General features: G+C 37.0%; 1 pseudogene; it reads right to left on the bottom strand.

The window, feature by feature from the left end:
* Positions 1 to 23,550: 23,550 nt before the first annotated feature.
* On the bottom strand, positions 23,551 to 47,273 carry LOC134381610 (large ribosomal subunit protein eL6-like; annotated as a pseudogene).
* Positions 47,274 to 72,089: the final 24,816 nt, after the last annotated feature.

The following is a 72,089-nucleotide window of genomic DNA, read 5'->3' as shown; positions in this document are numbered from 1 at the left end:
ATGTTCAGCAATTACTGTACTTGGAATGACAAAGTAAGTTTGCTATGTTTGAATGGTATTTCTGGTTAGAACCAAATCTCTTAATTTCTCTTGGGGCAGTCTTTCTCAAACTTATCTGCACGTTGTAATTACTTGTGGGCCTTCAAAATTTACTGATGAATGTGCTCCACCTCTTGACACTGTGAGACAGTCTGGGGTATGGCATGGGTTACGGAATTCTTAAAGCTCCCAGGAGAATCTAATATAAAGCAAATGTTGATAATCACTGTTTTACCTCAGTTTACCCTGCCATCTACATGAAACAGAAACCAGAACCAAGAATAAGAATTTGGCAGCTATTACCCAAGTGAGTTTCAAATTGTATTGGGTGCTGGAAGTCAGAGAGAGAGGTTCCAGCCTCAGACTCTGTCATTAAGATATAGTGACTTATCTCTATTTAAATGTGATCCAGTTGTTGCCTGGGTCTGACCAGTCAGTTTAGGGACACCCCTTTCTGTGGAGAGGAGCTATCAGTAGGTAGAAAGGGCCCCAATGTGCTTCTCCAACACACCCATATCAGGGCAGGGAGCTAGTCGAAGATCCCCAATTTCTATGGACCAAGGCAGAAAGCTGGAGAGAACAGAGACAAAAATAGTCCTGCTTTGCCGATAAAATTTGTTCATTAAACAAGTGCATATATGAGGTCCTATTCATGTTAATCCCTTAATTATATGGTTTTGTAAGCTATTTTCAGAGTCAGAGTATGCTAAAAATACTAGTATTACTAAAAGATGGATTCTCTTGGTTTTACTTCTGGACAGACAAGGTAGTTGGGATTATCTGGAATAAGCAAGAAGGTTAGGCAATCCTTCTAAGGGGGAAAAGACTTCTCTCTGTATCAAACCAGTTAGATTTGGGTAGCAATTTCATTGCTAATTAACGTATCCTCCTTTTTAACAACTGTTAACTGAGCATGTCTTCATGATGAGATACAAAGATAGGAGTCCTGTCCTTGAAGCATTTACTGTCTTGCAGTTTGAGCACATAATGTGGCAGGTACTGCAGATGGTACAGAAGAGGATGCAGAGGTAGGCACATTTAATGACAATAATTAACACATATGGAATGTTTACTGCTACCTCATGAAGCCAATATTCTTTTCCTTCCTTTTTTACAGAAGAGGAAATTGAGATACAGAGAGTGTATGAAACTTAATGAGTACTACACAGCTTTCTAGAAGGGTGAATAAACCAAGGGTATTGGGACTCAGAGCTGATTTTATACTATTAGATTAATGCCTCATGGTGTATATGTGATGAGATAGTCTTTTTTCCCAGGTAAAATAAGTGCCAAGGGCAATCCAGGAAAAGGAAGTTGCATGAGAAGGACACCAGCGTTAAAGAATCTTTTGGGGTTTCAGGCTGCAAGCAGTTATATATCAATTAAGTGTAGAGTTCCAGGTGGGTGGAAGGCACAGCAAGAAAATGTAGCCGGGGGCCAGTTCATGGTGGTAAACAGTAAATCATGGTACTAAAATTGGACCTTAACCTGTAAGTAATGGTGATACCTTGAATGAACCTAAGTAGGACAGAGCTTAATCTATTTCGTGTCTTAGAAATATGCAAGGATGAACTACAGGGAGTTGAAAATGGATTCAGAGAAATCAATTAGCAGATTTTTGAATTAAGCCACATTGGAGAGAAGAGGGTCTGAATTAAGGTAGGAAAAGTGGAGAGGAAGAGTGAAGATGTATAGAATATGTTAAAGAATTTGAATTTATGATTTAGACAATAAGTGACAAATCAGACACAGGCTAAGGGGAAAGATAGGAGACCAGGATTATTAAATGGATGGCAGTAACATTTACCCACTCATATATTCAGTTAGGCAGCAAGTATTTATCAAGTGCTTTAATGTGACAGACACTGTGCAAAGTTTGGGGATATGATGCTGAAAAGCCCAGGCAGTCTCTCTGTTTAGGAGCTTCCGTCCCAGAGAAGGGAAACAGCATAAAATGAAGTAAGTAAATAACTCAGCAAGATGATGCACAGCGACAAGTGCAATAAAAAACAAAACAAAACAAAACAAAACAAAACAAAAAACAAAGGATAAAAATGGATATTATTGCAGCTGGGAATGCAGGGGTATAAAAGACCTGTTTGGGAAGTGGATATTGGAGAAGACTACAGTGATGAGAAGGACTCAGCCCTGTGAAGAGGCAGAGGGAGAGAGATGGAGACAAAGAACAGCAAAGGCAAAACCTCTGAGGCAGGACAGATGCTTTGGTCCAGAAATACAGTTCATTAGAGGTTGTTCAATGTATAAAGGGAGAAGAGAATATAGAACAAGATGAAGCTGGGGATATATACAGCCTCCAGATTATGTAGTCTTGTAGCCAAAAGTAAGAAATTTAGGTTTTATTCCAATGACAATGAGAACACTTTGGAGGTTTTTAAGCTGGTTAATGACATGATCAAATTTAAGGAAACAGAGGAAGAGCAGTCAATTTTGGAGGGAAGATGAGGTGCTAGTTCTGGTTATGTCAAGTTTCATTAGATAGTAAGACATCCAGGAAGAGATGCTTACTAGACAATGAGAGTTATGGGCCTGGGACAAAGGAGAGTGATCTGGTCCATGGCATCAGATTTGGGAGTGATCAGTATAGATGCCATAATATTCTGGGTAGAGTAAAACAGAGCCACTGGCAAGTTCTGGAGGACAATGACATTTGAGTGGATGGAGGAAGAGGTTACTCTGGGGAAGAAGGTTGGTTCTCCAGCACAGTAGCTGGTACAGATTGAACAGATGACTTAAAAGAGGTTATGACAAATTCTGTTCTAAGGTTGATATATTAAAATTAGAAAGATGTAAGGCTTAAGCTGGATGGCAGCTGCAGTGTCTACATTTTAATTACAACCTGTGCATCTAATGAAACTGTGTAGAGATAAACAGAACTAAGAGAAAGAGCCTGATGAATTTGTCTGAACTTTCAGATCCAGAAATATTAAAGACCTAAATAAACGAACACATATTCCATATTCATGTTTAGAAGGTTTAGTATTATTAAGATGTCAATTCTCCCCAAATCGATCTGTAGATTCAGTTCAAACCTTATTAAATTCCCAGCAGGCTTTTTTTAAACATAGAAATTGACAAGTTGATTCTAAAATAGAAAGAACCTAGAATAACTGAAATGACTTTGAAAAAGAACAAAGTTGGAGAACTAATACAACATAATTTCAAGGGTTGTTATAAAGTTACAATGATCAGAACAGTTTGGTATTAGCATAGGGTCAAATGCACCCACCACACAAGCACACATAGACAGATTAATGGTACATAATATAATGTCCAGAAATAACTCCACACATAAAGACCTAACCGATTCTAGACAAAGGTGCAAAAGTATTCAGTGGAGAAAGGCCAGAGTTGTCAAAAGCCATGATAGAACTACTAATAGCAGTGTGCAGAAAAATGAACTTTGATCTATACCTTGAACTATATGGTTCATAGAGCTAACTGTAAAACCTAAAGCCTAAAACTAAACTAAAGCTACAAAATTTCCAGAAAAAAACTCATAGGAAAATATTTTTGAATTTAGACTAGTCAAAACTTTTTAGATAAAATACAAAATCACAGTGCATTAAAAAAAAAATCTTCATCAAAAGTAGAAAATTCTGCTTTGTTATGAAAAGACAAGTCAAAGACAGGCAGATCATATATCCTATAAAAGACTTGTATCCAGATTATATAAATTATTTAAAAAACTCAGCAATAAGAAAAAGAAAACATTAAAATAATTTGAACAGGCACTATGCTAAGCATGAGTAGATGTTCATCATTAGTCATTAGGGAAATGCAATTTGAAACCAACTATGCAAAATGAGATACAACTACACACAATTAGATTGGCCAAAATTATGAAGATTAACCATAGCAAATGTTGGTGAGGATATGAAGCAATTAGAACTTTCATACTTTGCCTGTAAGAATGAAAACTGGTATAACCATTCTGGAAAATAGTTGGTAATTTTCTAAAATATTTAAACACATACCTACCATATGAATCAGTCATTTAGCTCCTAGATGTCTACCAAAGAGAAAAGAAAGCATATATTCATCCAAGGGCTTGTACACATTGTAGCTTTATTTGTAATAGCACCAAACTAGAAGCAACCTAAACATTCATCAACAGGTAAGTAGATAAACAAATTATATTTTTATATCATAAAAACTACTCAACAATAAATACAATTGAATTGTTGATACCGATAACAAGCTGAATGAATCTTAAAATAATTATGATTAGTTTAGGAAGCCAGACCAAAAAAGAGTTCATATTATTTGATTCCAATAACAGGAAATGCAAACAAATCTATCATTGTATAAAGCAGGTCAGTGTTGCCTAGGCACAAAAAAGGGAGGACAAGGGGAAGGAAGGAAAGGGAAGGATTACAAAGGGACAGGAGAAAACTTTTGGGAAGTATTGAATATTATTTTGATTATGATTAGTATTTTATAGGTGTATGTCAGAGCTTATCAAATTATACACTTTACATATGTGAAGATTATTGTATGTCAGTTATACCACAATAAACCCATTTTTAAAAAGTATTAGAAAAAGATGCAGCCAAAAGAGATAATATTTGGATATATAATTAATGTTTTTATAAAGAAACAGAAAAAATGGAACAGAAAGTATATTGATACATTTTAGAAAAAAGACAACTTTTCTGAATTACAAAACATGCAAAGCATTTAAACAAAAATCCCACTATTAACTATGCAAAACTCATAAAATCAAATGATTCTTATTTATAATAAGTGTTAAATGCTCAAGAAAAATGACTTTCCACATTAGTGTATCAGATATATAAGTTGAATGAATTGAACATTAAAAAATGTGCAATAGTATTGTGTTCCTTGGAATACACAAAAGGCCTTCAAGAATCTATTCAACCTTTCCCACTAGAAAAGAACCACAAAACAACCTCCTTCGCTGACTATATAGAGAAAGGCAGGAAGGAAAAGAGGCAAGATGATAAAAGCTTCGAAGTGTATCTTCCTCCATCCAGGATCACTTGCTCCTTAGTCTTTTCGAGGCTGGTGGACCACAGGAAGAAAAAGGGTAACTACAAAGTGGTGGGCACAACAGAGCTGCTGTTCTCTGTTCCCTTGCCAGCTGCTCCACCAAAGTATTAGCAAAGAGAGGAAAGTGGATGTGGTTGTCTATATCGATAAACATATATCAGTTGTATTGAGCCAAATTTAACATTTTGCATATTTCTGCACCCACTCTCAAGTCTCTTCCAACTTCAGAAAAACTACTTTAAATTTTCCTTGAAATAAAGTAACATTTACATTAATATGGTGATTGTCTGAAGCAACAATAAATCTTACAAAGAAAATAAAATGGCTTTATTGAAAAATGGGAAAAGGAAAAAAGAATGCCAAGAGTGCATACAACCATTTTGATTACAAACTAAGAACTTGAATTTAATTATTAACATGCTGCATAAATGGGGAGGAGGGACAGGAATGATGTGGAGTCGTGCAGGGACAAGATGAAAGTAAACTTAGGTAGAAACACAGAGACCAAGAGAAAAAGGAAGTTCAAGAGACCTCTATCGAGATTCCCTAAGAAGGTAGGTTGTGAGTAGGGGAATAAAGAGAACTTAAAGAATAAATGATTGTCTGTAAATAATAGGATATTGGAGTTCAGGATTTTGAAGACAGGGTGATTCTGGGTGACAAAGTTGTGCAGAGAGTGGTTATAGGAGTGGGTTGCTGAAAAAAATAAATAAATAAAAAGTAGTGCTAACACTTGTATTGACATTGTTCAGGGCGCTATTCTAAGTTACTTACATACGGGTTCAAGATGGCGGCGGCTGCGGAGGCTGGCGTGGAGTAGCTGAGGTGGAAAAGGAGGCCACTGGACCTCACGCAGCCGGGAAACTTGTGGACATTCCTCTCGCCATCTCTTAAGGGAGGACCGCTGCTGCTGGACGGTCGTGGGGGGTGACCGCCACTTTGCCCCCGGCAGGAGAGGCTGCCTCATTTACAGGCAACAGCTTTCAAGTGTGGAGCAGGAAAAGAACTGTTTCTTAGCTGCAAAAGCGAGTCTCGAAACAGGGAACACGGCGCCAGGGCTGCTGTGGATGCAGCCAGGATCCCGGAGGCTGGGGCCGCACTGAAGGCGGCCAGCTGCCCTATTCAGGATTCGAGGTTTCAGGCCGGCATTGAAGAAGATTCCTGGGAGCGCCCGAGCCGCGCCGCGACTAAACAGCCCGAGGCGGCAGCGGCTGAGATGGGGGAAGGCGGCAAACCAGAGACAGAGTGAGCGCCCGACCTGGCACAGCACTGTGAGTGATCCCTGGCACAGCTCTGTTCGGGGGGTGGATGCCCACGCGGCTCCCGCCTGCACCACCAGGCCACTCACTGCACGGTGCTGCCTCCATTTTCCCAGGTGCGGGCAGCCCCGCCCCCTCGGCCATCACTGAGCCCTCAAACTTGCTTGGCCTGGCGCGGGGCTTTCTAGAGCCTGCGGACAGGCCTCCCCTCCCAATCCCTCCGCGGTTCTCTGGCGGGGCTGGTGGCGGGGGGCGTCCCAGACCAGTGTCGGGAGGGCAAGAAAGTACGGGCGGGCCGACTGTCACTCCACCACACCCTGGACTCCGGCCCCAGGTAAACTCCCTGTTACTGGGAGGCAGATACCATCTCTGCGGCCTCCAGTTTGGAAAAAAGCCTAACGAATTTCTGGTTGGGAATAGTGTGGTAGGAGAGTTCCCAGGTCCACTTGAACCTGCTGGAGAGCAGGCTGCAGGTGGGAGCTAGACTCGGTTTATACCGGGGGTGATAAAAAGGTGAACAAGACTCGAGAAAGATCTACATAGTGCTACAAAGGCACCCAGAGAGACCGGTCGTCTGTGCCTAGCAGAAACCTGGTAGACTTCCTGGGCGAGGCGGTGCCGAGCAAGGTCTTGAAGGCCCAGCTGATAGACGAGGGTTGCAGAAGACACGCCCCAGCCCAGCACAGTGCGCACAGAGTGGGGAGACGTGCGGCCAGGGAGGCGGAGACTCAACAGAAACGACACACCTGGTGGGGTCGCCACTGCACGATCTAACAGCCTGGGCCAGAACACACGGAACAGGGAGAAGTCCTGCACAGGAAGTGAAAGCTCAACAGCAATCACACACCCTGTGGTACGTGATCCACCAGCCCAGCAGAGCCCAAGCTGACCAGAAAGGCGGCTCCCCGGAGAAGCCCAAGACCCGAGGCAACCACACACACAAGACACTAGAGGCCAACTGAGCAGTCACGGAGGCAGCCATACGAAATTGGCAACCACAGCAACATCCTAGTTAGTCATTAGTCTCAAACCGGTGGACTGTGAAACCCCAGGCCACAATGAATTAACACCAAAAAAAAGATACCAGAAATACAAAAAATCAAGAAAGTACACCACCAAAAGTTAATAAATCTCAAACGCTAGATCCTATAGAACAAGAAGCCCTTGAAATGACTGACAAGGAATTTCGAGTGATAATTCTAAGGAAACTGAATGAGATACAAGAAAACTCAGCTAGACATCATGATGAAATGAGGAAAAGTATACAGGATCTGAAAGAGGAAATGTACAAGGAAATCAATGTCCTGAAAAAAAATGTAGCAGAACTTGCTGAACTGAAGAAGTTATTCAGCGAAATAAAAAACACAACGGAGAGTTTAACCAGCAGGCTTGTCGAAGTTGAAGAGAGAACCTCTGAACTTGAAGATGGGCTGTTTGAAATAACACAAGCAGACAAAAAGAAAGAAAAAAGAATCAAGGACATGGAAGAAAATCTGAGAGAGATATCAGACAACCTTAAGCGATCAAATATCCGAGTCATGGGTATTCCAGAAGGGGAGGAAAATGGAGATTCCATTGAAAACATATTCAACAAAATAGTGGCAGAAAACTTCCCAGGTATAGGAAAAATCACAGATCTTCAGATCCAGGAAGCTCAACGATCTCCAAATGTATTCAACCCAAAAAGACCTTCTCCAAGACATGTCATAGTCAAATTGGCAAAACTCAGAGACAAAGAGAGAATCTTAAAAGCTGCAAGAGAGAAGCGTCAAATCACCTATAAGGGAGCCCCAATCAGGTTAACATCAGACTTTTCATCACAAACCCTAAAAGCTAGAAAGGAATGGGAGGATATTTTCAAAATACTAAAAGACAAAGATTGCCAGCCAAGAATACTCTACCCTGCAAGGCTATCCTTCCGAAATGAGGGGCAAATAGTATATTTCTCAGACAAACAAAAACTGCGAGAGTTCACTACCACATGACCACCCTTACAAGAAATCCTCAAGGGAGTACTGGGTTTGGTTCCTGAAAAATAACTACCACTGCCATAAAACCCCAAGAAAAATCAATACCCACTAGTATAATAAAAATGGCATTCATGAAGAGAAAACAAGCTAACAAAAACACTATCTTCAACGCAAGGAACCAACAAACAAAGAAACCAAACAGTAAATCAGAAAGCAAGGAACAAAAGACACCTAGGACAACCAAACAACCAATAAAATGCTAGGAATAAATCAACACCTTTCAATAACAACTCTTAATGTAAAAGGCTTAAATTCCCCAATTAAAAGACACAGACTGGCTGACTGGATCAAAAAGCAGGACCCAACTATTTGCTGCCTACAAGAGACCCACCTCACCCATAAAGATTCACACAGACTAAGAGTGAAAGGATGGAAAAAGATTTACCATACAAACAGAAAAGATAAACGAGCTGGAGTAGCTATTCTTACATCTGACAAAATAGACTTTAAACTAAAAACCATAAAAAGAGACAATGAGGGACACTACTTAATGATAAAAGGACTGATCCATCAAGAAGACATAACAATCATAAATATGTACGCACCCAATGTTGGAGCAGCCAGATTTATAAAACAAACTCTATTAGACCTAAAGAAGGAAATAGACACTAATACCATCATAGCAGGGGACCTGAACACCCCACTGTCAATATTAGACAGATCATCTAGGCAAAGAATCAGTAGAGAAACACAAGATCTAAACAAGACTCTAGACCAATTGGAATTGGCAGATATCTACAGAACATTCCACCCAACAACCTCAGAATATTCATTCTTCTCATCAGCACATGGATCATTCTCCAGGATAGATCACGTATTAGGTCACAAATCAAGTCTCAATAAATTCAAAAAAATTGGAATTATCCCATGTATCTTCTCAGACCACAATGGATTAAAACTAGAAATTAATAACAAACGAAACACTGGAAACTATACAAACACATGGAAATTAAAGAGCATTCTACTTAATGACATATGGGTCCAAGAAGAAATCAAGCAGGAAATCAAAAAATTTATTGAAACTAATGAAAACAATGATACATCATACCAAAACCTGTGGGATACTGCAAAAGCAGTATTGAGGGGGAAATTTATTGCATTAAACGCTCACTTCAGAAGACTGGAAAGATGGCAAATGAACAACCTAACACTTCACCTTAAAGAACTAGAAAAACAAGAACAATCCAAACCTAAAATTAGCAGACGGAAAGAAATCATTAAGATCAGAGCAGAACTGAATGAAATTGAAAACCAAAAAACAATTCAAAAGATCAACGAATCAAAAAGTTGGTTTTTTGAAAAGATAAGTAAAATTGACAAACCATTAGCATGGCTAACAAAAAGAAGAGAGAAGACTCAAATAACCAAAATTAGAAATGAAAAAGGCGATATTACAACTGATTCATCTGAAATACAAGGAATCATTCGAGACTACTATAAACAACTATACGCCAACAAATTTGAAAATCTGGAGGAAATGGATAAATTTCTGGACACACACAAGCTCCCAAAACTGAACCATGAAGACGTAGAAAATTTGAACAGACCAATAACAATAAAGGAGATTGACGCTGTTATCAGAAGGCTCCCAACAAAGAAAAGCCCAGGACCAGATGGATTCACAGCAGAATTTTACCAAACATTCAAAGAGGAATTGACACCGATTCTTTACAAACTATTCCAAAAGATTGAAATGGACACAAATCTCCCAAACTCATTCTATGAAGCAAACATTATCCTGATACCAAAACCAGGTAAAGATATAACCAAAAAAGAAAACTACAGGCCAATATCCTTGATGAATATAGATGCAAAAATCCTCAATAAAATACTAGCAAACAGATTACAGCAACACATACGAAAAATTATTCATCACGATCAAGTGGGATTCATCCCAGGGATGCAAGGTTGGTTCAACATACGCAAATCAATAAATGTGATACACCATATTAATAAACTCAAACACAAGGACCATATGATCATATCTATAGATGCTGAAAAAGCATTCGATAAAGTTCAGCACTCATTCATGACAAAGACCCTCTATAAGTTAGGTATAGAGGGAAAGTATCTCAACATAATTAAAGCCATATATGCCAAGCCCACTGCCAATATCATCCTGAATGGGGAAAAGCTGAAAGCTTTACCTTTAAGAACAGGAACTAGACAAGGATGCCCACTCTCACCACTCCTATTCAACATAGTGTTGGAAGTACTAGCCAGAGCAATCAGAGAAGAGAAGGAAATAAAGGGCATCCAGATTGGAAAAGATGAAGTCAAACTGTCCCTGTTTGCAGATGACATGATCCTATATATCGAACAGCCTAAAACCTCTACAAAAAAACTGTTGGAATTGATAAATGATTTCAGCACAGTAGCAGGATACAAAATCAACACACAAAAATCAGTAGCATTTCTTTTCTCCAATAGTGAACATGCAGAAAGAGAAATCAAGAAAGCCTGCCCATTTACAATAGCCACCAAAAAATTAAAATACTTAGGAATTGAGTTAACCAAGGAGGTGAAAAATCTCTATAACGAGAACTACAAACCACTGCTGAGAGAAATTAGAGAGGATACAAGAAGATGGAAAGATATCCCATGCTCTTGGATTGGAAGAATCAACATAGTGAAAATGTCCATACTACCCAAAGTGATATACAAATTCAATGCAATCCCCATCAAAATTCCAAAGACATTTTTCTCAGAAATGGAAAAAACTATTCAGACATTTATATGGAACAATAAAAGACCACGCATAGCCAAAGCAATGCTGAGCAAAAAAAATAAAGCTGGAGGCATAACACTACTTGACTTTAAGCTATACTACAAAGCTATAATAACCAAAACAGTATGGTACTGGCATAAAAACAGACACACTGACCAATGGAATAGAATAGAGAATCCAGAAATCAACCCACACACTTACTGCCAGCTGATCTTTGACAAAGGCACCAAGCCTATTCACTGGGGAAGGGACTGCCTCTTCAGCAAATGGTGCTGGGATAACTGGATATCCATATGCAGGAGAATGAAACTAGATCCATACCTCTCACCATATACTAAAATCAACTCAAAATGGATTAAGGATTTAAATATACACCCTGAAACAATAAAACTTCTTAAAGAAAACATAGGAGAAACACTTCAGGAAATAGGACTGGGCACAGACTTCATGAATACGACCCCAAAAGCACGGGCAACCAAAGGAAAAATAAACAAATGGGATTATATCAAACTAAAAAGCTTCTGCACAGCAAAAGAAACAATTAAAAGAGTTAAAAGACAACCAACAGAGTGGGAGAAAATATTTGCAAAATATACATCTGACAAAGGATTAATATCCAGAATATATAAGGAACTCAAACAACTTTACAAGAAGAAAACAAGCAACCCAATTAAAAAATGGGCAAAAGAGCTAAGTAGGCATTTCTCTAAGGAAGATATCCAAATGGCCAACAGACATATGAAAAAATGCTCAACATCACTCAGCATCCGGGAAATGCAAATCAAAACCACATTGAGATACCATCTAACCCCAGTTAGGATGGCTAAAATCCAAAAGACTATGAACGATAAATGCTGGCGAGGCTGTGGAGAAAAAGGAACTCTCATACATTGTTGGTGGGACTGCAAAATGGTGCAGCCTCTATGGAAAATGGTATGGAGGTTCCTTAAACAATTGCAAATAGATCTACCATACGACCCAGCTATCCCACTGTTGGGAATATACCCAGAGGAATGGAAATCATCAAGTCGAAGGTATACCTGTTCCCCAATGTTTATCGCAGCACTCTTTACAATAGCCAAGAGTTGGAACCAGCCCAAATGCCCATCATCAGATGAGTGGATACGGAAAATGTGGTACATCTACACAATGGAATACTACTCAGCTATAAAAACGAATGAAATACTGCCATTTGCAACAACATGGATGGACCTTGAGAGAATTATATTAAGTGAAACAAGTCAGGCACAGAAAGAGAAATACCACATGTTCTCACTTATTGGTGGGAGCTAAAAATTAATATATAAATTCACACACACACACACACACACACACACACACACACACACACACACACACACAAAACCGGGGGGGGGGGAAGAAGATATAACAACCACAATTATTTGAAGTTGATACGACAAGCAAACAGAAAGGACATTGTTGGGGGGGAGGGGGGGAGGGAGAAGGGAGGGAGGTTTTGGTGACGGGGAGCAATAATCAGCCACAATGTATATCGACAAAATAAAAATTAAAAAAAAATAAATAAATAAGTTACTTACATACATTGACTCATTTAATCCTTCCAACAACCTTAAAAGGTAGATACTATTATTTTATCTTTTCTATTGATTAGAAAACAGAATGATTAAGAGGCTTTCCCAGGATCAAATAACTCGTAAGTAGTAACCCTTGGATGTGAACCCAGCTAGTCTAACTCTGAAGTTCAACTCAATCACTGCACTACGTAGGCTCTTTTATAATGGGTAAGTATAACATTGGAATTCAGGATAGTAATCATAATAGTGACCATTTACTGAGCATCTATGATATATATACTCAGGAAAAACTTGTACATCATTTGTAATCTTTAGAATATCCTGCTGAGGCTCAAAATAGTAAAACAACAACACAGCAACAAGCAGAGCTGACACTGAAAATTTTTTCTCTCCATTCTCCTGTGTCCCCCGTAGAAATGCACCAAAGGCCAGTCTTTTATGATACAAAGTCTTCTGGAAAGAATTATAATCATTCATAGACAGTATCTATCCCTTTAATCAGGGTAGAACATTTTTTACTGGAGTAAGGAATACCAGTTGACAATTTGGGATAGAAAAATAGAAATGGTTGAATAGGAGGATGCTCAATAGCCAGATGGAACGTGAGCACACATGCGTCAACAGGAAGACAGAAGAAAATTTTTAAAAATTCAGAAAGGCTAGTGATAGGACAACAAATGTAGATTTTCAATACTTGGCCATTGTTCCAGAAGTTTTGAAAATCAATCTCCAGTTGATGATACTCTGAGGATATCAGGAGAGTTTTTAGAAGGATGAAAATCTCAAATTTCTCCAAATCAATTTAGTCTGCAATCTAGTCAAAGTTCTTCAGTTCAGAACTTGATATATTGCATATATAATCTCATATTGCAGTTACACCAACAATGATACTTTGCAGCATTTCAGAATAAATAATCTCTTTCTAGTTCTAATCTGCCTTCTCAGTCTGACCTTCATTCTTCTGCTTTAGAAATTTCCAGCCTCTATATCTTGAGCACCTACAGTCTTGCTGTACCCACTTCTGCCCCATTGTTGGGGAAGAAGCCATGAAGAAGAAATTTAAAAATGAGAAGTTGGATGTATCTTTATACTACTTTATTCACCCCTTGACTCTGATGTTAGTGATCATAGATTTTATGTCCTCCTTGAAAGCTGATGTTTGCTGCACTAAGCAAGCACTTCTGTTTTGCCCATATTGGTCTGGGTATCATGGGAAATTTAAAGCCTCTGCCCTTGAAACAATTACAAGCTATGTTGAAAGGGCGACAAGAAGAGTACATGAAACATCCAGGGAAAAATTTACAGACAAATAAAGCAATGCACAGTCTTGCTGCTGCAATTCCCTGACCAACTTTTCCAATCATAAAATTCATTTCCTTATACAAAATAGCACTTTTTGTAAATACATTTTTTAGAATGCAAGGAAGTCTAATCTTTCAAGATCTCTAGCTAAGCTTACAATTTTTGCACTTAAATAATAATCTCATATTGCAGTTATACCAACAATGATACTTTGCAGCATTTCAGAATAATGATCTCTTTCTAGTTCTAATCTGCCTTCTCAGTCTGACCTTCATTCTTCTGCTGCAGAAACCAAACAGGGTCTACTTTTTTTGGGACCTGAAATTTCCAGCCTCTATATCTTAAGCACCCTCCAGCCTCATCTCTATCAAAATCCTACCTTTTTTTGACCAAATACTACACCAGAACATCTGAAAGTAACCACTTCTCTAAACATCAGTCATTTATTTATTCATTCAAACAACATTTATTAAATTATATCACATTCATTATATTAGAGATAAGCACAAATTGCTAAGGGAAGTCTAGGAATTATCTCCCTTCAGATTTAATGTATGATAAAGCAGAGAGTGGATGAAGATAAGGCTAGAAAGGTGGAAATAAACAAAATCATAAAGGGTCTTATATTCTCTGCTAAGGAATTTAGATTTTTATCTCATGTGATATTGCTGTAAAATTTTATAGTTTCAAAGGCATTATGCTGTCTCATATTAAAATGACTGGGATTTATGTCTTATTTCTGTTCTTGAATATGAGGTTCTTAAGGATGGGAACTGTGTCTTATTCATCATTACATGCCCTTCATTCCTTTCTAAGCAGACCTAGGTCATGCATTTCGTCACATGGAATACTAAATCTTATATTGAAATCCACAGCTACAGTAAAGATCTCCTTTGAGAATCTTACTGAAGCCTTGGAGAGCTAGTGGGATTAACTGGTTAAATGTACAATTGAAACTGATACATCCAAATGAATTCACATGGATTAGATGTGAATTTTGCTTAACGTCAAATCAAGCAAGTCCAGCAAACATGATTGGCACAAGTTCCCTTAGCAATGTGAACTCACCCACTTCACAAATATATGGGGTTTCCATGACTAATTAGTGTATTTAAAGGAGCCTTTAATAAGATAGTGTTCAACCCAATGTTGCTATCAGAATGTGACTTTTAAATTTTCATAAATGTAATTTTATCACTGAAACATTTCCAGAAAGTTCAAGTATTATTTTTCATAATATCTCTTGTATATGAGGGACAGTATTTCTGGATTGTCATATAAAACAGAACATCACTTAGTCTCACAGTAGCATTATCTAGAACAAGAATAAGAGGATTGATGTTCCCTATGCATTTGGAAAGTAAGAGGTAAAGAAGATATTATAACGTAAAAATCACTATCCCCGTCTATGTCCGGGATGTGTGGTTTAAGCCTAAAAAAGTGAGTATGGGTGATCTCCAGTCCTGATGGAAAGAACGCTGGAGAAGATAATGATACACAAAGGCTCTGTGATCCTGTCTGCTCAAGGGAAGACACATAGGTTGGGCCATTCACAAAGCCCTTTGAATATCAGTGTACTAAATTGGCTCATAATTATAGAGGTGTCCTTTAACTAAACACTGCTGCTTGGGAGGGGATGGAAGATGAATTCTGGCTGGGACCCGAGGACCCAATCTTGCGATTAAATGTTCTAGTCTATGATTTCCTTGATATTCAGGAGTTTGGTTTCAGACCACTTCCACTGGGTGTATCTGCCTTATTCAAAATGAACTATTCTTAAAAAGGGCATAAAAAATAAAAGAAGTCATCAGGACAATACTTCTACCCTTTATTTTATAACCGATTACTGTGTTCAATACAGGGAAGTTCAAATTTAAAATAAGTATTGCACCTGAAGCCAATTAGAAGAGAGACATCATTATTTTCTTATTGTTTGGACGCAATTTTTAGAACCACTAAGGGGATATTTAGATGGCAATAAACGCATTGTAAAGTCTTTTCTTCCTGACTACAAAGCAATCTGTCGTGCTGGAAGTTAGACTAGCAAAAAAAATTGAGATGCTGACAAGAACAGCAGCAGTACACCTAAATCAATACTATGCTTTAGTTTAATTAGTAAGTACTCTGACAGTGCTGGGTAGGATTTATTAGCACAAAAGCATAATGATTTTATCAGTCAAACTTGTTAGTAAAGTTAAATTAAGGGCAGGTAAGCCTTGATAGTTATATAAATACTTCTGTGGATTTGCCCGTTCCTCAAAAAGCCAACAGTATGATGATATTGAATATTTTTTTAAAAAGTAATGCCAGTACGATAAGACACTAAAATGCTGTCCTTGAAACCTGGTAAAAGAGTTTATTTTCTAGTATGAGCATGAATTAGAATGAGCTCATTCTTAGCCCAGAGTGGGGAATAACCTGGCCAGACCTTGGAAATGGAGCAGGGTTGCCTGCTAGGAGATTGTAAAAAGGATGCAGGCCTGGCCAGAGAAGCTGAGCAGGCCTAGGCTCAGCCCCTGGAGAGCCATAACTAAGCACGGTGAGTGTGAGGGTCTCAGACAATGGAAGAGAACCTGTGGAAGGCCAAGAGGAGTTTACAAGATGCTAACCAGGTGAGCTCAGGCAGGTGTGGGGGTCCTTTTTGGAGGGCCCATGGATCACGTCTGATAGTAATGGTGACCCATTTGTTTAAAGTATAGTTGTTCATTTGGACAATTACTGCTCTCAGTAATAGTTTTTCTTCTCTTTTCTTTTTTTCCCCCTAAACGCATCAAATCGTGCTGTGTCACTTAAGGTGGGAACTGTCCTAGTTGTTTGGGTGCTATTTTTAAAAGCTTTGTTTGCCTGGTCAGTGCACCAAGACAAGGACTCAAAGTCCAGATTAGGCACATCTGGTTAATATGACTCTTTTTAGCACTACCTGAAGAGAGTTCTTTTCACGTTAGTTTTTATAAAGACACATATTAAAAGAATTTAAAGGAACTTTTCCATATTTTATGATACTGGTATTTATTTGTTTGTATATTATTTGTTTACATTTACATATAGTAACCCCCAAGAACCTTGAGCTTTTCCTAGCTAACTTATGATAATATCCAGGGTTAACTACAGCGTTAACTACATGTTCCTAATTAGAAATCTAGGGCAATAGCTAGACTCTCGAAAGTTCATGAGAGACTGGGATCTTTTATATTCACGCTTCCTATTCTCAGCTTCAGGAGCTCCATGCTGATTAAAGAGAGATGAGTAGGGCCGACTCCGTGGCTCACTCAGGAGAGTGTGACGCTTGGGAGCGCAGCAGCCCTCCCGCCGCGGGTTCGGATCCTGTATAGGGATGGCCGGTTCGCTCACTGGCTGAGTGCGGTCACAAAAAAAAAAAAAAAAAAAAAAAAGAGAGGTGAGTAATTCTACTTCCAGGACCACTGCTCTTTTTGTTTCTAATGATACTTACACAAATCATCATAATACTGAAAACAGGATGAAACCCAGCTGCAAGAATCCTGCGAGAGTGGGTCCATCTCTGGTAGTAGTGAGATTCATTTTAAGAGTATGATGTTTGTAAATTTGGGCCCATTATCAAGAGGATTCATTGAGAAGAATAAAATCTACTCTGTGTTTTAGTCAAGCCCAGATACACCTGATCTTCCTAGTACAAAAGCCCTTTCCTCTAAGGTCATCATAGCTGCCTTATTCCTGATATTGATTATCTTTTCATGGGCAAGGTTTTGATGTTTAGCAGTTCAATGCCCACTCTCGGCCCTCCCCCCCTCTGCTCCCTGAAAGAGTATTTGTTTGCTGTGCTTGGAATGGTTAATGAGATATTGGTCAATATAATTAATTAGTAAGCATATAAACTTAATTGCATTTTAACTAGTTAATCAACGACAGTGCCCTCTTGATATATATCCTGCTCTGAATGTGAATACGTATATCTAGATGGCATAGATATATGCTCATAATCAAATATTTCTGTCTCCAAAAAATGCCTCAAAATATACTCAAGCTATAAATAATACCATTTACTTTATTAAAATTATTGTTAGATAATAGTATCTGATGGACAATAAGATTTTTGCCAAGCATAATACTGTAAAGTCTTGCTAAAGGCACAAGCATCAAATCTGGGTTGGCATCTCCAAACATGATATGGTTAAATTAGCGACTCTTGAAAATGGGCACAGTGTTTTCATGCACACCTTCTTCTTATATCCTTTCCTTTGTCCCATTCAACTCTTTCTTTCCTTTTTTTTGCTCAATTTGTCTTGTCTTTCGATATTTTTTTTTGCTGAGGGGTGGCCTACACAGACACGTGAATAGAATCATTTTCTTCAACCACCCTTTTCTTTAATTCTTACTTTGAATCAGCTCATCTGGATGGCCTGGGCTGCCTTCACTCTGGGATCCACCCAGGCTTTGAATCTTAGAGCACTGACCAATATTCAAGACACTCACTGATCTATTAAAAAATCATTCTAAATTCTGAGCAATCTATGCTTCTGTGGCCTTGAGAACCCTTTTAACAGAAGCCTCTGAAGTGGATGCTGTCAATAAAAGAACTGAACCAAATTGTTCAGAAGTAAATGTAGGCAGAGATTTATGCATATCATAAATGCACATAACTGGCTGCATTTTTCAAATGAGTAGCTCCCAGATGCCCTTTCTTTTCGTCCTTACCAAAATTGCTATTTCTCTTTAAAGAATATCCATAAAAATAAATGTGGAGTTTTAAAAAAATTGGAAACCAAATTTTTCATCCATGTCTAATTCTGTATTCCACAACCCCTCTCTGGACCTCAGTAATTACCATGTGCTGAGTGAGAAGAGGAATAAAGGAGCTAGTTAAAGAATTATGTGGTCCATGAGAAACACTTCTGCAGAACTTCACACCTTGTGAAATTTCAGGCTGTTCTGCAGAGCACATGAACACTATTCCTGTTGAAATGCCATGTGTTCATGAATTTTGATGTGATTTTTATCGAGGCAAAGAAAAATCGGTGATGTAGAGTGACATTGTGACCTCCATGAGCTCCAAACCAAGTGATAGAAGGCTGTTCTTGGGCATTTTTACCATGACTCCATACTTCTGCCAACAATATTGTCATTTGATGATCTAATTACTTGGTTAAATTTTTTAAAAGAAATATCCAGTATCTATTAGAGCTACTTTAAATTAATTATTATGGTACATTCATATTTCATCTTAAGAACCACATTAGCTGAAGTTTATGTGGCAGTAAAATATACAGTGGAGTGTCCATGGAAATATTATTATAGTATTAAAACAAAGATATCCTCTTGCACTAAAAAAATTAATTGACTGGTAATATTTTAGAACTGTCATTGTTTGTGGTGGCAGGATATTGTAATCACAGTTCCAGAAATTTTATTACCTTTAGTTTAGAAACTGGAATATAGCTTTTTCTTTCAGTCTATGGATATCATTTGCTTATGTCTTAAGGGAATAATTGCTGACTTAAGAAAACCAATGAAAATGTGGAAATACCAGGAAAGTTGCAGAACCAATCAATAGCATACTTCTTTCAGTTATTGGTGCACATAAAGCAATAGTCACAGAAATAAGGAGAATCAGGTTGTTTTTTGAGAGTTAAATTTCCAAGGTCTATTCCCTGGGATGTGATAAGCCATCTCCAGGAATAGATCAAAGGCTCGCTATAAATATGTGACTGAAAAGATTGGGAACCCAAAATTTCAGTCAATATGGTAAGGGAGAGCAATCTTTGGAAGAGAAAACTGCATTGTGATTTCAATTTAAGTAGAAAATGAGTCAATATCATTACAGAATTTGGAGAAACATTGTGTTATTAAAAATGGGTGGCCAATATAGATGATAAAACAGTAACCTAGCTAAAGACATAACCAATCCCAGTTCATAGTAGCTGGAAGCCTTTTATGAAATTAATCCTTCAGGCTGCATTAGCTTATAGCCATTAAACATTCAAATAACATAACTAACTCCTCTTCCTCTCACTTTACTTATAATTTTTCTTTCCATATGGCTCAGAAATGCTCTAAACTTCCAAGACAAGAATTCATTCATTTATTTATTTATCCACTTATACATTTATGCAACAAATATTTATTGCCAAATTCTTCTATATCCTTTTCGGAATTGCAGGGGAAGAACCTCTACCTCCAGTGAGCAGAATTTCTTTTCCCAAGATTTTGGTTTAGAGTCTGCCAATGAAAGATTCTCATGACATTTGGAAGATGATAGAGAAGGAGAAATCGTTGTTCTTCAGCAGCAATTGCTAGGAGCCTAACAGGTGCAGGCAAAAGGTAAAGTTTACAAAAGCCTCTAGGTGAGCTGGTAAGTATCAGCTGTTTTGGTGCTGCAGGCAGCTGATGTTGGTGGCAGCAGCTTTGCTAATTTCTGCTCCCTCAGCTCTCCCAATAGTGTATAGACTCTAATTTCTATATTAAAATACTTCCTCATTGTAATTCTTAGAACGGCTTCTGTTTTCTCTACCAAATTCTAACTGATATGAGTATGGCTTGATTTTTTTTTTTTACCATTAAAAATATTTTTATCAATAGAGAAAATTTTATTAGTCTAGGTAATTACACATAATTAGGATGTTTTCCTTTCCTAAAATACTCTTACTTTTAACAGTTGCCATAAAAACAAAGCTATGTGTCAAAGAGAAGCAGATAAAAGTCTTTTTATTTTTTGCCTCTTCTGTTTGTGACTTTTACAAACACCAGTTGAATCAAACTCATTCATGATGCTTAAAGGCTAGGGCAGATACAATGAACTTAAAATTGTGTTTATTTTACCTTTATCCATGTATTTTCTATTTCAAAAGAAGCGAAAAGATTCTCTTGAGTGTGTTATTTATGTAATTCTCTGCCACAAGTTACAGAGGAATTCCTAGTATTCCAGGAATAGTTTAACACCCTCTCATAAGAACCCAGAATTCTCTACCAGTTATCTCTATCTAAGCTTGTCTTTATAATTTCAAGCTGTCAGCTGACTTTTTTCCCCACCAGGTTCTAGAATTTGCCTATCCATCTTGGAGGGTTTTTTGGTTGGTTGGTTTTTTTGTTTGGCAGCGGAGTGTTGTTTGAAACTTCAATCTTTTTTTTCTTTCAGGGAAGATGGCAAAACAATCAGACATCGTTATTTCTCCAGACTCATTTCCCACATTTAGTGATACCATGGATGGGATTAATGATGATAATTTAGGAAAAAAAGATTGAAGTAGACAAGATCTGATGAGGATGTGGTAATCAGAGTGTGCAGATGGGTAGAAATTCTATGACAGAAAAAGCCCCATTAGCAACTTAGCAATTAAAGTCATTTCTCTTAAGAGCAGATGTGCAATGTTGTTTATTGCATATAGTGCATGTTTGAAAGGACATATAGGAAAGAACAGTTGGGGATAGTTGTCATTTTATTAGTCTATATGACAATGAAGTAATTAATTGTGGAAAATAGATTTTGGATTTTTGTTCTTGTTCAGAGAAGGCCTTGACCTCCATTTTCCTTTTGCAGATCTCTTAAGCTTATTTCTTGGCTCTCTCACTAAGATTAAAATCAGTTCTATCACCTAAGCCCTTTCTCCATCTGATCATAAAAAGAAATGTTAGGAGCACGACCTTGCTGAAGTGATTGACCAAATTATAATGACCTGGATCACAGATCAGGAAAAGTCTTGCTCATGATCAAAAGTCTGTATCACTTTTGAGTTCCAAACTCTTTGAAAATGCTAACTCAAAATGATAGATGTATAAGACTTCCCAAACGTGTTGTCCTGCACTGAACCAAGAGCTCTCTCTCCCTGCTGCCCGTCATGTAAATCCTCTAAGCCAATCACTTGTCCCTTGTGCTGCCTACCAGTCACTGTGGGGCTCCATTACGGGTCTCTTCAGATGACTCCACTCAACTCCATTACGCATGGGCTCCCACATCCAGTTGGCCTCTCTTCCAGTTTAACGCTCTTGTTGGTCTGGATTTTAAATAGCTGTGTTTATGATTTCTAAAGTCCATCAGTCTGAGGAGGAAAATGTGACTGATGTGCAAATTGGGTGCTGCATTCTGCTTTGCATTATTTATTTTCATTATTCACACCATGGTGCATTTCTTGGCAGAGGACAGAGGATTTTGAAAAAGTCCATTCCCAGCAGTGTGAGTGCCATTTAAAAGTACAATGATTTTTCTAGTTTGATTTCATTAGGGCTCATCTTATTTCTGTCTGGTTTGGGGCCTATAGACCTATGTGAATTTGCATAGCTAATAGTAAATCTAAGAAAAAAAATTTTTTTTCCCTAGCTAATCTCAAAAAATAAGAAACTAGAGACCGAAGGGTGCGGAGGGCAAACCCTCCACTTTGACATTAGTTCTTTTCACTGATGAAAAGAGCATTGACCCCCCATCTTCCTCACGTAGTTAATTAACTTCATTAATCTGGAGCTCTCATTAGCTTTACCTCCGATCTACAGAACAGTGGGCAGAAGATCCCAGGTTTGAATGTGCTTGCTGGGACCAACTTTACCTTCCATGGGAGGCATGGGCTAATTCATGGTTAACTAATTTCTGATGTGCAAATGTTCAAGCCTTTTGTTTTGCATTTCTTAGCACTGCTCAACTCTTCATTTTTGAAAAAATGTTGTAGTTACAGATAAACTTCTGTTACAGAAATGCTACAGATATCTCACCTGAATCAGTCCTACTGACTCTAATTAAGGTTTAGAAGAATCAATGCTGCACCTATTTTTTTTTTTCTGTAGTAGAATTTCTATTTTGATGATTATTTCAGGATTGCCTAGTCTCAGATCATCTAGCTTTTTGTAGTTCCCTTTGATTTTTTTCAGCTTTGGGACAGAAAAGATCAATCCCCTCTTAGAGGGCTCATGTTTTCTTTGAGGTCACATTAAAACACCTTTGGCTTTCACTTTAATCATAGTATATGTGCCTCTGTTACTGCATTGTTTTTTCCCTCTTCCAGTGAATATTTATCATCTCTCAAATTATTGCAGAAATTCAGCCTAGCCTGTTGTGTTATGTTTGCCAAAAAGAGTGTATTTATATTCTCAATGAAAGGTACTGCACAGTAGCATGTTTTCCTCAGAAATTCAGATTTAAGATAATGAAAGAAAATAAGTATTTTATTGGAAACAACGCAGCCTTCTACAAGTACTTTATGGGAAGTGATTTCTTCCGCTTAATAAAAACATTTTCAATATGTACTATGAGCCTGGCATGGTGTTAGGTGCTGGGAAGCAAAGATGACTAAGGCACTATTTCAGCCACCCAGAGCTGGAGTGAAGGAATAAAGGTACCCAAATGGAGCCACCATGTAGTGTAATAGTGCTGCAGTAACAGCATGTGTACCAAGTATCCTGAGAATAGAGAGGAGCTGTTCTTTCTGACATTCCTTTAATAGGTGGGCAGCAGTAGTTTGAGACTTAAATAAGGCTGAAAATATGAATGTCCAAGGTCACATAAAATACAAATAAGTTTACTCAATCTAGGGGATAATGACCTACATACAGTATATTTGCTTTTAATGACTGAGGCATGTGGGCACCTGATATATATATATTTTTAACATATTAGTCATTCAATTTCGTTCTTGGTAAGAAATTTAGGACACCAATTTATGAGGATGAATCCCATTTGTCAGAGTAAACATAAATTGCAGGTAGCCCTGGAGCTGACGAATAGCTTTGATTTTGGGTAAAATTTGCAAGTCCTTGGCTTTCTGATCAATCTTGTGCTGATCTGTAATCTCATATTTCTCTTTTTCTGGGTCGAAGATCTCACCTTCCTGGTGTCTGGGCTTCCACAGCTGTTGCTTCTTAAAATACGCATCAGTGAGATGTTTTGGGATTTTTACATTGCTGATATCAATTTTTGTAGAGGTGGTGGTGACAACTTTCTGGTGTGTTCTCAGCAGAGGAACTCGATTGAGGACCAGAGGTACAGTCACAAGTAGCAAGCCACCACTCAGCTGCTTCGTGAAAACCACCCTCTTGCCTCTAGGTCACCAGTGAGGATGGTCACAGTGGTCCCCGAGTGACGCTAGCTTGCGGTCTCGTCACCTGCTCTCTGAAGGGTTTTTGCTGTGGCTCAACAGCTGTCGAGGAACATCTTCAGAAGCATAACAGCGAGGCATTTTGCGAAGTTGAACCACCCAGACACCACCATTCTTGTCACCACCATCTGGTTTTGTGACAGTAGCAGGAGCCTTCTCCGCCTTCTTTTCAATCCTGGACTTATTCGTTGAGTATTTCCTCTTGTTCATGGCCTTTCTGGAATACATAGCACGTCGGGAATTTCTGCCAATTCCCCTGACCAGGACAGGGTTTTGGCTGCAGCCGGGCTTCCCCTTCTTGGGCTTTTTAGCCTTGAGGTTTATAACCTCGCCACCAGCGTCAGCCTTCTTGGCTTCAGGTTTCTTCTCCCTAGCATCTGGCTTTCAGCTTTTCACCCGTCATCTTGTGAGATGGGAAAGAGAACGAAGGTCCCTGGGCACCTGATTTTTAAAATGACATTCTGCTTATAACTCAGAAATATTGGTATTCTCATCCCTAAAGACTAATTAGTAAGGAATGTTGATTGCATGCACCTTTGAAGACCAAAAATAAAAAAGGTGGGCTGTGAGAAGACCCAAGAAAATGAAAAAAATGGAAGAGGCATTTTCTTGTGTATCAAATAACTGCTTTTTTAAACAAAACAAAACAAAACAATGAAACAATAAAACAGTATCTACGTTAGATCCTTTTCTGACAGTATGTTTAGATGGATGAAGCAGTTGAGAAAGAAGGAAAAGAGAGAGGCCAAAAACTTAAATAGAGCTTTACCCATCTTATGATTTTGCCTAGAGCCAACCCTGCTTCGTAAATATAAAAGACTTGGACCTCACACACTGCCGTGTAAAAAATGGTTTACATGTGCAATATGATATCATTTAAGCAAAACTGTGTTAATAGTATAAATATATATACAGTACATAAAATTTTACATGTGATATAAATATGTATATCATATAAACAAATGCATAAAGTGATGGTAATTCTCCAAAATACAACAGTGATTATTTTGTGTGCAGAGATTGGGAAGTTTTGCTTTCTTCACAAAACTTTTATTTTCCTTGAATTAAAAGAATTTTTTTCAAAAGAATGCAAAACTATACACCAGGCATTGTGCTTCTCTCTGAATATAAAATAAAGCAAAAGCAGATGTAATTTCCTCTTATGGACATATATCATTTTTAGCAGCTGAGAATAACAAAATATTAAATAGATGGAAAGATAGAGCAATAATAATCTTTTAAACTCAGAGATTCAATAGAATCTAGGACACTTGAAAATAAATTTTGAGGGGTGTAAATCTGCCAGATGAATATGAACAGTCTCATGTTGCAAGGAGCCTGAATCCCAAAGAAATTAACATCATGATAATTAACATCTTTAACATCATGGTAAGCTTCTTTTCCAAAGATACTTTATTTATTTGTTTAGTTTGGAAATTTCTTCTATGGTTAAATTATATTTCCACCTTCCTGAAGGCAAATTTTATTTTAATACTGCACTTCAGTTGAAAATGGAAGATAGGTGGCCTTGACAAATAGAAGTGAGCTGGAGAAAGCTTGTATAGATGACAAATTTTATAAAGCAATTTGTAAGGTTAACTTAAGTGATGTAAGAAACACAGGAGGAAGCTTGATTTGCATTGTTCCAACAGGGCAGATAATGAAAAGATTAAGTTAAAAGACAGAACACAAGAAACATGTCTAAAAGTGAATTGTATATTAGAATCATTTCACTTGGGAAGATATGCAGATCTCAGTGCTATATGCAAAATAGATGCTTTCTTTATGAAACGAACATTTTGAGAAATAATTAAAAACAAAATGTTTGTTACATTCTCTGGCAAAGTCATTTTTAAATAATTTAAAAATCATTTTAAAGGAGTCAAAATCTATGTCATAAAATCATATGTTAAAATTCAAGGAGTTTTTTTTTTTTTAAGTTCTGGAATTACCAACTTTGTTTATCTCAAATGTTTGGGGTTATATGTTTGTTTCATTAAATGATAACAATGTGCGAATGAGGAAAAAAGCATGGGATGATAAGCAGTGATAAGGAAACTAGTGCTCAGAATCTAGAAAAGCAGTTATTTAACAAATGCTTCAGCCTGAATGTTTTTTCTACAAAATCTTTCCTGTAGTGAGCATCCTGTAGTCATCTAAAGCCATCAGTTATTGAGGCTCAAGAGGACCAAGATTTTGGTTAGACAATATCTTGCTCCTCCAAGAAACTTAATTTTTATTTAAATTATTATTTTGTAATAAATTATATTTCTTGATTTATTAATAAAATAAACATACAGGTAGATTGTGTGGATGATAATAATGCTCTAGAAGCATATAGACATACTACGAGAAGGTTATAGACTACCAAAGTAGTTTGTCTGCAGAGGGCTAGTGGCTAGATTAAACTTAATTATGTAAGGTTTCTTGGAGGAGTAATAATTTAAGCAAATTTCCAAAGTTCTGCTACTACACTGGAATGTATTTCCCCCTAAATTAAGTGGCAACCATATGGTTTACACTGAACCATCAGGACTCATAGGATACAATCAGAATACAAGTTTTCCCCAACAACCCATTAAAGCCACCCTCAGGTATTTTTTTTTTCTTCTTTTATAAAATTTTGGAATTTTCCCATGACTTTTGGGATCTCTTGGAACATCAGAGTCTTCTGGCCACTTCGGTTGCCAAAAAAAGAAAAAGGAAAAAAAGTCAGTCTCAGTTTAATATTATACACAGTCCTGGGTGATAGTTGAAACTATGAACTTTGTTGCAAGTTCAAGTTTCTCCCTGCAGTGAGCTAGCGGTTGCTTTGAATTGAGCTCCTTGCAAGTGAGAAAGAAGGGATGGGAAGCTTTCCTTCTAAGTTCGTGCATTCTGCTTCTGACTCTACTTGCCCAGCCTCTGGATGCCTCTGGCTTCTTTGCAGTTGAAGCCTGGCAAGCACAGATCTTACTTGATTGAAACCCATGAATTTGTCACTGAATATCTTTAGCCATGACTAATGTTTAAACTGAACGTTTTTCTTGTTGGTGGGCTCCTTGAGATTTCTCTCGTGAGTGTTTCTAACTTCCACACTTTTGGTATGGGTGCTGCCTTTCCTTTGGGCCGGCATTGTAAGACCCATACTCTTAATATTAAGCCTATTTTTGCTGAGGTCTTTTTGCCCTGTACTGGAAACCCTTTTGGAGAGTTTTATTTAAAACATTCCTGAGATGACATCCTTCCTGCAGGTAGTTACCCACCTGGCCTGTGGACCTGTTTGTAGTGGAGACACAATTTTTCCCCAAATGGAGCCCTCTACTTGGGTGCCACATATCTCTTCAGCCAGCATCTCACTCACGAGTCAGACATCCATCCAGTGCCTCCTCAAAATCCAGGCAATGCATATCACATTCTCCAGGTGATTTCCCTGAAGGTCCCCTCAGGATGTGTGAGATGACAGAAAAGTCCCTTTCACGCTTCCCAGTAGAGGTGAGCTGTGAATGCAAAATGCTTACTACCCTCTTCCAAGTAAACCTCTCCTTAATTTCCATCTTCTTGTACTCCTCTGCTTTAGTTCTTTAATAGCCTTCATGTGGCTGTAAGAAGGCATGATCAGAAAATTATAATTTTTGATTATCTTTTTGATTGTCTTGTTAAAGTGCTGTAGTAAAGGAGGTTGATGCCAGCTATTGTTTTAAGGCCTCAACTTCAACTGAGTCAGAAAGTCCTGTATTTTTGACATCCTGTTATAAATATATTTGCATATATCATTATGGTATAAGTGCATATGTGAATGTGTAATGTGTATGTGTGTATACTCATCCTGTCTCTCATGCACACACAATTTGTGCTTACATTAATACATTTTATTATTATACAGGCAATTATGGAGCTGCTTCTCAGTGCAAACCCTGTTAGGAACCGGGGATACAAAATGAGGAAGACTTCTTTTCTTTTAAAAGAGATCTTAGTCTGGTCAGGGTGGTAGACGTAAAAGCAGATTAGGAAGTGAGAAATGCTACTGAAAGGCGCTGTCAACTACTTGAAGGACAAAGAAGATTAGCTATGGTGGATGAACCATTAAACCAGTGATAGGTCAAGGTAAGTATCTTCAAGTCAATGGACAGTAATTACAACTCCACCTTATAAATAGCAGAGCACGCCTGGCACTACTAAAGGAAATGCATGTGAAATCACTTTTGTGTCATTATATTGATCCAACATTTAGGGTTTCCTGCTTTGTGTATATCTTTCTTCAACCCACTTCAAGTGATGATACACTCTGGAAATGTCTCTCTTGCCATATTTTACCATGGAAGAGCCCAGCTTTACGAAACCAGCCTAATCAGACAGCTGTATGTGTTAATCAAAAATAATACTGTTCTCTAGAATACAGACAATTTTTAGTAAAACCGTATTGTAGAGATAGCATAGTCCAAGTCTCCACATAAAAACATTTTGTTTTTCATCAAATTTCAGTAAAAACGGAATCTGAATTGAGTGTCCTATGACTGTGCAGATGAAAGCTGCAGATTCCAAGAAACTTACTCTAAAAAAATCAGTTCAATTGTAAAGAAAATGCTTATATGTTGAAAATCTACTCAAGAAACTGAGCAAAATTAAGTGTCAAATAATTATCTTGAGTAAATAAAACAAAAATTAAAAAAGAGACATTTTATTCAGTTTCTGCATGTCAATGAAAAAGAGTCCAGCTGTTTTCTCAGATACTTAAAAATGTTGCTTTCTATGAGTTTAAAATAGAACTATTTTCCATGAACTGTACTAATTTAAGAAATATTATACTTATTAAGTATAAATGCCACTAACTCCATAAGTTGTTTTTATGTGTGCACATGTTAACTAATATTAACACTGTAATGTTTGATATTAATCTTTCATTAAGAATGTTATCCTATGGTACACTTTTTATTGGGAAGGCAATCATCAATGTAAGACATAGCAAACTTTCAGGCCGTGTTTTGTTACTTACTTTAAGTTTAAGAATGTATCACATATGATTATTGTCCTAACATGAACTAATGTGGTTATTTGGGGACTTGCTGGATAATTCACAGGATTTTTCCAGATATTTTAGGATTGACTGAAAGTTAAAACTGTATCTGTTTATATATGCTGAAAGTACTTCTTAACAGGAATTCCAAGAGAATAGTTTTAATAAACTTGAAATATGTGATAGTTTAAGATAAAAATATGAATCCTGGGAAAGATGAGGCTTATAGACCCAGAAAAAAGCCGCTTTTAGCCTCTTAACCTCTAACTGTATCCACATACCTCTTTAGGATGTCATACATTTATGTTTAAACGTAAGTATATACAACAAACTGAAATTAAAGTTTAGCAGTTTTTAATCCATAAATGACAGTACATTACAGCATATGAAATTGCTTTGCTTTGCAAAGTAAGAAATACAGCAGAGAATGGATTCCTATGACACTCCATCTTCTACTCGTGTTGACATGTCAGAGCCTTTGTGAAGATTCTTAAGGTTACACACACTAAAGTGCTGTCCTCTGCTACAGAACATGGCATCACTGTTTACCAAAGTGATATGGTCTGCTGAAATTCAGTGTGACATTTATAGACAGCCTTACAGAAATCCACTTGGTCCCTAAGTGGAACAAGCCATGGCTAAATGATATGGCAAGGCCATTCTTATCACATGCCTAATACAGTCTGGGGATTTAGCTTTTGCAAAGGAAAAATCAGGAAAAAAAGGTAGTTGGTAAGACTCTTTCAAATTATCCACCTACTTATTATTCAATTACTGCTAAGTACTTAAAACAAGTTTCTTTTCACTTACTTTTTTTTCAGGCTTCCTTATCCTCTCAAACTTACCTTAGCCTTTTAGTTTTGCATCCGCTTCCAAAGAGCCAAATGTTAATTTTTATTCTCTTCTGATACTCCTCCTCCTTTTGATCATTTTTATTAATTTTTTCTGCATCCTTCACATACCATTTAAATGTTCTTGTCATTCAGCATCCCTCCCTTGGTTCTTTTCTCTCCCCACGTCAGTATATTTTCCTGTGCCAACCTTATTCATCTCCATGACTATAACTGCTATTGGTGTGCTGTGGATATCCAAAAATATGTCTCCATCACAAGTCTCTAGTCTGAACATCAGTCCCATTTAAACCACCTATGAGACATCTCCATCTGGATAGCCCATGAGCACCTCATCCGAGAAAAAGTTAAGATAGAAAAATGTTATTACCTCTTTAATTGCTCCCACTGTGTATTGCCATTCTCCTTTAAAAGAAAACAAACCACCAGCCTGGACAGCACCATCCCTGTGATTAAGCAGGAGTCCCACTTAACTTTGAGTGTCCTTGTCAGTTTTCTCTCTCTCCCAACACTGGCATCTTTACTACCAAAATTTGACTTGGGGATTTTGACATCCACACTTATGATTCCTCCAATACATTTGGCTTCCAGATCCTCAACTCTTTCTTTCAAAGATCTTGTCCTCCATTCTGAGAGATTTACTCCCATGATCAGCCTAGACCTTACCAATCTTTAAGAAATAACTCTCATCCTTCTACCTATATACCTATATATAATACTGTATATAAAGTAAAATTTAAAGTACTTACAAAACTTACAAGATCTATATCATTAGACTCACTTTGAATGATCTGATCTCATTTCTACTTACCACAATGCTTTCTCTCAACTCACTGATTCAAACATTCATCTCTTTCTATCACCTAAACACATGTTAGCTACTAAATCATATTGCTTTACCCCCCATGGATTTGTCACCCCTCTTCCCCTGGGTGATGGAGCTGCAAAGGATTACTCAAAGCCTATCTCTTCTGAGCTGTGAGAAGCCCCGAGTGGTTAACTTCCCCAGAACCCTCAAGTGAGAGGCATCTCTTTCTTGGGAAATTAACTCCGAATTGAGGTTCTCTTCCTATATTTATTTTCCAGACCAGGAAGTTACAGGAAGAAAACATAGGTTGGGTTATAGTTTAACAATATAGGCTGGTAACTTTCAGTGAAACAAGTCAGATGACATTCCCTTAGACAATTAAGTGATCCACCAACAAAAGCTTGATCTTAGCAAACATTCCTTCTCCCTCCAGCAATATTCCAGTATCTATACATATCAATCAGTAACTAGTCTGTCCTTGAGCCAGCAACCTTGCTGTGCCACAAATCTTTATCTTACACCAGAGACTTTATAGCCTGAGGAAAATTTTCTGTCCTCTGCAAGGTCAATATTTGAAACTGCAAGGCTTTGGAAAACCAGGCCCTGTGAAGTACATTTGCTTTAAGAATCCTCTACAATATCAGGAACTTTTTACTTGCCATTCCACTTGTTTACATACCGATTGCCAGTAATTTAAGTTAAATCTGTGTTATTCTGAATCTTGTCATAATGAGGTTTCTGGCTAAGTCTAGTTACTAAGAAAAATGGAGTATTTTGTATTATTGAGATGTGTATTTTAATCATTCTATCATCTGTTGAATTGTGAACTTGAAAACATAAATAATTTTTGTTGTGGAAAACTACATTTGTTAGAATGTTAGAAAGAAATATTTGTAAAATAAAAAAAGAAAAAAAGAAAGAAAGATGTATTTGTTAATTTAAAGTTGTAAACCAATTGTGGTGGATTTTAAATATGTCCATAAACTCTTAGTCACTACTCCTTTCAATAGGTGGAACCTAATTCTCCTTCCTTGAATGTGGACTGTGCTTAGTGACTGACATCTAATGACTATAATGTGGCAGAAGTGGCAGTATAGTTCTCAGGATTGGATATGAAAGGTGTTGTGACTTTTTTCCCCCCTCAATTTTTCTCTGTCTCTCTCTTGGATCATTTACCATATTAGTCTGTTTTTTGTTGCTAATAAGAGAATTCCTTAAATTGAATAATTTAAAAAGAAATGAAATATACTTCTTACAGTTTTGGAGGCTGGGAAGTCTACAGTTCATGGGGCATATTCGGTGAGGGGCTTCTTCTAGGTGGGAACTCTCTACAGAGTCCTGTGGAAGCAGAGAGTATCACATGGTAATAACGGCGTGGGCTAGAGAGCTAATCTTCTCATTTGCTGTCCTTAGAAAGCCATCTGAACCACACCCATGACAACCCATTAGACCATCAACCCATTACTCCACAAGTAGATCAATCCATTTGTAAGGGCACAGTCCTTGCGATCCAATCATACCACCTTTTGATGCTGCCATAGTCTGATTTCCTACCCTCTTAACATTGTTACAATGGGGGATCAAGCTTCAATGGGTTTTGGGGGGACAATCAGTCCAGAGAACCTACTTTGGGGGAGGTTAGCTGCTACATTATAAGGACACTCAAGCAGCCCTATGGAGAGGTTCACATGGTAAGGAACTTGGGCCTTCTGCTAACAGTCAGCAAAGACCTGAGGGCTCCAGCTAGCCACAGTGGGTGAGCATTTTAAGGGACAGTGGGTGAGCATCTTGGAGAAGCACGTACTCCAGCCCCAGACAAGCCTCCAGATAACTGTAGTCTTGGCCACTATCTTGAGTGTGACTTCACGTGAGACCCTGAGCCAAAAATGCTCATCGACCTTCCTGGTTCCTCACATTCACAAACTGAGTGAGGTAATAAATGTCTGTTGTTTCAATCTGCTGAGTTTTGAGACAATTCATAATGCAAAAATACAAATAAGTAATACATTATATATTTTTTGTCATAGGGGCTTAATTATAATAAAATATTATCAATATGAAAATTTATCTCCTTACTATGATTTTACTCATCTTGTTGAATAAAGTCAAACAGTAAAAATATTATACAGATTACCCTAAATTTAAGAATATATATAAAAAATTTGTTTGAAAAATTACTTTATAAGTAAAATAGATGACTAATAAATTAATTATAAAATCCTTTCATGATCTCTTCCAAAGGGGTGAAAATATGAGGGAAAGTCAGGAAGAGGAAATAAACATCATGTTTGCTGGGTAGAGTGGATACTAGCCTATCCAGAGTAGAAGATAAAAAACGAAGAAATCTTCAAATAATTTGCCTTCTGGCAGTTACTCTCTGAATTTATAAAAAATTACCTGTGGGCCAAGCCTGTGGCGCACTCGGGAGGGTGCAGCGCTGGGAGCGCAGCGATGCTCCTGCTGCGGGTTTGGATCCTATATAGGAATGGCCGGTGCACTCACTGGCTGAGTGCCGGTCATGAAAATGACAAAAAACAAAAACAAACAAAAAAAAAACCTACCTGTAAGCTAATTTCTTAGATTAACTCTTACTTAGATTACCTCTAAATTCAATTAAGTTCAAATTGACCATTTGCTATTTTCTGGGAACTGGGCTAAAAATTCAAAGATAAGCAAGACTTGGTTCATTTTGGGGAAGAATTTAGTGGAAGAGTGAGAGTATCAGGGGATAACCAATAAACACATAATATATGTCAAACAGCGGCACGTTGGGGGTACCTGCATGCTTATTCTGGGCTATTACAGTAGGGCGTGCAACTAAGTGTTAGAATGGAAGGTGTATCTAAAAAAGCAACCAGAAAGCAGATTAAACATCCTCCTTTTAAACCTATAGGAAATGATCCCGATGATTTCAAGGTTATCATGAGGTTCTCCTCTGCACCTCAGACATTAAGAATGATTTTCCCTTTCAACTCTTGGTTTTCTCTTGGGCATCCACGAAAACATGAAAACAGCTGAGGATGTGGTAGAAGAGAACGAGAAATTGTCTTGTTGGCCTGGAGGAAAGAGCCTCACCTGATATCAGAGGAAGAGCTGCCAGATCAGGTTTATGAGGAGCACTGATTCCTGCTGGTCTTGCTGTGGCAGGACCACCTGAGATCCCACAAGTGAAGGAGGTTTGGGGACCATCTCCTAGCAACATCAAATGGAATCGTTTAGTACCAAACATTTGCTTTCTTTGCCGGTTATTCAGCTTCATAATATCAGAATAGAAGAATGGGAAAGAGAAGGAGAAAGAGCAAAGAAACAAAGGACAGGACAGAGAGGAAAGAGAAATAGTAAAGAAGAGTGTAAAGAAAGCTCAGATGCTTGAGCTGGAATATATGGGGCACTGGGAAGAAACATTTGAAAGCTATCCCTTTTGGTAAATAACTTTTGCTTTTTTAGCCTCAACCAGAGTAGTTGGTAAGACTCTTGCCTTCCCCAAGATAATTTTGTCCCTAATTGGGTTCTCGTGGGACTGAGAAATTGTCCCTGAGGCAGCTTTCAACCCAACCAGCTGCTTTCTTTATAGCTGTGAGCTGATAGTTCCACATCCTTTCTGTTTCACCACATAACTCTTTTCTCACTTGTCTCTGCATCAGAGAATAGAAAACTGGTGATCACCGGGTCTCCCTTGCAGGACACTGTACCTTCCCTGTGGCCTGGGCACTAGATCTGAGGCTGTACCACATAGGACAGAAAGCTCGGCAGGTCTTCTTGCTGGGGCCTTTCTTATGCTGCGCCCGCACACACTGCTGCATAGAGGCTGAGATAGGCTCTGGGTTGGTCAACTCTGAGATCCTATTGCTCTGATAAGATGGACCTGTCTGTTACAGCCTGTGCTGGCTGTTCTCAAACTGCAGCACGTATTAGAATTACCTACAGGGTTTGTTAAAACTGGCTTGTGGACCCCACCCTCAGAATTTCTCATTCAGTAGGTCTGGCATAGGCTCAGGAATCTGCACTTCTTACCAGTGTCCAGGAGATGCTGATGCTATTGTTTTAGACCTTTAATACTTGTATACCATTCCTTGCTTTGCAGTTTGGTTTCCAATGGTCTTGAATTTGTGACTCTGAGTATGTCAGTTGTGCCTTAAGAAAGGCTGGTGCTAAGTAATATGGACAATTAAAACCCCAAGTAAAGCTAAAAACTGGAAAAAGAAAACAAAAACAAAAACAAAAACAGAATTACTGGCTTAAGCCATAGTGATGAGCTTGCCATTCTCTGTGTATCTGCTTAGTAACACAGCAGTTTTCTTCTATTTTCTTTCCCCCAAAGGCTGAGGGGTCCAGGGAAGATCACTATATTCTTCCCAGGAATTTTAAGCACAGTGTTGATGATGACTGTAGTGATCATGGTGATAATAATAAAACTAGCATTTTCCTATTGTGAACTTATTTATTAATATGTGCCAGGCACTGTGCTAAAAGCTTTATACACAATATTATTATTTAATCCTTCAAGAAAAGGTAAGATATAAATGCTATTATTATCTCTATGTTATGGATATTAAAACTGAGACTTAAGAGAGGTTTGTAACTTATTAAAGACAAAAAAGAAATAAAAAATAAAGATTTGGAATGCAGGCCTGAATTCAGAACAGTTTGCAACGATTTGGAAAGCGGGTGTTACCTTCGTTCCCTAAGAAGTTAGGGAAGTTTCCATCTCTCATTTCCTTGTCCAGTCAATTAGTCAGCAAATATTTTCTGAGCTCCAAGTTTGTTTCAGGTGCTATTCTGGCACTGACAGTCTGGTGGCTGGAGGCATTGCATGTGGAATTTGAATTAGTCCACTTCTGTTGCTTATAACAGAATACCTGAAACTGGGTAATTGATAAAGAAATGAAATTTGTTTCTTACAATTTTGGAGGCTCGGAAGTCCAAAGTCCAGGGAACACGTGGTGAGGGCCTTCTCCTGGGTGGGAACTCTCTACAGGGTCCTGTGGTGACCAGTTGTCACATGGTGAGAATGTGCTGAGCAAAAGTGAGCTGACATTCCCACTTGCTCTCCTTTTAAAGCCACCAGAACTGCCCATTATTCCATGAAGGGATCAATCCATTCATGAGGGCATAGTCCTCATAATCCAATCACCTCTTACAGGCCCCACCTTTAAAATACTATAATTGGATTTCCAACCTTCTTCACACTGTTAACAATGGGGGTCAAGTTTTCAATACATGAACTTTTGAAGGACACATTTATTCCATAGCAGAATTAAACCAAGTAAACACAATTTTATGTACAATGAGTGCTATATTAAAAATAGGGTAAAGTGGTCATAAATGAGAGAAGAACTCCATTAGCAAGGCTGGTCAGGGAGACCCACCCTGAGGAGGTCATATTAGCAGTGGGCACTGAGTAGATGAGAAGGCAGTGATGGAAACGCAAAGGTAAAGTCTCCCAAGCCAAAGAAAGAACAAGTGCATGAAGGCAAGGAGCAAGAAGGAAACAAGCTTGGTGTGAACGATGAACTCAGTAGACAGTGGGGAGTGTGGAAGGAGATGAGGTTGGAGAGGCAAGCAGAGGCTAAATGAGGGAGGACTTCAAAGGACAGGATAAAGAGTTTGGAAGTCTCAGTTTTATTCTTTTTGCTATAAGAAGTTATCAAAGGGCTTCAGCAGGGGAATGATGTGATCTGATTTATGCTTTGGGAAGGTACAGTGTGAATGATCAGCCATAGTCCTGTTGAGGGTGGAGGGGCAGGGAGACAGCTGTGTGGCTGTTGCAGTTGTCCAAGGCACAGAGATTGGCAACAGAAAAAATGAGAAGTGGTCAGGATTCGGGATATATTTTAGAGGTAGTAGCCATAGGCATTGCTGGAAATTGAATGAGTGGTATAAGAAAAAATAGAAATTTAGGATAATTCTTAGGGTTTGGGACTGAGAAATGGGTGAATGATGCATGTGCTGTGATGGGGAAGGTAAGTGAACAGATTTGGGGGGCAGGGGATTCTGAGTGGAGAGTGGAGGGTGGGAATTATAATTCTCTTTTGATATTTAGTCTGAGATGTGTATTCAACATTGAAGTAGAAATCTCAAGTAAGGGGTGGATACATGAATCCTGAACTTAGGGAAGAGATATAAATTCTAGGGTTGATAGAAGCCAAGTGATATTAATGCCTCGGGGAGAGGTGTGCAGACATGGCAGAATGAGGGCTGAAGAAATAGTTCTAGGGCACTCTGAGCCCTGGGCTCTTAGGCCATTATCTCATGCAAACCCTCAATATGTTTCTATTTTATATTTTAAAAAAGAGACCTGGGAAAAATAGGTAGCAACTGTTTATAATTGAGCAAAGCAAGGATCTGATCCCCTATGTTCAAAAGGGCAAAAGGCTATATATTATTAGCCACTATACTACAGTAGAAAGTGTCATTGATGTGGTGAGTAAGTGCTAAATTTAAAGTCTTTTTTAGATCATCAAATAAAAAATATGCTAAAAAGTATAATTGGAAAAATGGGCTAATGATCTAAACAGTGAATAAAGCATGTTACAATGTATTTTAACTTGATCTTTCATAGTCTAACCAGTAATAAAGCTTATATTATTTAGATCCTGAGAGATTTATCTAAAGACTTTGATAAATGCCGAATCCATGATTGCAGTTCTCTTAAAATAACTCACTCAATTAGTTTTAAGTGTGTGTAGAGGGGGCAGGATATAGAAATGGGATCACTCTGTATGAATGAGGCATAGCTTCTGGCAGCTAAGGAGAGCTATAAAGTAGGAATGGAGGATGTCAGCATGCACACACACCATCACACAGCTGCTGCTTGCAAATTAGAAAGAAAAATATTACCAGGCAAGCATTAGCAAAGCCAAACCAGAATTTCAGCATTGCTGTAAACCTAAAGAATCATCAGAGAAAAAAGGAAGAAAAAATAAATCAAGAACTAAATATTTAGATGCAGCATTCTATGCAACAGACTGAATGCCTTAAAAGATTTGTTTAACATACCTAAAAATTAGAAATAAAATATTTTTATAAAACACTGAGTTTAACCATGAAAGGTGTCTGATTGCCTCAGACAAAATCCAGAGTCTGGACGTGTTTCATTATCATATAGTTCCTTACAGCCAAAATTTTTCATAAAAATCAGGGAAAGGTAGATTTCTACAGTAATAAAATTTTATTGTCTAATGTATTCACAATGTCTCCCTACACTGAGGTCAGGAGGTAGTGAATTTTTCTGTCATTTGTGCATTTATTCCAGAAAGATGTCCTGAGTTCCAACCCTTGCTCTTACTGACCAGCTGTGTGAACTTGGACAAGATAATTAACCAAGCACCAGTGTCCACATGTGAAAGAGGAGGACACTTGTGGTGTGCTTTGTGTGACTAGCACATAGTGACCACTCAACAAATGATGGCTGTGGTTATTAGTCATAGATCCTGTTCTCTAAGATATATGATCAAGTAGAAAGAAAAGTCCTCATCTAATGTAAAGCAGAATAAGATAAAAGTTAAACAATGTTGAAATTCAGGAAGGAAGCGATCTCATTTATAATGGTGGTATGGAACAGGACCTTATGGAGGATGGTGCAAAGAGAATGCACGAGAGAGCAAGGGATGAAGGGGAAGAAATGAGTTCATCCAGGTGTGCCCACTGTAGTCAGCCAGGGGGGTGATTTGACCCAGCCATTGAGTCCAATCACTCCTAGAAGCCGGACTTTAGTGTTCCCAACATTCAAAATCCTGCAGCAGGACTAGTGAAGAGAAAGTAATTCACCTGAAGTTTGATCTGAGAATGCTTTTGCAAAGTTTGCCCGTTGGTTGTTTCTTGAGAAAGGAAACAGGATTTAGTTCCAGGTGCTATGAAAGTATTCCCTTTTGGAGCAACAATTCCAATAATCATTTTTGGTATTCCTTTTTTGGAAATGCCTTCACACATGTTTGGACCATCCTAATTGGATACCATAGCTGTAATCTTTGAGAGAATATAGATTTTTTCTTAACCAAAATCCATCTGAAACAAATATTGATTATATCAGCCACTATAATACTTTTGGTTAAAAATTAGATATTTGTCTAATGAAATGTGACTTTCTTTTTTTTTTTTTATACACTTGTACGTTATCTCACAAGTCATTATGTCCATTTGGACTGTGTATATTTTGATATGTTAATTAACCCATCTATTACCATGACTTTATAGTCTTATTTTTTTACATAGTCTTATAATGAGAAATTGATAGAAATGGGATACTCATCAGAGAACAAATATATCCAGAATGATGCATCTTATGATTCTTATATGAGGCTGCTTTTTAATTCAGAACTTGCCCCCCCAAAAACCTCCAAAGATCCTCTACTTGCTGCAAAGAGATCATTACCAAATTTTACCACCACCAATTTGATCTAGCACCCAAGTTTTTCAGGCATCTTCTCATTTTCTCTGTTTTATCATCCTCAGCTGGCTCCGTAATGACTACACCCCTGACAGCTCCCACAACTCACTAACACATTTATCTCTGAAGCAATCTTGACATATTGATGCAGTACCACATGTGACATATTAGATTTAAAGATTTCAATAAAAGGTAAGATGTAACACCACAATCACATTCAATTCTTTCAACAACCAACAAGTCTATTACCATATTTTAAAACCACACAAAGTTAAAATTAAAACAAATTGAGTAAATCCTAAAGACAAGCAAGAATACTTTTGTCTGGCTCAAATCGATGAATGTTTTGTTCACATCTTTTAATGTAGCTTAATGGGTCTCAGACTTATAGTGTATAACAGAGACAGGAGAGAGAAAGAAAGAAACAACAGTCAGAGTAATACATTGACCTTTTAGAAAACTGGGGGAGGGGAAGGGGAGGGGGGAGGATGGGGAATGAGGAATTGGTCAACAGACACAGAGAATGATTGTGTACTGTAATGATGAATTAGCTAACTATACTGATCTAACCACCACACATTGTACACAATTATTGAAAATCAACGTTGTACCCCACATGTATGTTAACAAATTATCTAAAAAACCAAAAAACAACAACAAAAAACCACTCAACAACAAAAACATAAAAAGAATTATGTTATGGGTGATTTAAAGGATTTCCTAGGGTAATTTGGAATAGATTTGATTTTGGCCTAATCTCTGGTTTTAGAGCTAATGCCTCTCTCCTTATCTGCTCCCCACCCCTACACACCAAGTTTACCTCAACCATGACTCAGGGTTTTACACTGATGGCTTTAGAAGTAGGTCACATTTCTGGATCATTCCTGCAAAGCTCTCTTCCCGTTCACTACACCTGTGGAACTGGTACCTTCCTACTCTAGTAACAACCTTCCTTGCCTCCTTTTATTTCCTTTCCCTTTTAGTTATGTGTCTTGGTCTAGCCTAAAACATGGTCTGAATCTCTGTTAAGTGGGCAGAGCCCTGCAGCATCGATTACCTTTATCAGCCTTTTCCCCTGGAACTAGACCATTGACATCACCACCCTGAGGTCTTCTCTTCTAGCTCCTGACAAGGGAATACCAGCTCAGCTCTTTGCTGTGGTCCCCCTCTACAGTAATTTTCTGACCCAGCACTGGTGTGCCTACCCATTTATTATTGCTAGTGCCAACAGATGCACCTCTGGTTTTGTTTGCTGAGATTTGACAGCAAACAAAATTTTTATTTATTTGTGCTTATGCCTTACTCAGGAATCCAATTCCTACTACCCTCTCACCTTTTTCTAGGCTTTCAGAGAGAAAAAAAAAAATCCCATATTTCCCAACCTATAGATTAAATCAAGCTAAGATCTGAATAATGAAAGTGTCTTCAAGTGGTGCAATAAAGAAGACACTGGTCTGGGTTTTAATCCTGACTTCAGATTCTAATTTCACCACTGATTAGATTTGTGATTGGGAAATGTAACCTAACTTCTCCCAACTCAGAGTCCTCATCTGTCAAAGGGACATTGTCATGATTAAGTGTGATCATGTATGGAAAGTGCCTAGCAGTGATTAGGGTTGTGTGGTTTATTTTCCAGTGTTGATAAATCTTAGCTCCATTTCCCTCATTTCAGGATATGAAAAAAAGGGGAAGTTGATGTCACTTTATTACTGGAATCATAGTCCCCTTAATAAGTATGAATTTACAACTTAGAATGGAATATGAATCTTTTTAGATCCCAGTTGGATTCTAATTGAGATAACTCAAATTTCCCTTTTAACATCTGCAAAATTAGCAATTTACTGCTTTCTAGAAGTATTTTCTTTTTTTTAAAAATTTTATTTTGTCGATATACAATGTGGTTGATTATTGTGGCCCATTACCAAAACCTCCCTCCCTCCTCCCTCTCTCCCCTCCCACCCAACAATGTCCTTTCTGTTCGCTTGTCATGTCAATTTCAAGGAATTGTAATTGTTATGTCTTCTTCTCCCCCCCGGATTTTCTTTTTAATGTGTGGGAATTTATTTATTTATTTTTATCTCCCACCAATAAGTGAGAACATGTGGTATTTCTCTTTCTGTGCCTGACTTGTTTCACTTAATATAATTCTCTCGAGGTCCATCCATGTTGTTGCAAATAGCAGTATTTCATTCTTTTTTATAGCTGAGTAGTATTCCATTATGTAGATAAACCACATTTTCTGTATCCACTCATCTGATGATGGACATTTGGGCTGGTTCCAACTCTTGGCTATTGTAAAGAGTGCTGCGATGAACACTGGGGAACAGGTATACCTTCAACTTGATGATTTCCATTCCTCTTGGTATATTCCCAGCAGAGGGATAGCTGGGTCATATGGTAGATCTATCTGCAATTGTTTGAGGAACCTCCATACCATTTTCCATAGAGGCTGCACCATTTTGCAGTCCCACCAACAATGTATGAGAGTTCCTTTTTCCCTGCAACCTCGCCAGCATTTATCATTCAGAGTCTTTTGGATTTTAGCAACCCTAACTGGGGTGAGATGGTATCTCAGTGTGGTTTTGATTTGCATTTCCTGGATGCTGAGTGATGTTGAGCATTTTTCATATGTCTGTTGGCCATTTGTATATCTTCCTTAGAGAAATGCCTCCTTAGCTCTTTTGCCCATTTTTTAATTGGGTTGCTTGTTTTTTTCTTGTAAAGTTGTTTGAGTTCCTTGTATATTCTATATATTAATCCTTTGTCAGATGTATATTTTGTAAATATTTTCTCCCACTCTGTTGGTTGTCTTTTAACTCTGTTAATTGTTTCTTTTGCTGTGCAGAAGCTCTTTAGTTTGATATAATCCCATTTGTTTATTTTTTCTTTGGTTGCCCGTGCTTTTGGGGTTGTATTCGTGAAGTCTGTGTAGTCTTACTTCCTGAAGTGTTTCTCCTATGTTTTCTTTAAGAAGTTTTATTGTTTCAGGGTGTATATTTAATTCTTTAATCCATTTTGAGTTGACTTTAGTGTATGGTGAAAGGTATGGGTCTAGTTTCATTCTCCTGCATATGGATGTCCAGTTCTCCCAGCACCGTTTGCTAAAGAGGCTGTCTCATCCCCAGTGTATAGGCTTGGTGCCTTTGTCAAAGATCAGATGGGTGTAGGTGTGTGGGTTGATTTCTGGATTCTCTATTCTATTCCATTGATCAGTGTGTCTGTTTTTATGCCAGTACCATACTGTTTTGGTTATTATAGCTTTGTAGTATAGTTTAAAGTCAGGTAGTATTATGCCTCCAGCTTTATTTTTTTTGCTCAGCATTGCTTTGGCTATGTGTGGTCTTTTATTTTTCCATATAAATGTCTGGATAGTTCTTTCCATTTCTGAGAAAAATGTCATTGGAATTTTGATGGAGATTGCACTGAATTTGTATATCACTTTGGGTAGTATGGCCATTTTCACTATGTTGATTCTTCCAATCCAAGAGCATGGGATATCTTTCTATCTTCTTGTATCCTCTCTAATTTCTCTCAGCAGTGGTTTGTAGTTCTCATTATAGAGATTTTTCACAAACAGAATACAGCAACCCGTACATAAAATTGTTCACGACGATCAAGTGGGATTCATCCCAGGGATGCAAGGTTGGTTCAACATACACAAATCAATAAATGTGATACACCATATTAATAAAATCAAACACAAGGACCATATGATCATCTGTATAGATGCTGAAAAAGCATTTGATAAAATTCAACATTCATTCATGACAAAGACCCTCTATAAGTTAGATATTGATGGAAAGTATCTCAACATAATTAAAGCCATGTATGATAAACCCACTGCCAATATCATCCTGAATGGGGAAAAGCTGAAAGCTTTTCCTTTAAGAACAGGAACTAGGCAAGGATGCCCACTCTCACCACTCCTATTCAACATAGTGTTGGAAATATTAGCCAGAGCAATCAGAGAAGAGAAGGAAATAAAGGGCATCCAGATTTGAAAAGATGAAGTCAAACTTTCCCTGTTTGCAGATGACATGATCCTATATATCGAACAGCCTAAAGCCTCTACAAAAATCTCTTGGAGTTGATAAATGATTTCAGCACAGTAGCAGGATACAAAATCAACACAGAAAAATCAGTAGCATTTCTATTCTCCAATAGTGAACATGCAGAAAGGGAAATCAAGAAAGCCTGCCCATTTACAATAGCCACTAGAAGTATTTTCTCCAATGGTATTTTCATCCAATCTTCTGGGTATGAAAGAGGAGAACAGAATTGTAGTAACCCCAGACAACAGAGGGAGGGCTTAGGCAAATATGGTTAATATGGTTGAGAAAACCTGATGAGTTGGGCTAAGAGAACGACATATATATTGAGTTCATGTTCAGGTTAATTGTAATTTTAATATAATAAGAGGTGAGAAAAAGTATAATTCACAGTCATTTTAAAAATATATCAGTAGTAGCAGCATGACTTTTACTGACTTTTTCTTTTTTTTCTTTTAGGAGATTCTGATATTTTATTTATTTGTGCTTCAGCACTCAGCAACTTAAATACTGACTCGTTATAAATTAAATATGCAATAGATGATATAGGTTTGCATATTAAATAATATTCCAAATGTAGAAAAACCTTTTGTGCAATTTGCAATTTTAAAATTGCAATTTAAATTATTGGCCTATCTGTATTCTTGTGAAGTCAGTAACAAACATCACAGGAAGGTAAATAAATAGAGATACAGTGAGTTGCCATTAGTCCCACAGAGAACCATAGCAGAGCTGGAATCAAAACTCATTTCTTAATGAAGGCAATGCAGGCAACTGCCTACGTGGTGTAATTTGATGATCAGATTTTCCTTCCTCAAAATATCTCTCCTGAAACTTTATCACTTCTTTTGGTTAACAAGCTGATGTTGAAAAATGTAAATATTCTAGAAGTGTTATGACAGCAAGAAAGCTAATAGGCCTCAGTAAAAGCAGAATCATAGAAATACAGTAATTGAGAGTTGCAGGGTTGTTTTACAGCATTTAGTTCAGTTCTTAGCCAATGCCTAGAGCCCTTCTTTGGTATCTCAGACAGGTGGTGTTCCAGACAAAATGCTCGCAGTAAATCTCCCTACTAGGGGAGCACATCACTCCACTGGGGGCCATCTCTTATGGTGGGAAGATGCTTACTCTAAGGCACAGTGGGCAAGTGCAAAATGCAGGTGCTTTGGGGTTGGAGAGACACAATTATTAATCTCGGTTCTATCCCATTCTGGGTATGTAAACTTACATGGCAAATTTTTAGGGATTCAAATCATTCATGTATAAAAAGCAGATAAAATGCCTACCTCATAAAGCTGTTAGGGATGATTGAAATAATGTATATAATTGCCTCGTGTAACACCTGCTAAAGAGTCAAACTTAAATGCTGTTTTCTTCTCTATTTATCCAAAGTGTCCCTCAGAGTAACTTCTACTAATTAGTTTTATTATTGTCTTTGGAAAAATAGATAATGTTTAGTTCCTCCCTCCCTTTCTCTCTCTTTCCCTTCTTCCCTTCTTTTCTTCATTTTCTTCATTTTTTTCTTCTTGTATTTAAAGATTTAAGATATTGCTAATCCCTTTCTCTGATCTACCAGTGTCATAGCTATGTAAAAATAAATGGTTATTTTGGCATAACTTGTTTTCTTATGTCATGCCCCTAAAGACCAACATACAAGGGTACTTCCAAAAGTTCATGGAAAACAGAATTAAAGGATAAAACAAATCTTTCCATGAACTTTTGGAAGTACCCTTATATTCTTAATACCCACAGTCCATCTTGATGATCACTAATAACTTATTTCAGAATTTTGCCTGATGTTTTAATAAGTTATTTTTATAAAATTTTCCCCCTCTTTTTCAAAATAGGGGTATCACTTGCTTTGATCTAAGTTCATCTAAAATATCTAGATGGTCTCGCCATTTCATTGCTCTGTGTCCTCTCTATTTTATTTGGTTTATTGTTTCCATCTTGAAAATATTTTCTTTTAAGTAGAGAAAAGTAGAATTTTTTTTTTACTTTTTCTTATTATCTGTTAGCGTTAGACCATCTGTTCAAAATACTAAGGCTACTCTTTTTTTTTTTCCCTCTCTTTTTGTTCCAAACACAGTTAAAGTAAAGCTTTTAACTCCTTGCCATTCTTTTCAAGTCATAGTTTATTCTGGGTTTGAACATTTCTCAGATAGAGCTCAGAGTATCACAATACTCCTGTGTATTCATCATTGGGTACGGACTTCTTGTTTTCTCTTTTGTATATGTACTTTAAAACTCAGTCTGCAGAAGTGAATGCCCTCTGTGCTATTCTGGCTTTTTCTGGTTTCTCATCTCTTTTTCTCCATATGCATTGATATACTCAAAATTTAACATTTAAAAATTAAATGTAAATTCTCTCTGTAGAATTACAGCTTCGTCCTCGGATCTGAACACAGGATCACGTCTTCCTCTGATGGCATCAAATTGTATAAACTAAGTCCTCGATAAGTTTTACATCTGTGTGGTTGTTCTCTTTATGTCTGTTTCTCACAATGAACTGTAACTTCATGACGGCAGAAAACATGACTCTTTTTCTTACCATCGTTTTCTCAGCGATTGCACAGGGCCTAGCACAGAAAAGGCACACCAGTGAGAATTCACTGAATGCAACTATTGTATAAACATTAGCTTTGAGTGTTTGGTTGTCCTCAGCATTGCAAGAGCTCAGGTGTTTGAGTCTTCTGAACACTGACAAAGGACAAAGCAAAACAAGTAGATGGTTTTCCTTGCTATAAATCAGAAGAAGTTTCAATGAACTGGCACCTGTATTGTTTATTTTATTCTTCCTTGGCTAGATTTCTATTTTGACAAACTTCTGCTCTGAGACCAAGGTCAAAGTACACCCCCATTTTATTCACATATTAATTTCCTCAACCCATGAATTATTTACTTCCAACCAAGCCTGAAGCAACAGAGCAAAAAGCACATTCCCAGCTCATAGTCATTGTCTGGCCCATTTGTGTTGACCAGATGGATTCAGCCAAGGTCCAGAAAGACAGTCCCCAAATCCAGCTCTCTGGACATTGTGCAGAAAGGTCCAGATGTTACCGACACACAATGATGAATTTGCAGCAGCAGGGGCAGAAGAGAAAAGCCTGAGCTGCCATGACTGATTGACTTGAATAAACCACTTAAGTTTCTCCTAATATATATTTTTTCAGATTATTTTGAACCAGGAATGTTTTCAAAACTAAGAAGGAAAAAGGAAGACAAATACTGCTTAATATAATTTAAAAATTATTTCAGTAGACTTTGAATAACTTTAGAAGGAATTGTTATTTAATGCAGCAGACTTTAAAATAAGGTAAGGATAAAGCTGCTAACTTCTGAACTACATAATCAGTATTTGGAGTGCAGTGTTGAATTAAAGACTATATTTAGGGATTGTCAAAACACGGCAGGATGAGCTTCCCTCCACAAACATTATATTGAGTAAAAAACTAAAAAAAAAAAAAAAATATGTAGTTGAGCTCCAAAGAAAAGAAACTCTAGGACCCAGCGGTAAAAAGAAACCCACACCTCTGTGGCCCAAGCTAGAAGGTTCTGACTGGGGTTGAAGGCCCAGAGGCCCACTCAGGGGCTGGCTTTGGGCTCAGTTGGCCAATAAAGGCCACTCTCTATGTTATACTTTCCTTAGCTCTAGAGCTTCAGAAACGTTTTTTGAAACGTCACACACTTACCCACTTATCTCTGCTCTGCTACAGGGAATAAAAAGCAGTGCCCCTCCCTGAGGTGAGGGCAGTGCTTTGGGGCTGTCTCCAGCAAAAGACAGAGCACTGGGGTCAGCTGAAAACAGAGGTACAGCCATAGAGCAGAGAAACTCAGAGAGCCACAGGGCAGAGTATGGGGCACTTTGAAGGGAGGTGAATTCTCATAATTTGGCCATGCAGAGCTCATGGAAGAAAGTAATTTCTTTATTTTGAAGTTGCAAGCAAGTGAGACTTTGAACACGGGAGTCATACAACCTAGAAAGACAGGCTGGAAAGACCCTTAGCATCCTTCTGCTTTACCGATAGTGAACCTAAGTACCATGAAGTTTCCTGTATGTTATGCAGAAGCGAATGCTGGGAGCCAGGATTCCTAGCTTCTTGTCCATGGCCTTTTCTCCACACTGTACTTCCTCTGAGGTTGAAGGTTTGATTGCAAGGATCCTACGGGGACTCGGCATGGCATGCAATGCCAAGAGACTGGGCTCTGGAGCCAGCTAGCCTTAGTTTAAACCCAGACACTGCCCCTCCGTAAAAGTGGGTACTTTTACGGAGGGGCAGTGACTCTGGGCAAGTCACTTTGCTCCCTGTGCCTTTGTTTTCTCACCTGCAATAAAGGGATAGCAACAATATCAAACTCATATGGATATTGAAAAGCTTTAATGGGTTGATACATGTAAAATACTTAGATGTAGATATCATTAAGTATTTAGAAAATGCTAAATGTTATTACAAGCCATGATTTGGCTCCAAACGACTTTGCCTGCCTCTTCTTTCCTACTTTCTCCTCCCCCATCACTCAGTGTTTTGCCAAATTGATCTACTTGCTGTTTCCAGAAAACATAGCTTTTTTATGCCCATATCTCTTAGTGCATACTATTTTCACTGCCTGAAATGACTTTCTGCTTCCTTGTGCATATCTCAGTTCTGAGATAACATCTATCTTTACTTTGCAGCCTTCCTGCCTTCCATCCCCAATCCCACAGTTAGGTGCAGAATTATGATCATGATGTTATGTTTCTGGTTTTCCATGACTGTGATCTCCTTGAGGGTAGGGAATATGACTTAATCATTCTTGTAGCATTAGTATCTTGTTCTTAATAGCGTCTCAATAAATGCTTGTTTCAAAATGATAGATATGAGCCTGTCCAGGCCACCCTTTCTAAATTGGAAACTCTCAACACATACTCACTCTCACTCTCCCTCACACACACACATACACACACACAGGGGCATAGTGTCATCCTTGTCTGACTTAAAAAAAAAATTTAAAAAAAAAATTTTTTTATTGAATAAAAATTGATTATACATATTTTTGGAGTTCAACATTGAGATATGTTGATCAAATCAATATTATTAACATATATATTGTTACAAATCGTAATTATTCTTTATGCCCCTTGTTCAATCCCTCCCCCTCCCCCCTCTAATTACCCTAGATTTCTTCTCTACCTCTAAAAGAATAACGGTTACTCTGTTGATTTGCTGCCCAAATGATCTGTCCAATGCTGAGAGGCATGATAAGGTCCCCCAATACTATCATAGAGCAGATGCATCTTCTGTCACTCTGAAATGGGCTCTGTGGAGAGAGACATCCTCCTCCTTTATTTATCTCTGCTGGTGACTCTCCTTGTGTCATCTCACTCCAGTGGCTGGCAGACTATCTGCATGGTGGTTGTGGCATCTAGCCGCCTTCGTGGCAGCCATGGTTATCATGATAGCTGTGGTGGATCACCCACATGGAGGAGATGATTTTGGCATGCTCCTTGGTGCTGGCAGTGTGCCTGGTTGTGGAGAGTGTCCAATCCTCTGCTCCATGTCCTGGGTCCCTGAGTGGGTCCTGAGGCGCTGGCATGGTGTGCCTGGTTGTGGGAGGGGGTCCGGTCTCCTCCTCCATACCCTGGGTTCCCAGGTGGGCCCCAAGATGTTGGTGAGGTGTGCCTGGTTGTGGGAGGGGGATCCAGTCCCCTTCTCCATACCTTGGGTCTCCAGGCAGGCCATGAGGCACTGGTGCAGGGTATCTGGTTGTGGGAGGGGGATATGGTCCCCTTCTCCGTGCCCCAGGTCCCTGGGAGGGGCCCTGAGGCACTATCACAGTGTCGCTGGTTGTGGGAAGGGGGTCCAGTCCCCTGCTGCTAGCCCCAGGTCCTCGGGTGGGCCCCAACACATTTGTGGTGTGACTGGATGTGGGAGTGGGGTTCAGTCCTTGGCTCCAATCTTTGGGTTCCTGGGTGGGACCCCAACATGCTGGTGGTGTGAGTGGTTGTAGGCAGGGGTCCTACCCCTGGCTCCATGCCTTATGTCCCCTGGTAGGCCCCAAGGCATTGGTGGTGTGCCTGGGCTGGAACTAATTTGTCGTCCTTTGCTTACTACTAACATGGGGGAACTTCCTGTGGGGACCACTACTTGAGCTCTGTGGTTGAGCTAACTTGCTGCTTTGCTGCTGTTTGCCTAGGGAAGGCTTTTTGTGCAGCTCAGGGTTTAATGGTTGACCTTATAGGTACTTCCAGCTCTCCAGATACTCGCTGCGCCTGGGTTGTGTAGAAACTCTGATCTGGGCTGGAGTTTTTTCATCAAACTGTACCCCATGCAATTCTGCATTTCTGACCAGTCTCCTCTGAGTGGTCCTGCACTGATTGGAGGTCAGATTGGCTGTCCTTGCTCTGTCCCAGTGTTCTCTTGGTGGGCCCGTCTCCCCCACCACCCATGCTCCAGACACTTCCCATGGGATGGGCCCTGTGCTGGTCCCTTGCAATGACTTACCAGTCTCTGAATGGCTCCCCTTTTCAGCTGTTATGGCTCCTCATGCCTGCATGGGTCCACAGGAACCCTATTAGTGATATTGCTGTCCTGGGGGCCACCAAATTCCTCTTCTCCTCTGCCACCTCCAAGTAACTCCATCTGAAGGGCACAGCTGCAGCTTCTGCCGGCTCCTGCTCCATGTGCTCCAGCATTAAAGCAACTGCAGCCCAAAATATTGAGAGCAGTTTTTTTCTTTCTCTCATCGTGATTTCTCCACCTTCATGAGCTCCTTAGGTCTCTCCTCCTCTTCCACTGAGCTCCAGCCACCCTAGCTTGGATGATGTTACATTTTTATAGTTGTAAATTTGTTGATTTGTGGGAGGGAGTGATGCTGGGGACCATCTATTCCACCATCTTGACTGGAACTCCCTTGTCTGACTTTTCTGTTCAGCATTTATAAGAATTTAACATGTTGTATTTTTTATTTATTCACCTTGTTTATTGCAATACTATATGTAAAAAGATTAGAATTCTGCATGGCAAACAATACCTAGTAAATGCAGTTTCTTGTTGTTAGTTATTAATTTCATTATTAGTTGCTCTGTTGTTCTAAGTAGTGATGATATTATTTGTACTCACTATTCTTTCTATTATTGTTATCATTATTACCATTACTATTATTATTATTAGTGTGCTCCTATCATTCCAAATGGTAAAAGTAAGAAAGCAGACCATTCCTTGTGCCTTATTAAGTTCTGTTCTGTGGAAGTACAATTGGTATATTTTATTTGTAAACAGTTTTTCCTATTTGTTTTACATATAGATATTTTACTTTCAAGTGGCAGATTTGGAAGAATGCTAGATTAGGAATCAGAAGACTGAGATTTTACCAGCTTTGTGACCTGGGGCAAGCTCCTGCACTTATCTTTAAAATAAGTAATTGGGAAAATCAAGAGCAGCTTATGTGTGTCGACTCCACTCTCCTTATCCAAAGGTAGCCTTTACTGTTCCTGCCGAGGCTGGTTGTGGTCCCGAAGTCCTTGCCACACTCTTTCAGAGAAGTTAAGTGCCTACTGCTCAGAGTTAGCTTGTAAGCTGCGACCTACCAGTCATCCTGGAGTGACCTCCGATCCCTTCCTGTTTTACCATTTTCTATTCTACACATGAGGAATACAAAGAAGTATATTTCTGTCCTCACTGGATCCCCAGGCTTCTACTCACAACTTCTCAATGAATTCTCCTAAAATATTTTTTAGCTCAATCCTCTCTCTAACACTGTCTGTATAGGCTTTTCTAGTCAGTGTCCTGCAGGAAGAGTAAGGGTAAAGGCCTTATCTGTCTTCCCCTCTGGTATATTACTCCCTAGAAAAAAACATAAAGTTTTCTGTTCTTGTTTTATTATATATCCAGAGCCATATCAGTTCCCTCAGGGACCATAGTGGTCAAGGCAGTTTTACTTATGGAAAAAAAAAAATGCTTATGTTTCATCTGTCCCTAGAAAGTTGGGAAAGATTTTGGCTTCTTTTATCAAACCTATGTCATAAAGATGTGAAGATTAATAAGCTAATGTTTATGAAGTACTGTCCTTTGCCTTTAGGAAAAGGAGAGATAAAAAGAACAACTAACCAAAACCTCTTCATTTTGAGTAAACCTGTTTTCATCTGCTCATGAGAGCACAGTCCCAGCACTGAGAATCCTGAAAGCCTGTTAAGACAATTCGTGATTTACCATATATTTTTTTCCCATATTTGAAAATCAGGAATAGTGAGCTTTCTCTCTAGTTCTTATTTTCACTTCTAAATTTGCGTTTTCTAACAGGATTTCTTACTGTCTAGTACAAAATGGGAGAAGGTAAAAGAAAATGGGTGTTTTGAGAGGTAGACCACGGTCAGCCTGCAGGCCAGGAATCACTTGCTACCAACACCACCAAACGATAAGCAAACATTTTTTTCTTCCCCATCACAGGAAAACTATATTTACTCACAAGTCCAGACTGAAGCTTCTCTTGAAGAAATTTTGGGTAGTTTTGTAGAAATCTCTCATTTAGTCATAAGCTACTCTAACTGAATTCAATGAATGCCCACTCTTCCTTCATATTAAATTGAGTGGGCACATCTGTTACATAAGGTAGTGTGATTATACATGACTGCTAAAGTTGCTTACAGAAAGCTTTTCAAGTCTCTTGGAAAGGCTGCTGCACAAACTGCATGAACAAGTTACAGTTTGTAAGTGCTACAGCAGTGCTAACTCAGCGTGACCATCATAGCATTGGAATTTGCCACTTGATACTTTGATGGGAAAACTTTCCAGAGGGAATTCTGGCCCAAGAGAGAATCTAAGGTCATTTCTGTCCTGTACTACTTAATTCAACTGAGTCATGTGGAGCTTCCTGGTCACCTTTATACCATATTTCCCCTTCTCAATGTAAATAATTACGTACATAGTCACTGGACCGTCAAAAGGCATTGTGACATTTGGAATATTTAAAAATTCCTGAATGAAAGACTATCCTTTACCAATAATTACATTTTATAAACTTTATATACTTGTATATACAAACATTACACACACAAAAGATACATGTATATAACTTATCCATTATACATAATTATTACATCATATTCATAAATATACCTATCTCTATATATACATATATATGAAGGTACTTGGAAAAGTTTGTGAAAAAATAAAATTAGAAGATAATACAAATATTTCCATGAACTTTTTGAAGTACTTACGGATAGATGGACAAATAGATCTTCGCCACTTTTGAGCGAACTCTAAAAATGTCCCTAAAATAATCATCTGATATAAGAAAGGTTGATAAACTGTACTTAACATATTACAAGAAGAGAAAAGTAACACGATAAACTCAATTCTCATGTGAATGTTTACCTTTCACATGTTTTTACTGTTATGACATAAGTGATTTAAAAATTAGAATAATTAGAATAAGTTCACTTATTCAGTGGGTTGCAAAAAAAGAAGGAGAAAGAACACATGTGCATAACTATCAATGGAAAAGATAATATAACTACAACTACAGAAGAACAAAGTTCACCAAGTGCATCCATTGAGGGTCCTGGAACATATCCCCCACTAATAATGGGGGGACTACTCTATTCACATTTTGGCTCTACACTACTTGACGCTTAAAGATTTGTTGTGGGATATAATTTTTATCTTTTTATTATTCTTATTTTTTTAAATTTTACCTTCTCAATATACATTGTAGTTGATTTTCTTGACCCTTTACCTGTTCCTCTTTCCCCTCTCCCTCTCTTCTCTACCCCACCCCCAACACATCGTATCTGTTCACTTGTCTTAACAAGTTCAAGGAATTGTTGTGAGTGTTGTGTCTTCTCCCCCCCCCAACTCTATATTTGTTTGTGTTTTTATTTATTTATTTTTAGCTCCCACAAATAAGTGAGAACATGTGGTATTTCTCTTTCTGTGCCTGACTTATTTCACTTAATATAATTTTCTCTAAGTCCATCCATGTTATTGCTAATGGTAGTATTTCATTCTTTGTTATAGCAGAGTAGTATTCCATTGTGTAGACATACCATGTTTCTTTATCCACTCATCTGATGATGGACATTTGGGCTGGTTCCAACTCTTGGCTATTGTAAATAGTACTGCAATAAACTTTGGAGTACAGGTATAGCTTTGGGAAATGATAATTTTTATCATTTTGAAATGGCACTATTTTCCTAATTAATGTATGTTTTGCAATGAAATTTAACCCTGTTTGATATCTATATTATCAACTCTTAATTTCTCTTTGTTTGCATCTCTCAGGATATGTCTTTACCTATCCTTTTAGAGCAACCTTGTTATGGTTGCATCTCTTTCTACATATTTTTTAAAAATATTCACATGGTGACTTTATCTCATTTGCTTATATTTTATAATTATTGTGCTTAATCTTAAACCTGTCATTTTATGTTATATTTTTCTTTGTAACTATCTTTTGCTCTATCGGATGCATGTGTGTGTGTGTGTGTGTGTGTGTGTATGAGAGAGAGAGAGAGAGAGAGAGAGAGAGAGAGAGAGAGAGAGAGGTTAGGATACAGCTTCAGACAGCAGAAACTACTCTAGTTTGAAAAATTGTTGGAAATGCTAGAAGAGCAGGCTCTGGGCAGAGTTTCTTGCTCCTGGGATTGCACTGCCTGAGCTATGATAGTGATTGAGAAACCTGAACTGATGTCAACAGAAAGCTGTTGAAACAGGCATTAGGAAAAGTGCCATTCTCATTGTGGCTGGTGTTTTTTCCTGGGTGACAGTGCTTCCATGTGATCTCTATCAGAAAACAGATGCTTTGTACTCCACCTCTCCCTTACTCACTTCCATGTTCGAATCTTAGTGAATGCATATGTCTGATAGATCCTAAACCACATCTGGAAGCCCAGCACATGGGAGTCTGAGAAATGGAGATTTTAGCTGTCTGTTCTCTGCAATCTAGGGAGGCACTTAAAATATATAAATGCTGAGCAAGCCAATCCTTCATATTCATCACCTTGTGTTCTTCTGTACTTTAAATAATATGCATAGCTTTGAATAATATAGTTCACCTTAAATAGTATGCATACATTTCTATTTCTTGACTTATCAGTATTAACTGGAGTCCATTGTCTCTCAAGTATGAAATACAAAGTATCCAACTCATGCTACTGTCTCCAAAATAGAAAACATGAAGCAACAAGCTCACTTCCATGTTTTCTTTCCATTTTTCTCATAGTTTATATTAATCATATTATTCTTTTTTAAGCAGTCAAAGTTTATAGCACTTACATTCTGTCCCATGTCTGAAATTTACCCAGTGATTGCATCAATCCTACATTTTTGTAGTTTTAATTATACTGAGAATCTTTTTATACCATTACTTTTCCATTTCTCACTTATTTAACTTCATAAACTCATGTTTGGCTGTATTGAATTAACAAATGTCTACCTTATAGCATATTTGTAAAAATTTGAAATAATATGTATAAAATACCTGGTGTGTGATAGGTGCTCATTAAAAGGCTGTTCCTATTGTTGCTGTTATTTTTATTATAAAGCAAAATCAATTGAAAGGACAAAACTGAGAACATAAATAAGATAATGGTAGAACACAATTCATGGAACATGGTAAATAATAAACAAGTTAGGGACCAAATTTAAAAAATACACGAAATGGGTCTACATCAAACCAAAAAGCTTTTGCACAGCAAGGGACACTATCAACAAAGTGAAGAGACAACCTGCAGAATGGGAGAAAGTGTTTGCAAACTACACAGATAAGGGCTAATGTCCAGAATATATGAGGAACTAAAACAGCAGCAAAAACCAAATAACCCAGTTTAAAAATGGGCAAAGGACCTGAACAGTCATTTCTCAAAAGAAGATATACAAATGGCCAATATGCACATGAAAAAATGCTCAAAATCACTATCAGAGAAATGCAAATTAAAACCACAATGGGATATCATCTCACCTGAGTCAGAATGGCTATTATCAACAAGAGAAAATAAAAAAGGCTGGCAAGGATGCAGAGAAAAGGGAACTCTCATACATTGTTGGTGGGAATGTAAACTAGTACAGCCATTATAGAAAATAGTATGGAGGTTACTCAGAGAATTAAAATTGTTCTGCCTTACCACCAGCCGTCGTACTACTGGGTATATACCCAAAGGAAATGAAATCAATATATCAAAAAGACATCTGCACTTCTGTGTTCATTGCAACACTATTTACAATAGCCAAGAGATGGAATAAACCTAATAGCCCATCAATAGATGAATGGGTAAAAAAAAAAGTATGTATATGCAATGGAATACTGTTCATCTATAAAAAGAAATGATATCCTATCATTGCAGCAACATTGATGGAACTGGAAACCATCATGTTAAGTGAAGTAAGTCAAGGACAAAAAGACAAATACTGCATGATCTCACTCATGTGGAATATGGGGAAAAAAAGTGGTTCTCATAATAATAAAGTAGTATAATGGTTACCAGAGGCTGGAAAAGGAGGGGGGTGAGAAGGAAGAGAATTGGTGAACTGATGGGTACAAAACTACGTTATCCACCCTAAATGAATCATTGTGCAATATATGCATGTATTGAAACAACACACTGCACCCCATAAATATGTACAAGTAAGTGTTAAAATTTTAAAAATGCTAGATTTCAGTATTTCCTATGATTCTAAACGATATTATGACATTAAACAAGAAAACTTGTCCCTGGTCACAGAGTCATCATGTTTAAAGGGCCTCAGTTCAGCCATCTATAAATTGAAGCAGCAGTGCTCATAATCCTTTCAGTCTCTTACAATTTTATATTGTATTTTCTTGACTCTTGGTGGATTACCTGTAACTGTTTTTTAGAATTTAAGTTTGCCTTCTTTCAGGTTCTCTGTTTGCTCATCCACATATTTTCTGTGCCGTCAGTTGATGTATGTGACAGGGAATGTCAACTAATTCTAATATTTATCTAAAAAGGCTATCATTAAAAAAAATCATGTCATGCTTATAATCAAGAAGCAGTGATCTTTTGCTTCTTTTCAGTTGTAGGCTGACTATGTTATTTCAGGCCTTTTGCAATATGTAAAATAAAAAGCTAATTTTATTTGTACTCAAGTCCAAAGTAGTATTTTGGGAAACTCTGGAGCCATTTTGTGTATTTATTTGAAAACAAACAAACAAACAAAAATCCAATATCATTGTACACAGTAAAGATATATATATATATCTAAAGTGTATATATATATAAAACACCATTGGAGTACATATTTTTTCTGATGGCTTCCAATAGGCTGAGAGACTTATTAAAATAAGAAAAATTATTGAAATTAAAATAAAATAAGAAATGAAGAAAAATCTCATGCATGACTATGGGTTATTTTATAATGATTGTGAAGTGGTTAGAGGCTGCTAAAGCCATGGTCTGGCACATTAAATTGTAAAGTCATAACTGGATATCATGGTATTTGCTTTCTGAAATATGACCTAAGAAAACTTAGAGCACTTAATGTTTTCCAAAACACTCTTATTGCAGTGATTTTCCAAAACATTAATATCACTGATCTTTCCTGGAGATGATAGGGGAATAAAAAAGTGAAAGTAAAATATTAAGATTTGATGGGAAGACATTTTTTGTATCTGCAACATGGAATAGAAATTTGATAACTTTGCAGTGGCCAATTATAACCAAAGTTATTATGGAAAAGTTAATAACCATGTCTGCATATTCCAAGTCCATGTTTAATGTCTGAAATTTGAGTTAGTTCAAGTAACTACAAATACAAACAAGCTGCCATCCAGGCAGCTCATACTTTGGAATCCGACAAAAGAAAGTACCAACAGGAATTTGCAAAGTTTGAAAATGAATCCTGTATTTCTTGCAGACCACTGGGTTTTGTGAATTGTTTTAGCACAAAGACAACACCATACATAATTATAGAAATGAGCACGGAAAAGTAATATCTCTGGAAAACAGTTAAACCTCAGAGAGTGTTGGCTTCTTTCTATAAACATCTGTAGACCTGTATGATATTGAACTTGAAAGGAAAATTAAATTATTTGCATATATGTTAGCATTGCACAGGCTCTTTCATCCATCAGCTATGTGACTTTGGGAAAATCATTTCATGTCCCTAACCTAGCTACTGAGGTTGTTTTGAGATTTATAAAAGAAAATTCATTGGATATGATAAAACACTATACAGATGTAATATTATTGCATTATTTCATTTTCAAAAGAATGGCATAAAGAATTTAATCACATATCCATAAGTTAGAGAAGAGTAAAAACTTTGTAAAGCAACATTTAAATCCAATACAATCTCTTAATATATAAACATTAACAATTCTTATCACTGTTTTTTTAAACTGTAGTTAAGTTAACTTTTAGTTACCAGCAATGGATTGCCTACATAGCAATTTATCAACAGAAAAACTTCATACCCTCAACGTAAGCACTGTGCTAGGATACATTTTGATTACTTTATCAGTAGAACTTTAATTAAAATGCAAACTGTAATGCTAGAGGCAAAGTTCTTTAGGTTTTCTTTTTATACTCCACTAAACCCAGAAAAAGGATATTTAAGACATATTTCATTTTTTAACCCTATCTCAACAGCTTAGAAATTATGAGAAAAAGTGCAGCATCACTTGGAAAATTATTTGATATTCGTTTCTTGAATATCTACTGTTTGAAACTTTCAGGAATTTAAAGAAAATGTTAAATTTAAGTACACAATTTTATGATATCCAGGATTTTTTTTTGAAAGTAACTCAATGTATGATTGGAAGGGTACATGTGTGTGGCTATACATAAAACAAGATTTGCTATGTATTATTTATTGCGGAAACTGGAAAAGAGGTTCATTTTACTATTTTCTCTACTTTTAAAATTCTATGCTAAAATTTCAATAATAACATGCCTAAAAATGAGAAAAAAGAATATTAAATGACTTTATGGCTTATAGATCCAGTGGAAGAAAAGAAAACCCAAGAGTTCATATGAAATACATTTTATCTAAGTAGGTTTTAAAAGCAGTTCCTTTAGGAAGATTTCAAAACATTGCATAAACTAAGTATTCATTCAGATTGTAGCATGGTCATGTTATGCCAACAATAGCGTTACTCCACTGGGAAAAACTAACAGATTGTATTTGATATTAAATTCTCCATTGCTATACCATTATTTTATGTTATTAAGACACTAAAGTTATAAATACAGGGTATCAGATATGAAAATAAAATATAAAAATATAGATTGTTATTTAGATATTTCTAAACATTACATAATTTGACAAAATACATGTAAATAACCTATTTACTCTTCTATTGAACTTTTTAAAAAAATCCATCAACTGTACTGTTCAATAATGTGAAGAAAGAACTATAAAAGATTCCAGTGTAAATGAGTGTAGACTGCTTGTTGCATCTGCAGACAAATAAAGAATTGACAATCAAACATGCAATTTTGAGACACTAGTCTTTTTGTATAAATTATCTAGATTGGATCTTTATGCTAACTCAGTTCCCTGGATAAAACCAACTCTACTTTCTTTTACCTTTGTAAACACTGTGTTCCTTAATTTTGTGTGATAGAGATGGAGAGAACTTTTTCTAGAACTAAGCTTTAGCTTAAAATAAGCACTAATTTCAAGGGAAAGTGGAGTAGTCTGGGATTGATGCATACTTTAAATGTGTGTAGACTGATTGCATAATCACAAAAGCAGTCAGGTTGCTTAATTAGATGTGAGAATACTCACTGGGGCAAAACCAGGAGTCTTTTCACATCTGCAATACATTTTAGTATGCTATCCATATATCATCCTGAAGTGAATTCGTCATGATTCTTTTGTAGGCCTTATTAGTTTTAAAACTTGTCCTACACATTAGCATTATCTGAACTAGACATATTAACTATGTCCTTACAGTCATCAAAATTTAGGAAACAGAAAACTAAAGGAGCACTGTAATCTGACTCTGCTTATGTATTCATTCTGTTCTTTCATAAAACAAATAATTCTCCCATTTAGCACTTTTGCATTTGCAATTCTCAGTTACATATTTGATTTTAATTAACAAGTCTAAGCTCAATACTGCTGTCTCTTTCTGGACCATTCAATCTAAGGTAGATTTACCCCATCCTTATCCAATGCATTACCCTCCAGTGTTTCCTTCATTGCACTTTTCACTAGTTAAAATTGTCTTCTTTCATGATTTCTGTTTATTTTCTGCCTCTTTTCACTATAATGTAAGCTCCATGAGGACACAGGCCTTGTTTTTCTACCAGTGTTTAGAATAGTGGCTGGCACGTGGTTGATGCTCAAAAAGATATTTTTGAATGAATAAATGAATAACTAAAGTGAATGAATGATTGAATGAATGAATAAAATTTGTGTAGGGCTCTTTTTTTCCTTAATCACAATCAACTGTTTACAAGTTATTGGTCACCAATAAAAAATGGTGACACTTTCATTAGGATGAGTTACTAAATAAGTCTCTGATTAAATCAGTTAATGAAACAAGGGCAAAGTTGTGCGATTTATTACATACAGTTGCACTATTTACTCTAACAGCAAAAGATCAAGTACTTGGCGATACACACAGTACTGAGAACTTCATTTGACAGTATTAGAAAATAAATTATTGAGCAGGTAGTTCTTCATTTGCTGCAGAGATCAGCCCAAAAGTGTGTATGCTATGTGAGGGGATGGCTGGAATTCCTGTCACAGTAAATATGGAAAGGTAGCATTCCAGGGCTTAACAATGGATTACATGTGAGGAATGAGGAAAAGAGGACTCCAAGGCTCAAATACAGTGGATTCAAAAGGCAAGGTTGTCCTTGATGATGTAGAAGGTTAAACACTGCTAGAGAAAACCATGGGTTCAATTTATGAGGTCTGCTCTAATGCATGTTGTTTTATGTGAGCTAGCTCTAAGACAGGTTGTTTTCTCTTTTTAGAGACTCTACTGGATACTTTAGAGATCCCTAAACACAAGAGGTCTGTGACCTGCAGCTGTGTTGATAAAGATGAGTGTATCTTTTTGGCCATGCTTGAAAATTGTCACCCAGCCCCCGAGCATCTTGCATGACTCCTCCAACTTTTTGGCTCCACATAAACACCCTCCTTGTTAGTGGTTCTACCCCTATTCACTTTCTGATAGTGTAACTTTTGTCGGGAATGCTATACTTGTCTTTTAAACTACCCATTCTTCAAGTGTTATTTCATCTGTCAACACTTCCATGAATATTTGTTGATATGGCTACCAGAAAAAAAAAAAAATCTTTCCAAGTGGTGGAAAATTTACTGAATCTCATGGTGGTCTACACCATTTCTTGACTCTCAGTGCTAGAAAATTCTTTTTATTAGGCTAAACTCTATATACTCCTAGTTTTCTTGAATTGCTTCCTCTTTTCTTTTTGAGGCCTCTTCCACGTAAGATGCCTTTGACTATTTTTAGATACTTATCATACAGTTTCAAGTCTTCTCTTTTTCATTAATGATAAGCATTGATAGTTCAACAAAGTTAGATATTGGCCCGCTTGGCTGGCCTACGCTTTCCTCACAAGCACCATCAAAATAAGTCTTTCTATAGCCTTCATTTTTATTAACAATATGTGTCAAAAGTCCTGGGATCTATTTAAATATCAATTTGCTGGTCAGTTCATCTGGAGTCTAACTCCCTGAGTAGCAAACAAGCTTGGTTAGCTACTTCCCAAGACCAGAGAATCCTACACCTAACATCAGGGGCCTTCCTTAGCAATGATGAGCCCATCATGCTTCTCGTTTTTGCCCAAACTATACATCTTTTCACTTATACTTACCAGTGTTATCCTACTTGCACTGAGCTATGCTGACATCCTCTGACCCAAGCCCCCGCCAACTCTCTCCCTCTCAAAACTCCCCACAGTTCCTCTGGAACTCCATTTCATGCTAAATACAATCCCTTATATCCTCAAACTTTTCACTAAACATTTCATCTACTTCATTGCATTTACTGATACCTGCTCCTTCTCAATGTCCATACTGCTCTCAAAGCTGAAGTGATTATATGTTTTATTGTCTAAACTTGGATATTTTTGAGAGTGAATGAATACACTATTAATAATTATAATATGAGAATAGGCACAAACTGGGACTACCCCTGACAAACCAGGATATATGTCTATATAAGTTTCCTTGAACTGCTATAACAAATTACCACACACTGGGTGGTTTAAACCACAGAAATTTATTTGCCTGTAGTTCGGGAGGCCAGAATTCTAAAATCAAGATGTCATCAGGGTTGTGTTTTTTCCTGACGCTCTGATGGAGAAGCCATCTCATGCCTCTCTCCTAGCTTCTGCTGGTTGCTGACATCCTTAGTGTTCCTTGTAGATGTATCATCTCAATCTCTGCTCACATCCTCACGTCGCCTACTTATCTGTGTCTCTGTCTTCTCTTTCTCTCCTTTTAGGCACCACACTAGATTTTAGGGTCATCCTAATCAAGTATTGTCTTACCTTGATCTTTAATTACATCTATAAGACCCTTATTCCAAATAAGGTCACATTCTGAAATTAGGTGGACATGAATTTTTGAGGGACATTGTTCAACTCACAACAGTGGTCAACCTACATATCTGATGACAGTCCTTCTCACACATTCTGTAATATTTGGTGTTGTGAGGTAGTGTGGGCACACTCTCTCCCAGTCCCACTTCCAGACCATTATTTCTTTTTTTCATTCTTTTTTATTGGTTATGAATACTCATGGGGTACAAAGCTGATTGTCACCACTCGTGCCCAAGATGTGAAGGCCAGATCCATACTGGCAGCATGCCCATTACCACAATTGCGATTATACCCCATGTCCTCCACCCAATTATCCCTGACTCAGACCATTATTTCTTAACCTTGTATTGAGATATCCGACTTGATACTCATGTCAACTGGTTAAACCATCTTCTTCCTTTCTTGTTGCTTCAATCTTAGTTGATTTCCTTCATTCATCAAAACCTATTAATTTCGACTCATACGAATGTACCCATAATACACTTAAAACTCAGTTACTTGATATTCTCTGCTCCACCAAACTTTACTCCAACTCCTTTTCAGCTTTCTTCTCTATAACTCCTCCTACAGATTAGAAATTATAGGACTATCAATTTCAAAAATAGTCACACGTCAGAAATTATGCATAGTTTAACAAAATAGAATTGGTTCTCAAATCTCTGCCTCACTGTCCTTCTGTCATACTTTCCTCCAAACATCTCAATTCTGAGTCAGACTAAATGTCCCTTTTCTCATTTCTGACGTTTGGTTTCTGGGGAAAATCCTACATGAAGGCAGATTGTTGCTACTTCATATTCTTGGTTTCCATAAATTGTTGTGTTAGTGCTGCCTCGAGCAGCCGAGTCATCACTTTCCTGATTCTTCCTGGTTACTATTTCAAACCTTCTCCACCATGTTCCAAGTTCCTCCCTCTCACACCATCCTCCCCACTCATAATGCTACCTACCCTCCTACTTTATAAAGGAAAAGAAAACCAACAGATGGAAACTTTCTTCATTTTCTGACATTCTATTTAATTTTTTTGCTGCATTTACATCTCCTTTTCTTATTTCCGTCCTATCACAGTGGTATGAAGTACCTTCACTTTTGATTTAGGAATAGTTTCTCTGCTTGTATTTTACATATCATCCATTTACCTTCAAGGTTGCTCCTCTACTGATTATTTCCTGCATCCCACTCTCTGGTAGCTCCTACTTCAAACAGTATACAAACATAAATTAACTCATCAAATATTTAGCAAGTATGATCCAGGTATTATGCAAAATACTGTGAACAAGATATTCACTGTCATTGCTTTCTGAAGCTTATAGTCTATTAGACAAGAGAGTAATTGGACAGAATATATATATTCTCTAATCATCTAATATTTTTCCCACGTTGTCATTTGTCTTTTAACTCTGCTTATGTGTTTTGTCATGCAAAAATATTTTTTTCTTGATTTTAATTTTTATTCTATAATCAAAGTTTTCACTTTTTAGATTTTGAGACATATTTAGAAAGACTTTTCTAACAACCAGTTTATTAAAGAGTTCCTCACATTTTCTTCTAGTACTTTTATGTTATTTTTGTCACAATTATATTTTTTTTATAATTTTGAGCTCATTCTTGTGTATGGTCGAGGTAGGGATATTATTTTTTCTTTTGCCAAATGTCTAGACAGTTGACACATTATTAAAAGGTCATTATTAAAAGACTATTTATTAAAAGACCATTTATTAAAAGGTCTATCTTTGCAATTGTAATTTTTGATACTACTTTTGCCAAATATTAAATTTTCACCTTTAGCTTATTTAATCTATTACTGGACTTTCTATTCTATACCATTGCTCAATCTGTTCGTTTAAGCTATTTAATTAGAGAGGCTCTGTAGCTAGTTTTAGTATGTGAAACTATTTCTCTTTCATAGCATATCATTTGTAATGCTTTCCTAGATCTTTCTGAATGCTTTTTAAAAAATCAACTTGGGTAAGTTAAATTAAATTTATAAATTAAAGAGGTAGAGCTCATATATTTATAATGTCGAGTCATTTTATCCAAGAACAAACAATGTCTCTTCATTTGTTCAAGGTTACTTTTGTCTTTTTAAAGAGGGTTCTAAAATTTTCTTCATGCAATTTTGAAATTTCTTGCTAAAATTATTTCTAAGTATTTTTATGATGCTATTGTTAACAGAATTTTCTCTTTCATTACCTCTTCTGCCTAGTTATTGTTTATGTATGTAAAGAGTTAATTAGTTAATTAAAGTCTGTTAATTTTCTGTCCTACTTCCTTACTAAATTCTCTTTTATTTTGGATTAGTTTTATCATTGCTTCTCTGGGTTTTCAAGGTGCATTGTCATATTTTCAAATGAACAGAGTTTTACTTTTTTGTTTTTAATTTTCATTTCTTTATTTTTTACTCCTTCAGTTGCATTGGCTAATACTATTTTTCTTTCTTTCTAATACTTTCAACATAAAATTACATAGTAGTGGATATAATTGTGGTTTTTGGCTGGCTCCTGACCATTGTGGGAAAGCCTCTAGTGTTTCCCCATTAAGTAAGACACTGGCTTTAAAATTAAATTAGTTGTTTTTTATAACATCGAGGAAGTACCATCAAGTCATAATTTCTGAATAATTTTTATCACGAATAGATGTTAAATTTTTCAGCATCAATGGAGACAAACATAATTTTTCTAATTAGATCTACTAATGTGTTTAATTTTGTTGTTTAATTTTCTAGTATTGAACCACACTTGCATGCCTGGTATGGATCCTACCTGGACATTATTAATCTGTGAAGGCTGCCATAACAAAATACCATAGACTGGGCGGCTTAACCAACGGAAATGTATTTCTCACAGTTGTGGAGACTGAGAAGTCTAATATCAAGGTGCTGGCAAGGTAGGTTTCATTGTGAAGTCTCTTCTCTAATTCAAACAGAGCAGGGCCTCACCCTCATGATCTCATCTAACCCTAATTACCTCCCAAAGGCCTCATCTTGAACTCCATCACTTTGATTGGTTCCATATCTTGGCTATTGTAAACAGAGCTGCAATAAACATGGGAGTGCAGGTATCTCTTTGACATGATTATTTTCATTCCTCTGGTTATATACCCAGAAGAGGGATTGCTGACTCATATGGAAGATCTATCAGTAGTTGTTTGAGAAACCTCCAAATTGTTTTCCAAAGTGGTTGTACTAATTTACAGTCCCACCAACAGTGCAGTAGTGTTCCCTTCTCTCCACACCCTCACCAGCATTTGTTATTCACCATCATTTTGATGATAATCAGTCTAAATACACTATGGAATACTACTCTGCCATAAAAAAGAATGAAATACTCCCATTTGCAACAACATGGGTGAACCTGGAGAAACTCATGTCGAGTGAAACAAACCACAGAGGGATAAATACCTCATGTGCTCACTCATATGGGGGAGCTAAGAGAGAAAGGAAGGCAGGGAAGAAAGACCACAGTAGTGCTGTGATCCAACAGAAGGAGGGAACATTCCTAGGGCTACAAATTGAAGTTGAGGGGAGAGGGGAAAGGGGAGGGAGGTTGGGGAATAATTGGGAGGGGACAAAGGGTACAAAGTAATTTCTGGTAACGGGTATGCCCCCAGTATGAAACTGGCCCCCATATCATGGACGGGAGGGGGGACAATCAGCTTTGTATCTCATGAATATTCATTAATAAATAAATAAATAAATAAAAAGAAAACCATCACTTTGGGGGTTAAGGCTTCCACATATGGAGGTGCAAAAACATTCAGTCCATAACAGACATGATACATTATTGGTGGTACTGGAGTCAGCTCACTAATATTTCATTTAAAAATTTTGCAGTACATATAAGGAATATTAGTCTATAATTCCCTTTGCTCACTGTCTTTATCAGATTATGTTATTCTTGCTTCATAAACGAATATGAATATTTTTAGTCATTCTTTATGTTCTAACTTGTCTCTAAATATTTGGTAGAATTATTTCGTGAAAATTTGCCCCTGGTAATATTTTTCTGGAGTAGTTCTTTTGCAGTTTTATTTCTTCTATGAAAATCTATCTATTTAATCTTTCCAATCTTACTGGAGTTAATTTTGGTAAACTAAATTTCCCTCTAAAATTATCTGTTTATTTATATAGAGATCTGCCAGAAATTCTCAATAATGAGGTGACTAGGGACTATCTAGATTTACTGTGATTTAGAAAAATAAAGACTAAATTCTGACTACGTTTAGAATAATAACAATTTTTTTTTTGCACTCAGATATTGGAAAACATACATATTGTAATAATATGTTTTCATTGAAATAACCATTATTTCTATTCATTTGCATCTTATTTATCAGTTTTTAATTAGAATATGCTTTTACAATTAGCATGTCAGGAGATGACAGGTTTGTCAAGGTCAGGAACTTTTCTACACATTCTATACACTGCTATAATATACAGTTCAGTGCAATCCTCAAAAAATATATATTATTATGAAAAGCAATATGGGTGCCAATAGATTTTTGACATTTCATAATAATCTTCTAGCAGCCTGTTTTCATGCAGTACCCCATGCTAAGAACAAAAATTGATTTAAGGAAACATATCTTTGTATAAAACTTTTAATAGAATAGTAGCTACACAATTTTGCTATACTCTGCAAATAATTCTAAATAGTATATTTCCAGCATAGCAGTTGTCAAGAAGTATGAATAGAGAATGATAATTTGACATTTAAAAGAGTGAAAGTTTTACACCATTAACCACAAACAGAAAAATTTGTGAGAATATAAAAAAATCTACCAAAGGAAATATTTATGAACTTGTTGGAGTTAAAGGTCAAGAGCATTTAATATCTAAAAGAAGTTAGCTGTTTTTTGTACATCCTTGTCAATGATTGACTTTCACTTATTTTCACTCAATGAATGAGTGGTGGTTTGGCTATTTACAGGGTAGGAGTCCAGGGATCCATTAAACACTTTGAAATATCTTAATGACACAATCATACATTTTTATGAGAGGTAATTGTTTCTTCAGGTGGGTCTTGTTAGTGGATTTTCACACTCTATATTAGCATCATTGCTGAACATGGAAACAAGGTGGATGCATCACCACTGGAGTATCAAGTAAACACCAGCACAGCACTTTTATGAGTCACTGATTGCTGTCAGCAAGGGGCAGTCTATCCGGGAGAACGTGACCTTGAGATAACTTCACTGTATCTGTAATGTTTCATTTCATTACAGGCATCTTTTAGTGGGAGATATAAAAAAATAGTTTCTGACAGACAAAATCTTATAAAAATATTGCAGATATCTTCATTTGGACCATTTCTCTCCCTCAGACATGCCACATAGTAATAATTTGTAGAGGCTGATTACTTTTTAATACATAACATTTTATTTTATGTTTTATGCAAATTTCTGAAAAGATATAATTCGCTACAGGGAACAGTATCTGTGTATGGCCAGAATTACTGTTTTATAGAACACTAAGCTAATAGGGTAGAATTATTTTTCTGAATTCAGTTCTCATGACTCCAATCACCAGGCTTTTTTCTTGGCATGTACCTGACTCTGTAAGAGTAATCTATTTAGATTTTCTATTTAATCCAGAAGTTAATTAAAAGGGTCTTACATAAAATTTGCATGCGGATAGATATTACTGGTTGATTACACATTATATTTTCTACAGTTATTTCACACTGCCTAAAATATGACCTGTTTGATATCAGCTTTCATGAAGTTAATAATCTTTTTAGGTCTAAAACTTTACCATCTTTAATAATATTCTCTTGAATTGGAAAAATAATGTATATTTCAAGTTTACTGGTGAATAATGCTGTAAATTTGTCACTATGCCTAACTAGCCAAACTTTCTAATAAAGTTATTTAATATTAAAAAAATGGAGAGTCCTTTATTGAAAATCATTACAAATAATTTCACATAGTGTCATTTCAGAGCAAAAAGATTATCTGAAATATTTATTTTAATAGAAAGGATCAATTGGATTCTAAGTTTGGTTTGTTTATTTTTATAGTTTTCTTGCCTGCTGTATTTAAATAGTAACTAGATAGTTGAAACTAGGATACCATTAAATTTCGAATTATTAGACACATTTTAATGCACAAGAAGATGAAATTTGCAAACTGATTCAGATTAACCAAGCCTGAGTGTACCAAGAGCAGCAAGTTATGTTGAGCAAGCTTTTAAAAAATATTTATTTCTACATATTAGATCCCTTGCACTTAATTATTGTACATTTGGGGCCAGGAAAAGGAAAGTTTTCTGAGTAGAATTAGCTGTCATATACAATTGTAGAATCATAGACATGTGTATAACACTAGGGATAGCACATGAACATTTGTTACAGTTTAGACATATCAATAAAAGTACTTTAATAACCTACATTTCCCATAGCCTAAATATGAAAATAAACAGTTATCTAGATAACTTAGGTATCAAAAGTCTGTCATCTATTTGCCTATGGATTATAGGAGACAAGAAGAAAATTATTATGCCTCTTCTTTTGTCTAAAATATTTTATAATTGAGGCAAAATATTTAAGATTAGTTTGTCTTAGTTTTTTATGTATATATTTACAGTTCTTGACTTTTGTTTGCATTTGTGGGCTCAGCCTGAAGCTAATCACAGTCTGATTGTAGCTATGAATTATTAGGCCATGTCTGTAGTGCATTGATATTATTGAAACATTTCATTGGCTCTAGTTATTTTGAGAGTAAGCTTCATTCATACATTATTGATATTGTTTAGGTGATGTGGATTTTTGGTCCTTTGAGCTTTACACAAATAGTAATTGAATAGATTTGAATTTGAATATATGCGATTCTTTGCTTGCCTTTTTTTCCTTTTCCCTACAAGTGGCATCAAATGTACAAATATATTGAAAGCTTTCTTTATGCACTACTCTTCTCGGGAGCCAAGAAGTGAAAATATTTCAGGTAAGATAGTGATTTCTAGCAGTAAACTCTTGGCATCCATTATGACTAAAATTGAACTCATCTCTCTGCTGCTCCCCAGCTCCCCAGTACAGTATCCTTATTCTCTACCTCAGTTTATGAATTCACCAATCACTCAGTCTCCCAAGGTGAAAATTCTGTTGTCATGGTTGACAGCTCCTCCTTTCTCAAATGTTACTCTTGCTAATTTCTGTCAATTATTCATATGCAATATTTTCCAAATCATTCAACTCTGATGTGTCCTCACTTTCAAAGATATATTCATCTGAAGATTTCATGTGCAATTTTGAGGGCTTCATTTGTGATTTCATGAAAGAACTTTATAATTCAAGTGTGGGAAGATGTCGTTGACATGGAAACAGTGTTGACTTTGCTGTAGTTAATTAGCTGAAAACTTTACCTTTAAGACCAGGAACAAGACAAGGATGCCCACTCTCACCTCTTCTATTCAACACAGTATTGGAGGAATTAGCCAGAGCAATCAGGCAAGAGAAGGAAATAAAGGGCATCCAAATTGGAAAAGACGAAGTCAAACTCTTTCTATTTGCAGATGACATGATCCTACATATAGAAAAATCCATAACTTCTGCCAAAAAATTCCTACAGTTCATAAACAAAGACAGTAAAGTTGCAGGATACAAAATCAATACACAAAAATCGGTAGTGTTCTTATACAGTGACAATGAACAAGAAAAGAAAAAGAAATCAAGAAAGCAAGCCCATTTACAATAACTATGAAAAGAATAAAATGCCTAGGAATAAATTTAACCAAAGAGGTGAAAAATCTCTACAATAAGAACTACAAAACACTGCTGAAAGAAATTAAAGAGGACACCAAAGGGTGGAAAGACATTTCATGTTCATGGATTAGAAGAAATAATATTGTGAAATTGTCCATTGTACCCAAAGGAGTCTACAGATTCAACACAATCCCCATCAAAATACCGATGGCATTCTTTGCAGAAATAGAAAAAAAATATTAATTTTAGTATATATGTACACATATACTTATGGAACAACAAAAGATCCCAAATAGCCAAAGCAGTCCTGAGCAAAAAATAAATAAAACTGGAGGCTTACACTACCTGACTTCAAATTATACTACAAAGCTATAGTAACCAAACCAGTATGGTGCTGGCATAAAAACAGACACATGGATCAATGGAACAGAACAGAACAGAGAACCTAGAAATCAACCCAGGTACTTACAAACCACCAATCTTCAACAAAAGCACCAAGAACATACATTGGGGAAAAGACAACCTCTTCAGTAAACAGTTCTAGGAAAACTGGATATCCATGTGCAGAAGAATGATACTAGACCTGTACTTCTCACCATGTATGAAAATCAACTCAGAATAGATTAAATACTTAAGTATAAGGCCTGAAAGTATAAAACTCTTAGAACAAAACATGGCGGAAACACTTCGGGATGTAGGACTGAGCAAAGACCTTATGAATAAGATCCTAAAAGCACAAGCAACAAAAGAAAAAATAAATGGGATTATATCAAAATAAAAAGCTTCTCTACAACAAAAATAATCAACAGAATGAGAAGACAACCTATTGAATAGGAGAAAATATTTGCAAACTGCATATCCAACAAGGGATTAATATCTAGAATATACAAGGAACTCAAACAACTTCACAGTATAAAAACAAATAATCTAACTAAAAAATGGGCAAAGGAACTGAATAGACATGTTTTAAAGGAAAACATACACATGGCCAACAGGTACATGAAAAAATGCTCAGCATCACTAATCATCAGGGAAACGCAAATCAAAACCACATTGAGATATCATCTCACCCTAGCTAGACTGGCTATTATCAAAAAGACTGAGAATAACAAATGCTGATGAGGATGTGGAGAAAAGGGAACCCTTCTACACTGTTGGTAGGACTGCAAATTAGTGCAGCCATTATGGAAAACAGTATGGAGGTTTCTCAGAAAACTATAGATAGAACTACCACACGATCCAGCAACCTCACTTCTGAGTATATACCTAAAGCAATGGAAATAATCATGTTGAAGTTATACCTGCCCTCCCATGTTCATTGAAGCTCTATTTATAATAGCTGAGATATGGTACCAACCTAAATTTCCATCAACAGATGACTGGATAAAGAAAATACACAATGGAATACTACTCTGCCATGAAAAAGAATGAAATCCTGTCATTTGCAGCAGAAACATGGATTAGCTTGGAGAAAATTATGTTATGTGTAATAAGCCAAACACAGAAAGAAAACACCCAAATACCATGTTTTCCACTCAATGGGACCTAAGAAACGTGAAAAGAAAGAAACCGTAATAAAACATTGAATTTTCTGAAGGAGAGAACAGATCTATAGTTGCTGGAGGTGGGAATTGGATAGGGGTACACAAAACGTAATTATGATTTCTAATGAACACGATTCTAATATTGATTTGATCATCACATACTGTACACAAATACAGACAGTCAACTCTATACTCTATAAATATGTATAAATAAATATATATATTTACTACGAAAAGGAAAAAAATGAAATGTTTACTAAAAATGTATCTCAAAATTCATCATTGCATAGCATTGCATTTTAGTAGAATAGTTGAGAAATAAGATGTTCTAAAATTCTGCACTCTGTTTCTAGTTATTAAAACCAATTTTGATCATGTTAGTCCTTTTTATACAAATCATGTTGGTGGCCAGTGTATTCCTTTCTGGAGCTCAGCTTACATGGCTATTGGAAGATTTCAATTCCTTATGCTTGTAGGAATGAGATCTCCATTTTCTTGCTTACTGGCAGCCAAGTTTCACTCTTAGCTTTTATATGACATCCAGAGTTCCTTGCCACATGACCCTCTCAAAGGCCCCTTCATAACGTGCTACCTGATCTGTTCAAGGCCAGCAAGAGAATCTAAATCTCTAGCCTGCTACAGTGGAATCTTATGTAATGTAATTGCAGAGTGAATGTTCTATCATCTTTGCCAAATTCTACTGGTTAGAAGCAAGTCACAGTTTCCACCGTACTTTAAGGAAGAGGATTGTGCAAGGGTATGACTCATTGGGGACCACCTTAGTGTATTTCTGCCACAGGGTTCATTCATATATGCCATGGTAGGAAATTTGAATTTATTCTAAGTGAAATGGGAGGGAAGAAAGAAAGAAGGAAGGAAAAAAGACACAGAGCCTCAAATCATGTCCCAGGAAATATAAGGAAAGCAGTTAATTCTTTTTAGTGGCTTAGCGATTTCTTGGAGAAGGTAGGCTCTAGGATAATAGGATTGATGGATGAATACAGAAAGAGATGACATCAGGGGAAGATCACATCCGTGCAAAGACTGTAAGTAGACAAGAGCAGGTTGTGATTGGAGGAGACCAAGTGGCACATCCATCTGGAACGCTCAGCATGCACCAGTTCAAAAGTATAGGAATCAAATGGATTTGAATGTACTGGATTTTTTTTGTTATGGTCTTAAAGGTAATCTATATTATCAGATGTGCCAGTTTAGAAGATAAGCCTGGTTCTGACCAT

Source organism: Cynocephalus volans, chromosome 7, assembly GCF_027409185.1.
Source record: "Cynocephalus volans isolate mCynVol1 chromosome 7, mCynVol1.pri, whole genome shotgun sequence".
Taxonomy (NCBI): domain Eukaryota; kingdom Metazoa; phylum Chordata; class Mammalia; order Dermoptera; family Cynocephalidae; genus Cynocephalus; species Cynocephalus volans.
The sequence above is the reverse complement of the archived record's forward strand: the minus strand, read 5'-3'. Positions and strand labels throughout refer to the sequence as shown.